Raw genomic sequence first — 72,089 nt, 5'->3', positions numbered from 1 at the left:
TTCATTATGACCATTTGTTGCAGATACGGGACAGATATTTAGAATATTGATTTTGTTTCATACAAACGTTCTGTTCATTTTTTTTTTTATTTTTTTATTTTTTTTTTTTTTTTTTTTGCAAGTCTAATAGTTTGCAAGTAGCAAGCAAGACAATACTAAAATCTAATGCAAGGTTTTTGAAGGCGCTCCATGTCGCGTAGAACACATAGAGTAGGGGCAGCTGAATAGCCTTATATCACTAATTTAAGATATGTCTGAAACAAATATACGTAACTATCAGTCGGAGTACTACAGTAATATACGCAATATTGGAAGCAGTTCTGCTTCTTACTCTGACCTGTTCCTAGTCCGCAACATTAACGTACACGTTCGTTTTACCCATTTAATAAAAAACATTACGTAGATTGGTACTCTATAAATTGGTCCATTTCATTTTGACCTTTTGTTGCAGATACATGATAGATGTTTAGAATATTTCGTTGTTGCTGTTACAGTGGTAATTTCCTATTGATTAATGGAATTCATTCATTTCGAGCTCCTGGGGAATAGCAACAATTGTGGAAGTCCCTTAAAATAGCTGTATTATGACCTTTTGTTGCAGGCGAAGGGCAAATATTTCTGTTATAGAAACAGTGGTTACTGGCATTTACAGTTTTCATTTACCACTGGGTACTGGAATTCACACATTTGAAACTCCTGACGAACAGCAAGATTTATTTAAGTTTTTTTTTTTTTATTCTGCTTCAGTTCAGTCCTAAGACTCTGACAGAAGGCGCTCCTTTTGGCTTTAGTAACGGTAAAGAAGGCACCAGAACGGCATTTCTGGTGCTGAGTTTGATAATAGCAGCAAGGCTTAAATCAAGACACTTTCATAGGATTTGTCGACCTGAAATAGACGTTCCTCAGTGTAAAAGTGTGCAAGCCGTACTGCAACCCGAATGACATATAATATGTACAAGAACCAAAAATGTAAAATAAAAATTAAAGCCAAAGAGCAAAGAACTCGAATAAAAAAAAGTTCTAAGGCAGAGTTGGAGTTTCCGCTTCTGTTGTTCAATCTATACATCGCAAAGGCAACAGCGGAAATAAAAAAATGTTTGAAGAGTGGGAGTGAAATTGCTGGTGAAAGGATGCAAAGGATAAGATTCGACAATAGCAGTGCTATCCTCAGCGAAACTTAGGAAGAATGACAGGACCTGTTGACTGGAATGAGCACAGAGTATGAGTTCAGATAAAACCACAAAAAATACGAAAGAAATAAGGAGTAACTGAAATGAGATTAGCTATAAACCTGACATTGAAACTGGGGACACCGAAGTAGTTGAAGGGAAGAATTTCGCTATCTTACAGGCAGAATAGCACATAACGGACAGAACAAGAAGTTACAAAGCAGAGTATGATAGACAAAGAGTGAATTCATGGCCAAAAGAAGTGTACTAACATCAAACACCAGCATTAATTTAAGTAAGAAGTTTCCGAGAATGTACATTTGGAGTCCAGCATTGTACGGGCGTGAGTCGTAGATTGCGGGAAAACGAAAATGAGGAGACTCAAAGCGTTTAATCTGTTATAGAAGGATGTTGTAAATTATTTGGACAGATCAGATAAGAAATGAGAAAGTTCCCCGCAGAATCGACTTTGGAATAAATATGTAGAAAACACTGACGAGAACAAGGGATGCTATTATATGAAGTTAAGGCACTACGATATGACTAGAGGGTGTCGCAGGCAGTAAAAGTTGTAGGGCAAATCAGATATTGGAGTATATCTAACAATGAATTGAGAACGATGAGTGTATTAGCTACTCTGAGTTGAAGAGTTTAGCACAGGAGTGGAATTCACGGTGGTCCACATCAAACTAAAGATTGATGACGCCACCCTCCCTCATTCTAAAGGAAAAGCTTCCGCCTTGGCGATATTATTTGTGTCTCACATATTTCCACTTCCGACTGCCACGACTTGAGAGGTCTTGGTACACACAAAACATGGGGACTGCCCCCTACAAAAGATAAACACCCGAATCAACGAGTGTGTTGGTGGTGACAGCTTTTAATGTTAGTAACACCCCGGTACGCATATTGTCCAATACCACTGTTACCTACATTTCTGGACCCGGATTTTGACTTCAAACTTAGTACCATCCCATACTAACTTCTACGTTATCAAACCCAAAATGCCCTTTTCCAACGTCATTTACGGCACTACAGCCTGTTACAGCAAACAGCTTGTACTACTGAAACTTCCTGTCAGATTAAAACTGTGTGACGGACAGAACTCGCACGCGGGATCTCTGCCTTTCGCAAGCAAGTGCTCTACCAAATGAGCCACCCAAACACGACTCACGACCCCTCTTCATAGCTTTACTTCAGCCAGTATCTCGTCTTCTACTATCCGAACTTTACAGAAGTTCTACAAAACTGGCAGGAACGTCACATGAGGAAGACATGGCTTAGCCACAGCCTGGCGTATCTTTCCAGAATGCGATTTTCACTGTGCAGCATCATGTGCACAGATATGAAACTGATTAACGCCGTGTGCTGAACTGAGACTCGAGCTCGGGACCTTTGCCTTTACTTGGCAAGTGCTGTGGCTAAGTCATTTCTATGGAACACTCTTTCCTCCAGGAGTGCTATCCCTGCAAGTTTCCTAGGAGAACTTCTGTGATGTCTGGAAGGTAGAAGACGAGGTATCAGCAGAAGTACAGCTGTGTGGAGGCGTCCTGAGTCCTGCTTCGGTAGAGCACTTTCCCGCGAAAGGTAAAGGTCCTACGTTCAAGTCTCTGTCCGGTATACCGTTTTAATCTGCCAGGAAGCTTCATATCAGCGAACGTTCCGCTGCGGAGTAGAAATCTCGTTCTGCACCTCGTGCTACTATCACCACTACACTACCATGGAAGACGTTTGGTGCCAGATAATATCGTCAGATGGGTCCAGTCCATAGCTGGAAACATCATCCGTGCCTCGCCACCGCCTAATGCCATTTTATATGCTCCTACAGCAGTTAGTTTTTTTTTTTACGTCCCTACTTACTCAGGCTATTCTGAACTTTCTTGGATAATTGCGTTGCTGGGCTAGTAAGTATCGACCAATTATCCATAACTATGACATTACTGTTTTTCCTCGAAAACTGTTGTCTTTGCGAAATGGCTACCTGTTCGTTTGCAGAGCACTCAGATATTCCTTCAGGAGTGTGATATAGGATATTTCAAAAAAATACATTCGATTTTACAGCACCGTATCTCCACGTCAACGAAGCTGGTAACTTCAGCACCCGAAACCTGCTACACGAAGTGTAGCTAAATACACGATATCACTGACCTTAAAAGCAAACGTTTCTAAAAATACAAAAAAAGGTTGAGAACAACAAATTGTAGCAGTTTAAGAACCGTACCAAATATAGGTTAGTTAAAGTGAAGCAGAGTGAAAGCAGAACACATTCGATGAACTACGAGTATTATAGGGGAGACTGGTCTGCGCGCCTGACTGCCATGCAGTGGGCCCGGGTTGGATTCCCAGCCGGGTGGGAGATTCCCTCCGCTCAGAGTCTGGCTGTTGTGTTGTCCTCATCATAATTTCATCATCAGCCTCGTGCATGTCACCCAATGTGGCGTTAACTGAAAAATATTGCGACCTGGCGTCCGGACTTCTGCAGGTGAGGACTCCCTGTGATCAGTGCCGTACGATCAGTTCAGTTTCTGTCGTTGTTATGGTCTTCAGTCTGCTTGATCTAGCTCTCCATGATAGGCTATCCTGTGGAAGCATCTTCACCTCTGAATAATTATTGGGCTCTACATCCACTTGAAGCCGCTAGCTGCTTTCTGCATTCATGGTTCAAAAATGGTTCAAATGGCTCTAAGCACTATGGGACTTAACAGCTGGGGTCATCAGTCCCCTAGAACTGATGTAACCTCCCCACAAAAATATTAATTTAAATGAACCATGAACCAAGTGTAACCTCCGCACAAAAATAATGATTAAATGAATTTTTAAATGTTGTAACCTCTGAACAAAATTGGATCCCATTCATAATCTCTGTGCAGAAATGCATTCACATTTGATGTACCCTCAAAATTCTTTTCTCATTTAATGTTAAGTTCGAAACAGAAAAATTCCTAAACACCAAAATAATAAAATATTCAGTAACCTGGTAAATTTTATGACGACAGCAGCGCTGCGCCACGGCCCTGTACTCTGAATAAAAAAAGCAAAAATTCTTACCTCAATAAAAACTGCGAATATATCTGCTCTTAACTAAAAAAATTTCGGCACAGCTTCGTGCAATGCTGGCCTATGCTTTGTAATTCGTGAAAGGAATAATCATGCATTGGGTGAAATCTTTAAATTGAAATGAATGCTTTTTTTTAAAAAAAATTACTTTATATTATAAAAATTATTATTGGGGAATTTTTTAAAAGAAATTGAATGACAGTTAACATACATTATTAGATATGCGCAAGGCTGCTTCTTTACCTTCTACAATAATACTCATCCTCCAGAGTCCCGACCAGAGCAGACTGCCGACACGCGCAGACTCCTGCCTACTACTGCCTACTCACGCAGACTACTGCGGACTACTACAGGCTACCCAAGACTAATGCCGACTAGCGACAAGCAACAACTAACTACATACTGCTCTCTGGTCAGAGACTCTCCTATGCCTTGCCTGTTGCAGGCAGCACATATAGCGCGTACCTCTTACATAACCCTCCACTAGGAGGGGGGGGGGGGGGGGGCAAAAATTTGGCAGCGATGGTGAGTCAGTTGGACTTACCATGAGCAACAAATTTTTCTTAATTAACTAAGTTTACAATCACAGAATATACACATATATATAAGTGTAGAACATGAAATAAAATATAGTGCACATGCACTGAGTACAGAACATATCAAGCAATGACAAAATGTATACGTAATGAGTATAAATCATATTAACAAATGACATAAAGTGCACACGCACTGTAGTACAGAACATATCAGGAAATCACAAAATGTATAGGCAATAAGTACAAATCATATTAACAAATGACAAAAGTGCACACGCACTGTAGTACAGAACATATCAGGAAATCACAAAATGTATACGCAATGAGTACAAATCATATTAAAATGACATAAAGTGCACACGCACTGTAGTTTTTTTTTTACTATTTTGCAAGAACTAGGATTGGAAAGGGAAGGATTGCATTATGGTTGTAGCACATTAGGTTGCACGCAGCTGCACTGAAAGTCCATATCTTTCTACAGAAGCACAACACCAAGTGAGACAATCTGAAGTTCTTTTCCCTGAAGTATTAATCAGTGTAGCCAAGACACTGAAATGTCGTATTAATATTCCATGTTATCATTTTGGTAGTACATTAGGTACACGAAACAGTGGGACCATAATAACATCTCCATTGCTCAAGGTGGTGGACAGCATGTCGTGTCAACACCACGTTCTTGTAAGGTACACCAACGTAGAATTAGTGCAAAAACCAAATATAGTGCTCCATGATCATGAGGATAGACGGGACAAACGGATATTGTAGTAATTTCTGGTAATTAGGTCAGAAGGTGAAGGACATTAAGTCTTATGCCAGTCATCACTGATAATTACACTAGTCTATCAACTGATTTGAGTAATTCGTGGCACTCATCGCCCAGTTACTGAACATTTCTGTACCATGTATGAAGTATTACAGAATAATGTTCATAAGTCATCTGTTTACAGAGAACATTGGCACTCATTGACCAGTTACAAACCATCAGAAGTCATCATTCAAAACAGGAGCTAATGAGTGTAGCATCAGGCTACTGGTATTCATATATACAGCATTAAAGTGACATAATACAAATTAAAAATATAAGAAACAGTGGCATTCATTGGTCAGCAAGTATTGAATATTACAAAACATTTTTCATCATTCAAGTGACATATGACATATTTAAAAACAATTATTGGCACTCATTGGCCAGTTACAAATCATCTGAAGTCATCCTTCAAAACAGGAGTTAAAAAGTGTAGAGCAAGCATGCATTATTACAAAATATCATTCACTGTTACTCAGAACTCATCATTCAAGTGACATATGACATATTTAAAAATGTAACACTCTGTAACTATTACTCAAAGTCTGTGATTAGAAAACATCATTCAGTGTTACTCATAACTCTTTTAAATTATTAGCATTATTTGGGACTGGTAATACATTTTTTTTGTGCTAGCAATGCATTGCGTTGGGATCGATAATTAATTGCTGGGGCATAACAATATTTGCTTTTGACTTATTGCTGCAAATAAAGATGTGTAACGTCATTCGTCATGAGTCAGCTGTAGCAAGGTTATGAAACAAATAGAGTATATGTGATCACATTCATGAATGACACAGGTTTAATGACCAACTGCTGATAGCATATTAATTTCGTGAATAATTTCTCCTGCAAAAAATACAAAATGGATTATTAAGCTGAAAGAAGAAACGCATATTATGCTGAAAAGTAGTGAACTTCGAATTAACAGATAATGAAATGTGTATTAAATATATATGTTCTCTAGCTGTCCTTTCCAAAACCTTCAGTCATCATACCATGCGACATAAGACATACTGTCAAGACGAACTGCAATAAATACTTAACTACATAGCATAAATACATAAACTTCAACATTATCCTCATCTGCAAAGAAAAACTTCATTATCATTACTATCATCGCCTGCAAAGAAAAACTTCATTATCCATATCACTAAATTCTTCATCATTATTCATCACCATTCATTATCATCTGCAAAAAAGACACTTCATCATACAACTATTCATAGTATAGAGTTCCTTATTTCTAGCATATTTCATCACTAAAACTAAGATGTGTAGTTCTGTCTGACAGCCTGCATCAATTGCCTCGTATTCTGAAAGAAAAAATTAGTTAAGACTGCTATCATACGACGTGTATAGTATATTCTTGTTAATGCTTATTAATTCTGATCCATTTACTCTTCGTGACGAGGTATTGTATCTTCTTTCGTTCATTGCGAAGGTGAAATTCCCATTTCTGTTTAATTTATTTCTTTTACACGTTATTTCTTTCTGAAACTGATAAACAATGATTAATGTCCTGCATTTAAATCATATACCCATTAAATAAAAACTGGTTTATAGTGATATAATTGAGCATACAGCATAGCATGACAGAAAACGTAATATGTCAAAAATATAGACAGTGTGCAGGTGCAAAAAAATTTACACAGTATCAATGTGGCAGCAAAAAAAATGTTAAATAGTCACGATGTTCAGATATCATAAGGCAAAATGTCAAAATCAACTGGTATTTGTTACATCTTAAATATTTCATAGTGCATACAAACAAAACAGGAAGACAATCATACATACATGAAAAATGAAAAATGTGCAGAGTCTGATGTGTAACGACAAAAAAAAGCGACCTGCTAACCTTACCTTGCCGGGCACTTGCCAAGAAAAAAATACGATAATCATCAGTAAGTGTTCATGTGAATACAATTGCATAAGTGGTGATAAAAAAATCAGGAAATGGCATTACAGTGTGATAGATCATAAAGTATGTTCATTCAATAAAGGGTTTGATGTTGGAGATATGTTGATTCCCTTTGGTTTTTCTGGTTCTCAGAGTTTCGACGTGTACTTCATTGGGGTGAGGAATGCTGCGAATTCGATATGGACCTGCGTATAGAAGCTCAAATTTACTACATCTACTTTTTCCTCTATTAGATAAATAATGTGTGCGTACTAATATCTTCTGTCCAATGTGACAGTCACGGCGTGTACAAACCTGTTTTTGCTGTCTTCTCCGACGCTCTGCGGCACGTTTGATGTTGTTCAGCGCAATGTCAATTATTTCATGGTGTCGTAGTCGACGAGATGTAGGAAAGGTTATTAATTCTTTAATTTTGTTAGGTGGTTCAACATTTTTCAGTATAACAGTCGGAGATAGCATAGTAGATTCCTTTGGTATGGAATTAATTACATCCTGGAATGAGAGTATGTGTGTGTCCCAATCAGTATGTTTTTTATGGCAGTATATTCTGCACAGTTTACCAATTTCTTTCATTAATCGTTCACAAGGGTTCGAAGAAGCATGGCACCTGGGTATATAGATCGGAGAAATGTTTCTAGCTCGTAACATACGTCTCCATATAGCAGATCGAAACTGTGATCCTTCTGTGGCGGTGTTCGTAGCGACAAGCAATTCGCTGTAGAAACGGCTTACGAAGTCACCGCCACACTTTTAGTAGCGGGCCGACCGGTCCACTGGAACAGTGAACAGGAAGATGAAAACCCAAACACTCTGATTAAATAAAAGTCGGTACTTATCTTTATTAACGAAGATACAGCAACACAGTAGTGAACTCCGTGTCTACAGAAATCTGTCTAGTTCGAGTCGGAGCGGCTAGGTCAGCGTCGGCTGACGACAAACAACAACTCTGCTGCGATGAACACACGACTGACTAGCAAGTACACAATTCGGTGGCGAGTATACAACTGAGCGGCGAATACAGAACTGTCCTAGCGCTCGCGACTCCAGCGCTTAAGAACCCAGAAGCCAGCGGTGGCGCGCGCAGACTTGCGGCGATTTCCTGTCTCGCTGGCGCTGCTTATGCGGACGGCGTCCGGACTTTGATGCTGCCAACCTTTTGGCAGCGGGCTCGGGTGGCATTACTGGCTAGGGCATAACACTCCTCCCCCCCCCCAAATCGCCGCACCGTCGTTGAGTAATGACGTGGCGAGCGTCGACGGCGGGGGAGGGGTCTGGCCGCAGGCGTAGCAGAAGAGACCGGGGCGGAGACTGTTGTCGGCGGCAGTCCCCGGTCCGCACCCCAGCATTGGCCGCGCGGGGCCTCGGGAAACACCGACTGAAAACCGAGGTCAGGGTGCACGCCTGTGACCACGGGCGCAGCTTCTGGTACTGGACGCGACGGGGCGTCGGGATCCACGAAGAGAGGCAGCGTCTCCTGACGCTGCGTCGACGGCTGCTAAGTGGGCGCCGGACAAGGCGCTGCGGTGTCAGACTCCTTGGGGGTGCCCAAGGAAAACGGGTGCAGGACAGGCTGCACAGCCACCGCTTGGGAAGGCGGCCCGGCTGAGGGGTCGACGTCCATCAGCTCCGAAGGCGGTGGCGACTGAAGAGGGACCGCAGGCGCCGGAGCGACCACCTGGGGCGCTCCCGGATGAAGCTGCGCGGGAGGCATCAACGGGACGGGCTGTCGGCGTGGTAGCGGCGACGGCTGCTGCTGCTGCCCTGGGGGCGGCAGCGAAGTCGGAAGGCGCGGCTGGAACCCGCCGCGGACCAAATCTGTGGACAAAGAACGAGCGGCAGAATCCGGGCGGCCAGCGCGGCGCAACTGGTTCTGATGCCTCCTGTGCACCCCAGTAGCACCTTGAACAGTATAAAAACCGCGACCCTCGGCACTTATCACGGTACCACGTTCCCAACGACGGCGACCGTGATAAACTCTGAAAAAAACGGCGTCGTTGCGCTGAAAACGCGTGCGATGCTCAGAAGCGGCGGGTCGATCCGGGGGGTGCAACAACCGTAGTAGGGTGCGATGACGACGGCCGTGGAGAAGCTCCGCAGGCAAAGGGCCGTCGCGTGGCGTGGTCCGGTACGACGACAGGAACGTGATGAGGGCCTGCTGACGAGAGTGCGTAGCACGAAGGCGGTCCATATGATCCTTGAATGTGCGTACAAAACGTTCCGCTGCACCATTCGATTGAGGGTGGAACGGCGGAGTAAGAACATGGCGAATGCCATTGGCAGAACAAAAACTTTCAAATTCAGCAGAGGTAAACTGTGGACCATTGTCAGACACTAAAACTTCTGGGAGACCCTCAATACAAAAAATTGAAGTCAACGCCTGTATAGTTTGTGCAGACGTTGTAGACTGCATGGGCACAACAAACGGAAAATTACTAAATGCATCTATCACGATGAGCCAACGAGAATGCCAATATGGACCAGCGAAATCAATATGTACTCGCTGCCAGGGACCGGCAGGGCGTGCCCACTCAAAATAGCGTTGAGGCGGAGCAGCTTGGTGTTCGGCACACGTCGAACAATCTGTAGACATCTGCGTAATCTGCTTATCAATGCCGATCCATCTACAATGACGGCGGGCAAGCTGCTTGGTGCGGACCCCTCTCCAATGACCTTGATGCAACAAGTCGAGGACCTTGGATTGGAGCACTTGGGGAACCACTACACGAAGCTGGTCATTCTCGGTGCGTAACAGCAAAACTCCGTGCGAAACAGACAACAGATGACGTTGCGGATAATAGCGACGAACCACAGGATCCGATATGTCCTTTGCCTTGGACGGCCAACCACGTTGAACAAAACGTAATAGTAAACTCAGATGAGGATCCGTAGCTGTCTCACGTGCCACCTGACGATAATCAATCGGAAAATCCCGGAGGGATTGATGCTCATCGGCGTCAATCTGATGGCAAGAGTCGTCAGAGGAATCGAAGACATCATCCGCAGCAATCGGCAATCTAGAAAGCGCGTCAGCGTTTGCATGCTGAGCTGTAGGGCGATACAGTATCTCATACTGGTATTGTGATAACAAAAGAGCCCAACGTTGTAGTCTCTGAGCTGTCCGCTGAGGAACTGGTTTAGACGGATGAAACAGTGACGTCAGGGGCTTGTGATCTGTTACGAAATAGAATGGTCTACCATAGAGGTAGTGATGGAATTTTGTGACACCGAACACAATAGCCAACGCTTCCTTTTCCAATTGGCTATAATTACACTGAGCTTTGTTTAGCAATTTAGATGCGAACGCAATAGGACGTTCGGTGTTACCGACTCGGTGAGACAACACAGCACCGAGGCCGAAAGAAGAGGCATCACAAGCTAACACCAGAGGCTTGTTAGGGTCGTAATGGACCAGACAACGATCATTCAATAAAGCCTCTTTAAGCTGCTGAAAGGCTGATCGGCAATCAGCTGACCACACAAACGGAACATTCTTACGGCGGAGACGATGCAACGGTGCAGCAATCTGTGATGCATTAGGTATAAACCTAATATAATATGTCAAATTGCCAAGAACTGCTTGCAATTCATGCAGATTGCGAGGGGCGGGCAAATCACGAATAGCTGCTAAATGTGACTGGGAGGGATGAATGCCTTGAGCATTAATAACATGTCCCAGATACTCCAACTCCGTAAGGTGAAATGAACATTTATCGATGTTGCAACGTGGGCCTGCCTGAGGTAACACTGTAAACAAAACTCCAAATTACGGAAATGTTCAGCAGGCGTCCGACCGGACACAACAATATCGTCTAAATAGTTGCAACACGATGGCACATTAGCCAGAAGTTGTGACAAAAAAACGCTGAAAAACAGCTGGAGCTGACGCACAACCAAAAGGCAAACGCAGAAAACGGAACAACCCCAACGACGTGTTTATGACAAAATACTGTTGTGATTGCTCGTCGAGGGGCAATTGCGAATATGCTTCACGGAGATCAATTTTGGAAAAGAAACGAGCTTCCCCTAACTTATCCATCAGCTCGTCCGGTCTAGGCAAAGGAAAAAAATCAATGACAGTCTGAGGATTAACTGTCGACTTAAAATCAGCACACAAACGTAACTTGCCAGACGGTTTCTTTATAATAACTAAGGGAGAAGCCCACTGGCTCGCTGAAACGGGTTGAATAACACCGTTGTTTTGCCAACGACGAAGTTCATCTGCTACAGGTGCCCGGAGGGCGTGAGGCACTGGACGAGCACGAAAAAATCGAGGCTGAGCATTATCTTTTAACGTAATATGAGCGGCAAAGTTCGCAGCACAACCTAGTTCGTCTTTAAATATGTCACTGTATCGTTTACACAAATCGGTTATGCTGTCTTGAGGAACAACAACAGAATTAATTTGCAACACATTGTCTTGGATAGACAGGCCAAACAAGTCAAAACAGTCTAATCCGAAAATGTTTACACTGTCTGTAGCGCGGAGCACTGTGAATGAAACCGTTTTTGTATTGCCACGGAATGTGGCTGGCACGCTACATACACGTAACACAGGAATTTGTTCTCCACTATAAGTAGCCAAAGAATGTTTTGCCGCTGAAAGTTTAGGGCGGCCGATAGCCGCATACGTAGCACTATTTATGAGAGTCACAGACGCACCAGTGTCTAATTGAAAATTGAAGGTCTTATCCTGGATGCGTAGCTTCACAAATAGTTTATTACACTGTCTCTGGGTCGGTGCAGTGGAGGCGGAAGACACAAAATCAGCGCGTTTAGCGCGTGTTCGCTGCTTACGACAACTCGTGGGTTGGGCGGGTGGAACAACAACTCCCGCTTCACTTGCAGTCTGTACATTACTTTTTACAGCGTTTGAATTACGCTTGGGTCGCATAGCAGAGGGCTGGGTGGGTGGCTTATTGCGAACAAGTTTATTACCCACACGAACCGTGGAAGAGTCTTTAAACGCGACCTTCTGGGCGGGCTGGCTTTGAAGAACATGAATATCCATGGGCTGGGCAGCACTAGAATTGTTCTTGCGTTTACGCAAACAAACAGTCTGGATGTGTCCTTTCCTTTGACAAAAGTGACAAACCGCGTTTCTCAACGGGCAACGTTCACGAGGATGAGTAAGAACACACTTAGGGCAAGACTTAACTCTATCATTTTGCACACGCGGCTGACGAATGTGTTTAACATGACGCGGCCGGCTAGTGTTTACAGTCTGACTCTGCCGGTGGGGCCGCGGGCGTGACATAACTTGCTTAGCACAGGCAATTTGAGAAATACATGGCTGATCTAACTCACACTCAGCATAGTCAAAAGTATCTTGGGCTTCAATGACGTTCATCACAGTCTCTAATGACGGGTCAGGCAACTTTAAGATAGCAGCACGAATACGAGAATCTGCAATGTTTTGAGTAATAGCGTCTCGTAACATTACATCACTGTAGGAAGCTCCACACACACAATTAAATCGGCACTGACGGGTGAGGCCCCGTAAATCTGTTAACCACTGTTTATTAGATTGATGTGGCAGTTTCTTTAATCTGAAGAACTTGAATCTGGCTGCTCCCACATGAACTCGCGACTCGAAATACTCAGCAAGCTTGTTAACAACAACGTCATAGTCTAAAGCTTCTGGCTGGGATTCCGGGAACAACTTACAAAGTAGTCGATAGACTTCCACGCCTGCAGTGGAAATTAAATAAAGCTGCCGCTCAGTACCTGTGATTTTGTAGACTGTCATGTGCGCCTGCAACTGCGCGAAATATTCTCGCCATTCTTCTCGTGATGCATCAAAAGCACGCAATGGTGGTGCTGCCTGTGCTTGTTCCTTTTGTGTTGGAGGATTAGCCGCTTGTTTGGCGATTGCTTCCACCAGACTTTGTATTTGCTGACTCTGTAACAAGATCAACTGTTGTAATTCGGCAGACATAGTGAACACAAATTAAACCAGCCCCCAAAATTTTATCGCTATAATCAGTATAACCAGAAACAAGTTGAACCAGCCCTGCACACGAGTTCGGAAGCCCTCGTCGCCAGTTTTGTGGCGGTGTTCGTAGCGACAAGCAATTCGCTGTAGAAACGGCTTACGAAGTCACCGCCACACTTTTAGTAGCGGGCCGACCGGTCCGCTGGAACAGTGAACAGGAAGATGAAAACCCAAACACTCTGATTAAATAAAAGTCGGTACTTATCTTTATTAACGAAGATACAGCAACACAGTAGTGAACTCCGTGTCTACAGAAATCTGTATAGTTCGAGTCGGAGCGGCTAGGTCAGCGTCGGCTGACGACAAACAACAACTCTGCTGCGATGAACACACGACTGACTAGCAAGTACACAATTCGGTGGCGAGTATACAACTGAGCGGCGAATACAGAACTGTCCTAGCGCTCGCGACTCCAGCGCTTAAGACCCCAGAAGCCAGCGGTGGCGCGCGCAGACTTGCGGCGATTTCCTGTCTCGCTGGCGCTGCTTATGCAGATGGCGTCCGGACTTTGATGTTGCCAATCTTTTGGCAGCGGGCTCGGGTGGCATTACTGGCTAGGACATAACAGATCCATTGTCGGAAATTACTTTCAATACATGCCCTACATGAAATAGAAAATGTGTTACAAATGCTTTCGAAACAGTTTTCAGCAGTAGCTTTGCGTAACAGAGTGAAGGTAACAAATTTTGAAGTGAGTTCAACAGTGACAAAGATGTAGCAAACACCTCTATTAGTTCTGGGAATCGGACCAAAAATGTCTATAGCGGCCATGTGTCTCAATTTAACAGGTACAATGAGATGTAATGGAGGAATATGTGACGTCGTATCTGACTTAGCTTTCTGGCAGATTTTACATGACGCTAAAACTCGTCGAATACGTTTCTCCATGTTGGTAAAATAACAGTTCTGTCTCAGTATAAGAAAACATTTTCTGGCTCCGTAATGTGCGTAACTTAAATGAGTATACCAGATTAATTTGTTAACAAGTTCGTCAGGAATGCATAATAACCAATTGTTGCTGTCAGCGTGAGAGCGGCGAAACAGAATGTTATTGGTACAGTGTAATGGTTTCTAATGGTAACATTATTCCTATCTTGCCAAAGGTGTTTAATTTCTTTCCATACGTTGTCTTTACTCTGCTCTTGTGCTATGTCTTGTAATGACGACGAAATGAAATTCTCAAATGCAACTTGTTGAATGTACATGACGCTGAAATTTGCTTTGCAGAAGTTGGTTGCGATGTCTTGCTGATCGTTGCCGAGAGAACGGGATAGTGCGTCTGCTACAATATTTTGTGTACCGGGAATGTGAACAATTGTAAAATTAAATTCCTGCAAATAAAGTTTCCATCTACTTAATCTGTCGTGTGTAAATTTATCCGAAAGTAAAAACTGTATCGCTCTATGATCTGTGTAAACGGTCGTATGTCTTCCATAAATAAAATGCCGAAATCTCGTAAATACCCATACAACACATAATGTTTCAAGTTCTGTAACAGAATAATTGCGTTCAGCAGGTGACAGAATGCGACTCGCAAAGGCTATGTTTTTAATTACTGTTGTGCCATCTTCTTCAATTTCCTGAAAAATGTGTACGCCTAAAGCGGTGTTAGAACTGTCGGTAGCAATGAAAACATTTCTAGTAAGAACTGGATGTGATAAAAGTGGTGCATTCAACAAAGCTTGTTTCAAATAACATTCTCGTGAACAAGATTCTGCATGTCAAAAGTATTGCTTGCGTTACTGAAAGATGCAACCCGTACTGTATCTAGTCAAATTCTATCTGATGTGCTATTATTTTCAGGAGGATGCTGTGGCATTTCCACTATTTGAACTGTTCTGTTATTTCGTCCTGAAGTATTACGTTCGGGATGATATCTACTGTCTGGTTCATTCATGATAATATGTTGTTCCGGATGATTTTGCTGCTGATAAGACCGACTGTTATTAAACGTACGCTGAAAATTGTGCTCATTACTTCTACGTCTGTCATGATAGTCATTTCTATACGGTGCATTGCGATAGGAATTGAAATGGTGTGTTTTCTGTACGTGCTGATTTCCTTGTTGCTGTGCGTTACTATTTGTTGGAGCTGATGCTATACGTGTAGGCGGCGAAACATTAAAGCTTGGTTGACCTTGTACATTACATTGTTGGTTAGGTATGCTAACTGGCTGGTTTTGTTGCTATTGCGGTGAAAAAACCTCTATTGTTACCAAAATGTGTTTGCTATTGCTGATAATTTTACACATACTGGTGATTAAATTTTTGTCTGTTATTAAAGTTATCGTGGTTGTCATTTCTGGAGCGTCTAATGAAAAATGTCACTTTCAGTAAAACTTGTCTTATCGGGTTTTCTTTACTCTTTCATAATTATAGATAGATCGATAGTTGAAGAGCTGTTTTAATAGATATAAAGGATAGTAGAAGAGAAGGCAGCAGTGCAGAAAACTAAAAATGAAACAGCACTACTACAGCTCGGGGCCCTGTGCACGCTACGGCACATATTCATTAAAGCATAATGAATCCCCTGAGGTCTATTACGCGCTGCAAATAAATTTTAGCTTCTGCGTTACAGGCAATGCCGGTGAAAATTCAAAAGCAAATTGATGTATCCATGCCAATTTTAGTTTATGCATTACAGGCCAAGCTGATGAAAGTACAAAAGCAAATATCATATCCAGTCCAAAGCGTGTACCTGTGCTCTGTCATTTTTAAATACCTTAGATTTTTTTTACGGATAAAAATTGCTTATAATCAACGTTATCGTCTCTGAATGTGTGAACAGGTTCAGGATTGCAAAAAAATCTGTTTGTCTGTGTCTTTTTGGATTCTAAGTCGCGTAGTCTCTGTGAATTACTTAAGTTATACTGGCTGTGTGAGTGTGACAAATGTTCGGAATGTGTCGTATGCTGTGACGTGTTATTGACTGAAACATTTTTCATTTCTGTCACTTCTTGCTGTAAAGATGACAATTTTCTACGTAATGTATTATTGGACGAATCTATTTCACTGATCGTCTGCTGTAAATTTTGGAATTCAGGTGTTTGATTAAACGAAATCAGTGAAGTATCGTCTGATTTGGTGTCATTATTACTTTCAATAACGTCAATACGACTGGCCAATTCATCATATTTTTCAGTCAGTATATTTACCTGATCATCGTTTTTAGTGTCACAAGCATTAATTTGTTTTTGTATTTTATGTGTGGTTTCGTTCAATTTTTTAACGTCTGCTTTGATGACATCGGAATCCTGTATTAGTTCTAATTGTTCAAGTCTGTCAACACTGTCTGAAAGTCTACTGTGTGTGTATCTGTTATTGATTTAAGATCGGAAATTTCATCACGCAATTCGGTGTTCAACTGTTTGATAGTATTAATTTCGTCTGATACTGTAGCAATATTGTTGTCTACGTATGTTTTTGCTTTCGTAAACAATTTACGTTTATCTTCCTGTCTCTGTGCAGTAATTGTTTCCATCACTTGTCGCTTTACTTTATTCTGTTCCTGTATAAATTTACGGAACGCGTTTCACTGTTTTGTAGTTGGTGATTAAAACGTTCGTCAATTTGACTGTTCTGTTGGTCGAATTTCGCGTCTACTTTTGCATCCAGTGTGCGCGAAAGTTCTGACATTAATTTAAACTCGTCGTGTAACTGTGTTGCGTTTTCAGAGCATTGTTTACCGACTGCACTAATTTCGTCTCTAAGTGATTCTGTTGTAGCTGCTTGCGTATTCCTTAATTCTTGAGCAACAGATCTAATTTCTTCACTACTTTTCCTAGCACAAGCCTTAATTTCCTCACATAATTATTCTTTAGTATCATGACATTGCGCGGCAACGGCTGTAATCTGTTCACTAAGCTGTCTAGAATTGTTATCTAGTTTTTCATTAAGGTTGTCTTGTTTTTCATTAATTTCATTAATTTGTTGTTTGAGACTTTCACTAAGTTGTTTGTGACTGCTGTCTTGCTTATCATTGGACTGTTTGTAATTGTTGTCTAGTTTTTCATTAAGCTGTTGTTTGAGATTTTTATTATTTTCATTAAGTTGTTTGAAATTTTCACTCTGTTGTAGCAATAGTGCCATAATTTGATCCAACCCAATATTACCTACTCTATTCTCTGTGCTGTTTGATGGCATACCTACAATTGTCACGTTTTCTGTAACCATTTGGTCATTCTGTAATTCTTGAAAAGGTTTGCCAATCGAATGTGCACTGTTGGTCACTAAATCGGAATCAAATAAATCTGTCGTACTTTGAGTACACTGTTCATTTTCGTTAGAAAAATTTATCTGTTCACAATTCAAATTTTGCAAATCGGGTGTATTAAACTGGGCAGCGTTCATTGTAACAGAACGTCCCGCGTCATCAATTGTCGTTAAATTAACAAAGGACACAATTGAATTTGTTTGCTCATCATTAGGATTAAAATCATTACTAGTGGTCGAAACGCACTGATTGTCTGTAAATGGAGGATTGTCATCATTACACTGAGTGTCGCAAATGTTATCGGTCAAATTATTCGAGTCGGCTATTTCACTCATTGCACATCGCGATGTACTGTTAACAGTTTTTCGCGGCATTTTTTACAAATCAAAATTAAGCACAAATGAAACAAGGACAATGCAAAAATGCAACTAACACAATTACAACAAAGAGCAACAAATTGCCGATGATCTGTGAAAGCAAGAGTGACAAATTAGTAAATGCGTTGCACCAGATGCAACCTACATTTAAGTAAATAAGAGATATGACTACTTCTCAGAAGATGCACAAAGAAATACGATCCTGGCCGGATGTCGCCAAGTGTAACCTCCCCACAAAAATATTAATTTAAATGAACCATGAACCAAGTGTAACCTCCGCACGAAAGTAATAATTAAATGAATTTTTAAATATTGTAACCTCTGAACGAAATTGGTTCCCATTCATAATCTCTGTGCAGAAATGCATTCACATTTGATGTACCCTCAAAATTCTTTTCTCATTTAATGTTAAGTTCGAAACAGAAAAATTCCTAAACACCAAAATAATAAAAAATTCAGTAACCTGGTAAATTTTATGACGACAGCAGCGCTGCGCCACGGCCCTGTATCCTGAATAAAAAAGCAAAAATTCTTACCTCAATAAAAACTGCAAATATATCTGCTCTTACATAAAAATTTTCGGCACAGCTCCGTGCAATGCTGGCCTATGCTTTGTGATTCGTGAAAGGAATAATCATGCATTGGGTAAAATCTTTAAACTGAAATGAATGCTTTTTTTAAAAAAATTACTTTATATTATAAAAATTATTATTGGGCCATTTTTAAAAGAAATTGAATGACAGTTAACATACATTATTAGATATGCGCAAGGCTGCTTCTTTACCATCTACAATAATACTCATCCTCCAGAGTCCCGACCAGAGCAGACTGCCGACACGCGCAGACTCCTGCCTACTACTGCCGACTCACGCAGATACTGCGGACTACTACAGGCTACCCAAGACTAATGCCGACTAGCGACAAGCAACAATTAACTGCATAACTGCTCTCTGGTCAGAGACTCTCCTATGCCTTGCCTGTTGCAGGCAGCACATACAGCGCATACCTCTTACACTGAGAACTACTCAAACCTAACTAACCGAAGGACATCCATCACACGCAGCCATGCCCGAGGCAGGATTCGAACCTGCGACCGTAGCGGTAGCGCGGTTCCAGACTGAAGCGCCTAGAACCGCTCGGCCTCAACGGCCGGCATTCATGCCAAGGTTTCCCCCTACAGTTTCTATCCCCCACAACTCCTCCACTCATTTTCCTTTATTACCAACGTCACTATTCCGTGATGTCTCAGGAAGTGTCCTACAAACTATCCTATTTACTTTTCTTCAAGTTGTGCCATAAATTTCCTTTTTTCTCCAATTTCATTCAGTACCTCAATATTAGTTATTCAATGTACCCATGTAAACTCCAGCGTTCTTCTAAAGGACTACATTTCAAAAGCTTCTTTTCTCTTCTTGTCTGAACTGCTTCTGATCCACAGTCCGCATCCTTGCTAGGCCACACTTCAACTACCCACAAAAAGACTTCATAACGCTTAAATTCGTATTAAAGCAGCGACTCACCGTGGCTTTGCACAGTTAGCGCCAAATAAGTAAAGCCGGACGTTGTCTAGCGTAGTGGTAATTTTGTTTACTGGCCGTTGTGTACAGATTGGCAGCCGAACTTCAGCGCCAGTCCAACGCGTTCTATATTTTCTGTGTGATCTTTTCCCGTATTATCCTTCACACCCCTTAGTCTTTCCCTGCCCGACAGGACTTAAAATGGTGTGTCCTGTTTTCAGTGTCATAAAACAGCGCGGTGTTGAATTCATGCATTGGCCTCCTGCCTGGGTGTCGAGTCCCTCTGCTGTAGCAGAGAAAGCTCTTTGGCTGTGATAGTTCAACATCTCCGCTCACAGATGACAGTAAAACACGGACTACCGTACCCCTGTGTTGGTATTTACGCCATAAGAGATTACGAGCACTATTGACATGAACGAGAACGTTGTGAGGGCTTTGATGTTTACGATGTGCTCTCTATAAGTTTTTCATCCCTTCTTCCATAAGAGCTACGTTCTCCTAATCGAATACGATGATTACATATAGACGGGATCAAAAGTCCCCTTTCGTTTTTTGTACATAAATTAAGAAATATGTATCTATAGCACTGCACTTCCAGTTTTTACTTGGCCTTGATAATATTTTCCTCAGAATTTAAACTTTTGGTACAGTATTAGACAGTTTGGGCAGATAATGGTTAAACATTAATTCTGTACCAAAAAAATCTGTTAATGTGTGATCCTGTATCGCAGGTCGGTTAGGAAGGCAGCTGTAGCTCGCGCCGTCCTGGTGGTGCAGTAGGATGGTTCCATTAATCGCTGTCAGTGACATTATTTTCACAGAGGCAGCGTACAAGTTCATCATAGTCCAGCCAATCCGCAGAAAACATTTATAAATTATACAGGGTGAGTCACTGACTATTCAAATTTCATGGTGAAAAAGATATCGATTCCAGGTTTCGTAACCTCCTCAAACTGTGTGGGGTGCTGCACAGAGCAACATGCTCTTTGGCTGTCTGAACAACAATGTGTGTGACTGGGGAGACTGAGAGTGTCTTGGTTCTGTCATATGCTGTTAAGAATCAGTTCTACTGGACAATTTGAGTGTCGATTGGAAAAGTACTCTTCTTACATGTTGTCGAAGGGACGATACTTCACCGAACTAATAAAAAAATTCAGCTTTCAAAGTTGTTTTTAGTACAATAAATCAAATAAAATGGGTATTCACGAAATTTGCTAAGCAAAAAAAGGTGTTACACTGATATAAAAGTAGATTAAGCACTTTAAAGCTTATTTCGTATATCTACATGTTTCGGGGTATTACTGGGTGTCTGTTTTTGCTGCATGTTTTTGTACGTATGTAGCAGCATTTGCTCATTCGATTTGTCTTTTTTTCTGTTTCGGTACTTTCAATTTTCACTGTCAACTTAACATTAAACAGGGTGAATAACTAACTATTGCCACCGAGAATAACTCAGAAAGTATGACAGGAGCTGAAAAGTTCGTGGGGCAAAAGTTGCATGGGAAACGTGGGCCATAATATGATGTTGGTTTTTTGTTGCTAGGTGGGGTCGCTTCGGAGATATGAAGGTCAACATTGTAAGCGTAGGCTTCCGCGGCCGTTGTCTTCTTCAATAAAATTCTTCAGGGTATCAGACCGCATCGTCATAATTTAAAATGCACCAACGTTTCGGCCAGCGTTGCAGCTAGCCTTCATCAGGGCCTTACGTTAACTGCTAAATGAACACACTTGGTTCCTTAAATAGCTGCACGAGAAAACCGTGTCGTTACTTGATTGGCTGTAAAAGGAGGAGGAGGGGTGAAAGGTATGCTTTATTGGTGTTTCGTTTATTATCTGTCATTGGCTGAAATAGCTGTTTTCTATTGGTCTTTATATTAATCCACCCCATTGGAGGATACAGACGAATAGCGAACAGGTGATGGCTGTGACGTCGCACTGTTTCCATGCTGTCCAGAAGCCGGCTGCGGCGTGCCATTGCTTTGTATGCCCGCGACCACTACTGCGGCTCTCCGCGTGTCTGCATGGGCCGCCACGGCTCTGCCGCCGCTCCGTAGCCCTGCTATTGCAGGCAGCCAAGACCTCGGAAGCTTGTACCCGTCCTCTCTATTCATGTTGGCGGGTCTTTTGGCTATTTCTATCGCCTCTCTAATCTTTCTTTTGAAAGTGAGAGGCTGTTTCGCCAGGACGTGGGCTTCTTGAAAAAATATTGGTTTCCCGCACTCGTCTCGGTGTTCCGCCACTGCTGACTTAGTGTGTTGTTTCAGGCGGATATATCTTTCATGTTCCGAGAGCCTTGTGCTAATCGGACGTCCCGTCTCACCTATGTAGACTAATCCACACGCACAACCAATTTCATACACGCCAGCTGTGCGTAGTTTGTCAACTGCATCCTTGGTAGAACGGAGCATGTCTGATATTTTGTTTCTGCTTCGGAAAATTGGTTTGATGTCGGCTTTTCGTAGAATTTTGCCAATACGTTCGGTGACCCCTTGTACATATGGTAACACAGCAATGCTCTGTGCCTCCTTCTCCTCTTCCCTATTAGTCTTCTCCCTTGTCGACATGATGCTGTCTATCATCTGCTTCCCATAGCCATTAGTTCCGAAGATGGACCTGAGGCGTTCAAGTTCTGTGTTCAGATGTTCTTCGTCGCTTATCCTTTACGCTCTCTTCGTTAGCGTGTGCAGGGCGGACTTCTTCTGCGTGGGGTGATGGTGGGAGGAGGCGTGAAGGTACCTGTCCGTATTGGTTGGTTTCCTGTGCACTTTGTGGCCAAGTTTACCATCAGGTTTTCGATAAACTTCCACGTCGAGAAAAGGCAGCACCCCATTCTTCTCTGTTTCCATTGTAAACTAAATTTTCCTATGCTGTTGGTTAAGGTGCTTGTGGAAGTTCTGTAACTCCTCTTCTCCGTGGGGCTAGATGACGAAAGTATCATCGACATAGCGAAGCCAACAATTTGGACGTAATGGTGCGGACTGGAGGGCTGTTTCCTCAAATGCCTCCATGAAAATTTCTGCTGCGATAGGCGATGGGGGTGAGCCCATAGCTACATCGTCAGTTTGTTCATAAAATTGACCTCTCCACTTGAAATAGGTGGTCGTCAGACAGTGGCGCCCAAGCTCACATATATCAGGTGCCACGCGTTCTTCTAGGATGTTCACAGTATCTGACACTGGGACATTCGTGAATAGGGATTTGACGTCGAAACTAACCATCAGATCTTGGTCCGTAACACGCATTTCCTTTAGGAGAGACACGAAGTGAGTGGAATCCTTAACGTAGGACTCGGTTTGATGCACTAGGTGTCGGAGCCTAGGTGCCAGTTCTTTCGCTAGGTAGTAGGTCGGCGAATTTATACTGTTTACTAAGGGCGTTAAGGGGAAGTCAGTTTTGTGTACCTTCGGTACACCATATATCCTTGGTGCCTGTGTCACTTGCGGGATGAATCTTCTGGCCTTGTCGAAGTTGATTCTAGAGTGCTTGAGCAGTGCCTGCGTCGTTTTGATTACCTTGGCCGTCGGATCTCCCTGAAGTTTCTTGTAGATAGGTCCTGCGAGAATATCTTCCATTCGTTTGTTGTAATCAGTTGTGTCCAAGACTACAGTGGCGTTGCCCTTATCTGCCTGTACCACTACTAAGTGGGGGTTGTCCCTGAGTTCCCTGATGGCATGGTATTCCTCAGCGTTGATGTTTTGCTTCGGTGGCTTTGCTTTATTCAGAACTCTGACCGTTTCCTGCCGGATCTTCTCCGCCTCGGCCTGTGGCAGATGACGTACCGAAGCCTCTACGGATTCTATGATATCTTCTTTTGGAACTCGCTTAGGTGCGACTGCGAAATTCATCCCCTTGGCCAGAATTGCTGTGGTTGCTTCGCTCAAGGTGTGGCTGGAGAGGTTGACCTCTGTCCGTCGCCTGTCCAGCGTCAATGTTTCGTCCGTGGCTTTCTGTTGTAGTTTGTCGTACTTTCTCATCTGGCGGTTAGTAATACTATTGCTGGTCCTTGATGCTTGCTGAAAGGTTAACCTGTCGACTTTATCCCAGTCTTCCATCTGAAGTTTTCCGGCCAGAAATAGGTGCAGATCACACAAATTCCTGTTGTGAGAATCGAGACTTATGCGGATGTGGCGGATCCTTTCCCGTAGCAATGCTTTACTGGCTTTAACACAGATATTCCTCGCCTTGTTCGTTTTTATGTGAGACGTCAACCGCAAAGAATACAGCACAACACTCGTGTCTCTGCATCTCTTCAAAAAAGCTGCAACGCTGGCCGAAACGTTGGCGCATTTTAGATTATGACGATGCGGTCTGATACCCTGAAGAATTTTATTGAAGAAGGTCAACATTGTTTTTTTTAATGGGATGCTATAGTTTTTGTACTTATTTTCTGATAGCGGCTATCGATACGAATTCAATGGTGTATAACATTAAGGTCTTCGAAGGTCAACAAAGGTCACGCATCAATCTATTAGTGAAAACCGTACCAAAACATCCATAGAAGTTGCTGAGAGTAGCCCGAATATATAAACAGAAACTGTGGAGGGAGAAATTAATTTGCCGGTCGGTGTGGCCGAGCGGTTCTAGGCGCTTCAGTCTGGAACCGCGCGACAGCTACGGTCGCAGGTTCGAATCCTGCCTTGGGCATGGATGTGTGTGATGTCCTTAGGTTAGTTAGGTTTAAGTGGTTCTAAGTTCTAGGGGACTGATGACCTCAGATGTGAAGTCCCACAGTGCTCAGAGCCAGTTTAGAGAAATTAATTTATACACGTATAGAACAGAGTGTTAACAAATTTCTATTTTTCTAAAATGCTTCTCTTGCCATTGCCAGTCTGCATTTTATATCCTTTCTTATTCAGCCATCGTTAGTTACTATGCTGACCAGGTAGCAAAACCCATGTACTAATTTCAGTGCCTCATATCCTAATCTGATTTTCTCAGTATCACCTGCTTTAATTCGACCACGTTCAATTGGCCTACTCTTGATTTTGTTGATGCCTGTCTTATAATCACTTTCCAAAATAGTATCTATTCCATTTAACTGATCTTCCAAGTCCTTTGCCATCTCAGACAGAAATCCAATGTCATCGGCAAACTTCGTAGTTTTTATTTATTCTTCATGAACTTAAGCTTTCAGTCGGATTTTCTAATTGGTTTCCTTTTCCGGTTGCTCAGTGCACGGATTGGATAACATTGAGGGAAAGGCTACACACTTGTCTCAATCCGTTCTGAACCATCGATTCCTCTTTATGTCCTTCGACTCTTACGTGTCCTTCGACCCTTATAACTACCGTCTCATTTCCATACAAGTATCGCTACCGTACTTTAACGTAGGTTTGCCTATATTCAACCGATTTCTTAAGGTGAATCGTGGTTGAGTGCTACCTCACGTGTTCCTACATTGTGAATTGTATTTTTAGGAGGAACGAGACAATAATTCCCAGCCAGGGGCTTTGGACATTACTGCAGTTTCCGCCAGCAATGAATTTGTTGAAGTGGAACGCATTGGTTGTAGGGAAGTTCTGATATAAATAAACAGATTTTTGTTTTTAGTGAAACGAATTTACTGTCCCGTGTATATTATACAATATTCTCAGAGAAAATTGTACGCATCTGGCACTGAAAGGTGCTACGTTACCTTTGTAGGGGGTACTGTATTGAACTGGGGACATAGAAACGACGGAGAGGCTTCGTCCCCGCCGTAGCCTCAGTGGTACACAACCCCTCGACACTAATCCGTCGGACGGATTCGTGCCGGGGACCGGTGCGCCTTCCCACCCGGAAAGTTGTAAGGGGTTGTCATGTGTGTCCTGGGCTGCTCCGTTGATTCGGTGTACGTTCTGCCCTGCTGGAGACATCGATGACCTCAGAGTGAAGGTGTATTCAAAGTGAAATCCCAGGGCACTTTAGCTGCAGAAAAAAAAATTGAAATTCATTGTGTAATATGCCCTAGACAAGTACATTCCGAATATGGTCTTAAGGGATGGGACCATGGTTTAACAGTCTTGTCAGAAAACTGCTACGTAAACAAAGAGAATTTCATCTCACATTCAAGAGAAGTAAAGTTCTAGCTGACATGCAAAAGCTGAACGAAGCGAAAATGAGCGTAAGGAGAGCGACGAGAGAAGCGTTAAATGACTTTTAATGTAAAACTTTGTCGACCGATCTCAGTATGTATGTATGGTCGTGTGTAAAATCAATAAGTCTGTCAAAATCATATTTATTCACTCAGCGAACATACTGGCACCGAAACGGTAGGCAACAGAGAAAAGGCCGAAGTACTGAATTCGGTTTTCCGAAACTGTTTCACCGCGGAAGATCATAACACGATTCCTCCTTTCAATCGTTGAACGAACGTCGAAATGGTCGAAATGGCAGATATTGAAATAACCGAAGGCGAAATAGAGAAACAACTACAATCGCTCAATAGTGGAAAGGCGTCAGGACCGGATACCATAAGATTTCACATAAATTATGCGAAAGGACTTGCTCCCCTTCTGACAGTAATTTATTGTAGATCACTTGGGCAACGAAGGGTACCTAGCGACTGGAAGAAAGCGCAGGTAATTCCCGGTTTCAGGAGGGGCCGTAGGACAGATGCACACTTTCATAGACCTACGTTTATCTGTTGCTCAATTGTGAAACATGTTTTATACCCAAGAATTATGACGTTTTTGGAGAATTATAATCTCCTCTCTCTAAGAATCAACATGGATTCCGCAAACAAGATCCTGCGAAACTCGGATCGCTCTGTTCCGCATGAGATCCACAGCTCCGTAGACAAGAGCACTCTGGTTGGTGCCGTGTTCGTTGACTTCAGGAAGACATTTGGCAGCGTCCTGCTCTGCGGTCTAGTGAAAAAATACGATCTTATCGAGTATCGGAGCGGATTTTTGGCTGGATTCAAGACTTCCTTGCACGCAGAATTGAAACGTCGCTCATAACGGAACAAAATCGACAGATTTAAATGTAATTTCCGGGTTACCCAAGGAAGTGTGATAGACCTTTATTGCTTATAATATATATAAATTATCTAGTAGAAAGCGCTGGATGCTCTTTAAGCCTGTCCGCAGGTGATGCGGTTGTCTGTAACGAAGTAGCCACGCCAGAAGGTAGCAACAATTAGCAGAATGACCTCCAGAGGCTCTGAACGTAAATAAATGTAACATATTGCACATACGTAGGAAAAGAAGTCCACTACTGTACAGCTGCACAATCGATAACAAACCGCTGGAAACGGTAGCACCGTAAAATATCTAGGAGTAACTGTCCAGAGCCACTTTAAGTGGAATGATCACATAAAACAGATTGTGGGAAAAGCAGATTCATAAGAAGAATCTTAAGTAAATGTAACTCAGCCACGAAGGTAGTGGCTTATAAGGCGCTTGTTCACCCGATTCTTGAGTATGTTTCAACTATCTGGGATAGCTACCAGACACGGACTGATAAAAGAAATAGAGAAGATTCCATGAAGAACGGCACGTTTCATCACTGGATCGTTTAGCCGCCTCCAAAGCGTTACAGAGATGCTCAACAAACTCCATTGGTAGACGTTACAAGAGAGGCGTTGGGCATCACGGAGAAATTTCTAGACAGCATTTTTCGGGGAGAGTCGGACAATATATTATTCCCCCGCCCCCCCCCCCTCTCTCTCTCTCTCTCTCTCTCTCACACACACACACACACACACACACACACACACACACACACACACATGTCGCGTAATGACCACGAAGAGAAAATTCGTAGAATGAGAGCCAATACTGAGGCTTACCGACATTCTTCCCACGCGCTATTAGCGAGTGGAACTAGGTTAGAGGGCTCAGTTGGTAGTTCAAAAGTACCCTCTGCCACACACCGTTAGGTGGCTTGCGGAGTATGTTGTAGATGTAGACACGGTCTCATTAGCCAAGATAGGTTTTGCCAAACACGAAGACAAGCGCTAGACACTCTCGCCGCTTGCAGACAGCTATTATCGTGCTAACCTGTTAGCTCAGGATGGCTTACCCCGAAGGGCAACAAAACGGGGCGTACAGTATCGTCTATATACGCTGTGCTGTAAGGATGATAATCCAAGGGTTCCTACTGCGAAAAGAAATGGCACCCCAGACCATCACTCTGGTTGTCAGGCTGGTATCCCTAGCGCTGTCTGGGGCGTCTCCAGACTCGTCCTCGGCCTGCAATCTCACTGGAGTAGAACCGCCTTCAGTGATGAGTCTCACTTCCAGCTGAGTCCTGTTGACTAGCGAAGACGTTTCTTGACACGCTCCAGACAGCGGTGGGGTACCAGCCCGGGTGTCGACCGCCATTCAATCCTACAACCAGGAGTGACAGTTTGGGGTGCCATGTCTTTTCGTAACAGGACTCCTTTGGCTGTCATCCCCCGCACCCTTACAGCACAACATTCCGTCGACGATATTCTACGCCCAGTTTTGTTGCCCTCCTGGGCTTACATTTCAGCAAGATAATACCCGACCGCGTACGGCACGTCTTCATGCTTGCCAAACCCAACCTTGTCCAGCAAAGTCGCCGGATCTCTCCCCAACTGAGAACTTTTGCTGCATTACGGGTAGGGCCCTCCAACCGTACCGGTATTTTGACGATCTAATTCGTCAGTTAGAGTTTGGCACAATATCCCGCAGGAGTACATGCAACAACTCTATCAATCAATGTCAAGGCAAATAACTGTTTGTACAAGCGCCGAGGCTGACCAGCGCGTTACTGATTCGCTCAATTTTTTAAGGTCTTTTTATTTAATAAATCGTCCAATTTTTCTGAAATTGTAATCATCTGTTCGTCTGTACCTCAAATCTACCAATTTCCATCCCATTCGGATAATTCCTTCCTGGTGAGTTATAGTTTTTCAGACTATATGTTTCTACATTTCAAAATGGATTTTCTTACTTTCAACAGAGCTTTTACTTCTGCCGTCGTCAGATACGTTGTTGTCCAAGGACATTAATTCTTCTGCTATATTTACGATGGTAGTCCCAAATGTAAGGTCTCCTATTTTTTATAATTACATAGACCTGTTATTTCTACAATGGTTTACATCAGTTTTTCGACATAATCACCATTTCTGTCGATGCATTTTTGTAGACGCTGTAGCTGTTTTTGTATGCCCATGTCATACTAGCTCGCCGCCATGCTGTTCAGAAGGTTATGAATCTCTTCTTTCACCTCGTCGTCGGAGCTGAATCGCTGGGACCACAATTAACGCTGATAGGTACTGTGAGACTCTGAAAAAACTTAAACGGGCAATTCAGAACCGGAGGAGAGGAATGATGAGCAAGGGCGTACACATTCTCCATGACAACGCTCGCCCACATATCGTTCGGCAAACCGTTGCTCTCCTGCAACAGTTTCAGTGGAACATAATCATCCACCTACCCTATAGTCCTGACTTGGCGCCCAGGGACTGTCACCTATTCCCTAGGTTTGAAGAAGATTTGGCCGGAAAGCTATTCAGCTCCGACGACGAGGTGAAAGAAGAGGTTCATAACCTTCTGAACAGCATGTCGGCTAGCTTGTATGACATGGGCATACAAAAACTGCCACAGTGTCCAGAAAAACGCATCGACAGAAATGGTGATTATGTCGAAAAATAGTTAAATGTTCAATCTGTAAACTCATGTAAACCATTGTAGGAATAAACAGGTATATGTACTTATAAAAAAGTAGGAGACCTTACTTTTTGGATTACCCTCGTAGTATCTCATTTCCTAATCCAGATGCTCCGCTATTGCCTGATGTAATCCCACCACACTACATTACCCGTGTTTCTCAGCTATCTATTAAACGATATTCATCCCTCCATCCGTTATTCAACTGACCTTCCAAGTCGATTGCCATCTTTTCCAAATGTCTCGTTCTTTTCTTTCGTTGTTTTTTGTACTCACCGACTGAATAATATGAGGGGTAAGCTATAATAATTTCTCACTTCCGTCTCTGCCACTGCTTCCCTTTGATGTCAAATGGTTCAAATGGCTCTGAGCACTATGCGACTTAACATCTATGGTCATCAGTCCCCTAGAACTTAGAGCTACTTAAACCTAACTAACCTAAGGACATCACACAACACCCAGTCATCACGAGGCAGAGAAAATCCCTGACCCTGCCGGGAATCGAACCCGGGAACCCGGGCGCGGGAAGCGAGAACGCTACCGCACGACCACGAGCTGCGGACTCTTTGATGTCCTTCGACGCTTGTAACTGCAGTCTTGTTTATGTACAACTTGTAGATTACCATTACAACCATATTCTTTATACCTGATAATTTCAGAAATTCAACAATTCGTAATTGGCCTAGAAGTAATACGGATATGAGAATATAAGCGTAAGATAATAAGGGGCTGAGGCCGATAGCCAGACTCTTGAATGACTCATGAATGACTCAGGAATCTAAGCAACACTAAATCAAATCTGTAGATACTGGAAAACCACAAGAAGGTATCCAAGGTGCAGTTCACAACGATAATGTCAGCCTCCATAAAGCCCGTAAGTGTAACTTATTTATCGCTTAATATAAGAGGGCTTCGCCGGTGCGATAGCACGAAGTAACGGGTGAGACAATGGCTGCTGTGCAGTAAACCGGACAGTAAATTTCAGCTGGCGAGCAGAAATGGCTCCCGGTAAGCACTTCATGCGGTACTTGGTCGCGCGTCTGTCGTCAGCTGTGAGATATTGCCGCCGCCGTTGGTCTTCAATACCGCCGTGTCGCAGCTGCCGCCAAACAGAAAAATTGAGAGTCACTCGGGCAACATGAAGGAACAAAGTAGGGCGAGCTGGCAGCCAACAGATGTATCGTCTGCGACTTTACGACACGAACGTCTAGAGCTGAACCCCACTACATTACGTACTTCGGCTTCTGCGTTGAAAAGGCAATCCCGATCAAAAGGAGCACTTCCGTAGGAGGTCGATGTGTTAGTCCTTTCGACACATCGAAATTAAACACATAACCAGTTTGTAGTTGCCATACACTTCTTTATTACAAACACATGCTCCTAATCAACAGTCACAACGACTACAATAAAAGGCACCTGCCCTACAGAACCACCAGCAGGACTGAGATTAAAACATTAATCCATTTAGTCCGGTAGACACAGATCTTTCGCCAGACGGGATGGCCGAGCGGTTCTAGGCGCTACAGTCTGGAACCGCGCGACCACTACGGTCGCAGGTTCGAATCCTGCCTCGGGCATGGATGTGTGTGATGTTCTTCGGCTAGTTAGGTGCTAGTTAGGTTTAAGTAGTTCTACGTTCTAGGGGACTGATGACCTAAGAAGTTAAATCCCACAGTGCTCAGAGCCATTTTGAACCAACACAGATCTTTCAAAATTACTCAACCAATTTTCGCCAATTAAAACAATCTTCATAAAACCACCATTAATCAAATTTAACTGACATAACTGAATCACACAAACCTTTTAAACATTCTTCATGACTTACATAGAAACTGGCTCTCACATAACTCATATCAAATTCTAAAACTGCTTCCAACAACTAAGACATCTCCCATGGAATTATTTTAAGCAATTCTAACAAATTAAAGGTATTATCAGATTAATACACTCAACTAGGCTTCTCTTTAGTATTACTTCAAATGGTTCAAATGGCTCCGAGTACTATGAGACTTAACGTCTGAGGTCATCAGTCCCCTAGAACTTAGAGCTACTTAAACCTAACTAACCTAAGGACATCACACACATCCATGCCCGCGGCAAGATTCGAACCTGCGACAGTAGTGGTCGCGCGGTTCCAGACTGAAGGGCCTAGAACCGCTCGCCCACCCCGGCCGGCTTAGTATTACTTACAGGTACGAGGTTCACATACATTTCATCCCCAGAATATAATAATAGCATATTAAATAGTCTTAAAATGGGGCCCTTTCTATTTTACGTTAAAAATTAGTGATGGACGTGAGCAGACCGGAAGGTTCTAACAGATACAGGAAATGCACGGACCAGAAGGTGTAGTAGGACTATACTCAACGTTGAGCTACAATTAAGCTTCCAGAAAACCACAGCGCTCCACCGGAAAGATGTAATTGCAGGACACTAACAACGTAACCATAGACACCGATCGAGGTCCTTAAATTTCCCTCTTGCACCGTGATACACCGATCGCAGTTTGCTCGCGTCGACCACTGCCAAGTATCTGAAACATAAACACATCAGCGACAGACAACATTCTGGCGCATCAGATACACAAAACACATCTGCCAAACTGGTTATTAATAAACCTTTAATTATACGCGGCACAAAATGAACCCAAGCAGAATTAACCTACGTGACTGCTTGCCTAGTAACGGCTCTTAAAATTTGATTAGCCAATTCTCTAGAACAGACAAATAATAATATAGAAAAAGGAAATAGGGAAAATTATTTCGGCCCGCTATCGAACGCCAGGCACAGACTTACGCACTACTTGGTATGACCTCTAGCTACGCATTAAGCACGGTTTCATGTCTATTTGTTGTGTATAGCTAGCGCTCCCTTAAATGCCGTCGACATATCAGGCGGCCAGACCAAATAGTGACAAGTAACTGAAACAATCAAGATAGTTTTCAGTGCACTCGGGTATTCAATTATCATGAACAGAACCCACCAAGGAACAATTCGACGACTCCAGTTCATTCACTTTGAGTAACATGTAACAGACGCGAAGGAAATCTGTTCAAGTCTCAAGGAAATCCCAATCACCGTCGGCAGTGGATCTGCATTCCAACGGCTAAACACGCCGCAGCAGGTGCCCACGCTCCACCGTAGTACCGACTCGGCCACTCGCCACGCTGCATCATCCACAGAGCCACGCGTCACTGTCGCTCACTCAGCTGATACCCGAAATCAAATCCAGCAGAGCGCTGCAGTTAAATAGCCATCCGCCAAAGATGCGAAAAAGACAAACTGGCAACGAAAATCGACACACACCGATTGGGATGACAATCGATGGAGACTGTCGCCCTGCTACTGTCGCAGGTTCGAATCCTGCCTCAGGCATGGATGTGTGTGATGTCCTTAGGTTAGTTAGTTTTCAGTAGTTCTAGTTCTAGGAGACTGATGTCCTGATATGTTAAGTCTCATAGTGCGTAGAACCATTTGAACCATTTGAAACTGGCGCCAGCAGCGCACCAGCTCAGAGGTAAAGAAAATCGCCGTTTGAAGCGGAACGTTTCATATTGTCACTGACATGGCGCCGCAGACGTTAGCTAGGATAGATACTGGGGAAAACTTCAGACAACGCCAGAAGGCCAATGGTTTGAATATGTGGAATTTTTGGGGCGCACGGGCAGGCACCGTGTCTGTACTGAAAGCCTTTTTTTTTACTTTTAAAATTTTAGAACTGTATTAACTTGATTTTAAAATAGTAAGTTAACATTCGATACTATGAACAACGAGATCCTCAATATAGTTTGTTAATGAAAGTTCCTGAAGCATTATTTTAAGAGATCAAGTAACAGCTCTCTGAATCAGTTTACAACGCTTAAAACTCAAAGAAAAAATACAAATTGCATAATGCAAGGTTAAATCGAAGCTTCTAACGCCACATGTCAATAACAAAATTTTCCTAGATATCGCCTGTGATCTCTAAAGGGAATAAAATATTTATCACTAAATGTTTACTTAAGACAACTTAAATGCAATAAAATGTGATTACTATCAACGTACACTCAAACCCCGTAGCCTCTACGATGCGCACCGTATCACAAAATATTTTCCTTCCCACTTTACACCATAAACATGCATACTACATCCAACGAATTATGAGAAGTAATTAAGCATAGATGTTATAATTAACCAGGTATGTAGTCTTTTCCTTTTGAAATAAATAAAAAAACACAAAAATCAACTCTTAATCTCAGTGATTAATCCGTTAAAAAATATACAATACATACCTTTCGATTTCGTTGTGGTCATGCGCTGTTGTGCACTGTGCTCTCCAGGATCACATGCATCACGGGAAAGATCTTCCACGATGTACAAAACGTTATCAGGGCACAACCAACTTACACAAATAGCATACTCGAATTATACGGCGATGTGGATGCGGCTCGCAAATCTTAAAATTGGCGAGGGAGTAAATGCGGTGCCACTGAACACTGGCGGTTCTCGGCAGGTTCGAATCCTGCCTCGGGCATGGATGTGTTTGATGTCCTTAAGTTCGTTAGGTTTAAGTGGTTCTAAGCTCCAGGGGACTGATGACCTCAGAAGTTAAGTCCCATGTGCTCAGAGCCATTTGAACCATTTGAACTGAACACTTCGAACATACCGCATCGTACCAATCAGCAGTACGGAGGGCTAGACAAGAGACAAATCAACAACTGTTGCAAGGCAACCTCAGCAACGCAGTAAGAAAATATTTGGGACTTTAAACTCTTGGGAGGGCCACACCAAACCACAGAATGTCATCCCATGCTAAATTATGAAAATACTATCGGTGATTTCGCCACGACTAGTAGAACCGTAAAATACCATAAGAAGTGAACTGAAATTAACACTATTCATAAGACTGCGATTGAAAAATCTCCACAGTCAATCTTTCCTTTACTACAGACACTTAACAGTACCTCCAAAGCTCACTCGTGGACACTACAAGAGTGTCAATTACTCGTTATAACAGTAGATAACAGAGATTAACACGCTGGTGCCGACTTAGGTTTCTTGATAAGACAAGCAATGATTCGGTCCTTCACTACGATCCACCTTCGATCAAAAAAAGTCATTTACGTTAAAGCAGCTAAATAGATGACAATGCCGATACCAGCGCTCTCCACCCAAGCAGCGCTCTCTCTGAGACTGCAGTACCGAAGCAAAGCTTACAACACTCTCAAGTCTGATACACGCGCCACCAACGTGCATCTTTTTAGAATTCTTATGTTCACCTCATACACTAAACTTGCCGTAATTCTTCGTCGGAACCAACACCAATGATACAATTTTAGGTACAAAGATGAAGAAGCAAGCCATGTCCCTACAGTCCCTAATGAAAAACACAGAGAAACAGGAAAAAAATGGTGCAGATTAGCTTTTATAGGGAAAACATAAAATGGCATAAGTAGCATCTTGAAGCCAAGGGTTTCTCTGTGTTTTTCTGTGTTCCTCAGACAATAGGTGGTTTCTTGTTCAATGCGAAAGAAAAACAACCAGCTATCACAAAAAAGTGGGGTTTATAGAATAACATGCCGGGAGTGTCAGTCTTGCTGTATTAGACAGACAGGGAGCTTAATCTGCTCGAGGCTTAAGGAACACCACAGAAGATTGAGGAAGCCTGATTCAGCCTTTGGAGTACATTGCCTGAACATAATCACAAATACACAATAGATGTACAAGTCCTACACACAGCGGAAATGGGGGTCAAACTTGACAAATCTAAAATTTTAGAAATTAAAAAACAGATGTGTATATCCTCACACCTATTATTAAACGAGCAAACCAAATTCAGTTGCTCACCTCTTTCAGATGAGATCACATCCCCAGAACAGAAGCAAAACTTTGGGCCCCAGTCCATCGTAGTTAAAAATGTTGTAGCTGATGCTTAACTTTAGCCTGGTCATTGTAGTATAATTGGTGAACGTGTAATAATGGATGTAATTTGTTAAAGAAAAGGTTACTGATGTAAGTGTGCGTTAAGCTATGGGTTGATACCTAAGAAGTTGACATTATCTTTGCCTCGTCATCATGTTTATCTATGTATTATCATCTTTGGGAATCAGTAACGCAGTTGAAAATGGGAGTATAACCCGAAACCTAGGTTCTGCAATAACATTAATAATAAATAGTGAAACGAGGCTAAAATCAGTGTTTGTTTAATTATTATAACAATTGTATTGTATATGTAAGATACAGGCACTTTATGTTTTTTTTAGTTTCCATTAGTATCATTTTTGTCTGTATAATAATGTCACCTATTGCACCTTATAATAAATAAATAAATAATATTTACAAACTTATTTATGAATCAAACGAAAAGCAAGATGTAACTTGACGTATACTACAACATACACTATGGATTCATTCGTATGTTAACAGCCCTAGGGCATGAAGCGGAAGCCACATCAGGATAGTAGCCGGACGTAATCTCATCTTGGGAGATCGCTTCAATTAACGCGAGTGGCAATCAGTGAGTAGATCTGGGGTGGAAAGTTTACGTGAAAGTCTCTTGAATTCATTTACCGTCTTCGGAAAAGTGGCCTCTCCTAGAATTAGACTTGATTTGACTATCGTTGCTATTAATGTAGTCTTCCTTGGCACGGTTCTCGGAAAGTGAGCAGTGCTTGAGTGGGGTGTTTGATGAAGTGGAATCGGACGTAACTGATTGCTACAGTATGCTCATAAAAAGAAAATTAAGTAATGATTTACGCAGTACGTGGGCACGCTGAGTGGTTAAATGTTAAACAAGAGATACTTGAAAAGGTGGACTAATGTTGCTTTCTCGGAGGTAAGGCGGATAAAATAACATGATAACAAGAATTGCGCTAGTAAAAATGGCTTTTCGCAAAAAGAAAAATGTGATTAGATCTACAAACTTAACAGTAATGACAGGAAAAGGACAACGCAGCTTTCTAGGTGTGTAAAACGTAGACAACAGGGATGGAAGGGTTAGAAGCTTTTGAAATGTAATGCTACACGAGACGACCGAATTTTATATTGTTTAATTATGTAAGGAATGTGTTTTCGGTACGTATGAACAAGAAAATGTATGTAATATGTAATATATTGAACTGGAGAGATTGTTACAGAGTTTTCCCTAAGGTAGTGTCAGTATTCTTACTCCGTCAGCTTGTGATTTTCAGCAAATTGTTTTTAAAGAAATGTTGAATGGTACCAGGAACAAATGCTTGTAATTCCTTTTTATATTTTTGTAATGTTTCTTGTTTGACATTTGCTTGTGTTTAATATTTACGTGTTAGGTTACAAATTGCAACAGTTCACTATATTATACGTTTCTGGCCATCCGCAACAAACTTATATTTGTAGGGCATAAAGTCTTTAAGTAATTCTCCACCGCTTTGATAACAGGCGTTTTTACATATAGCACTAAAAGAGACAGTTGAATAAAAAGTTTGCTGCAACTAGTTTCGGCTTTCCTTACTCATCTGGCAGGCTTTGCAGCTCAAAGTGGTGTACACCCTTGTCCGTGACGGCAATGTATATTTAATATAACTAAAAGAAAGGAAATTAATAGGACTGGTGTATGGCACGACAGCATCCAGAACTCAAACTTGAGTTAAATGACTGGAGGAAAAGGAGCCACTTTCATCCAAACGAAATACCATTTCGTCGTTTTCGAATTATTTCAGAACGTTTGAGGAACACATAGTGGCCTTGATGAGGCTGCCTCCATTCGTTTTTCTCTTTTAGTCATCCGTCTTCCGAATGGTTTGATGCGGCCCGCTACGAATTCCACAGTACGTCCTCAGTTATTTGTTGGATGTATTCCAGGCTTTCCAGTATTTACCCTTTACAGCTCCCAACTTGGCGGTAGTTCCCTAATGTCTTACTTAACAAATGTCCTATCATTCTACCCCTTCTTATTATCAGTGTTTCCCATATGTTCCCTTCTTCGTCGATTCTGAGGAGAACCTCCTGATTCCTTATTAGTAAACCTGATTTTCAACATTCTTCTACAGCAGCACATCTCAAATGTTTTGATTCTCCATCGTTCCATTTCTCCTACAGTCCATGAGTCACTACCATACAGTGCGCTGCTCCAAACGTACATACTCAGAGATATGTTTGTCAAATTAAGTTTTGGCCAGGAATGCCTTCTTTGCCTGTGTCAGTCTTGCTTTTAACGGCATTCTTGCTTCTTAGGTCATGGTTAATTTTTTTTCCAAGGTAGCAGAATTCCTTAACTTCTTCTACTTCGTGAACACCCATTTTGACGTTTAGTTTCACGCTACTTTCATTCCTGCTAATTCCTGTAAATTATGTTTTCCTCCGGTTTACTCTCAATCCATAGTCTGTACTCAGTAGACTGTTCATACAAATCAACAGAGTCTGTAACTCCTCTTCATCTTCACTGAGGACAGCAATGTCTTCAGCGAATCTTACCGTTGATATCGATTTACCCTGAATTTTAATCTCACTCTTGAAACTTTCTTTTTTCCGTCATTGGTTCATCAATGTATAGATTGAAAAGTAAGGGCGAAAGACTACATCCCTTTCTTACTCCATTTTTAATCCGAGCTCTTCGTTGTTGGTATTTCAGTCTTACTGTTCTCTCTTTTAATTGTACATTTTGTATATTAACCATCTTTCCATATAGCTTACTCCATTTTTTCCTCATAATTTCGATCATCTTGCACCATTTTACACTGTCGAACGCTTTTTCTGGTTGGATATATCCAATGTACGAGCCTCTATTTTTTCTTCAGTTTTACTTACATTATCAAGCGCAGCGTCAGAACTGCCTCTCTGATGTCTTTTTCTCCTCGGTGCAAAACTCGTCGTTATCTAACAGATTCTCAGGTGCTTTTCCATTCTCCTGTAGAATATTATTGTCAGCAACTTGGATGCATGAGCTGTTAAGCCGATGATGCGATAGTTCGCCCACTTATCTGCCCTATCTTCTAAATTCTGTGTGTGATGTTTACCCGAAAGTCTGATGGTACGTCACCCGTCTCATAGTTCCTACAGACTGCAGAATGAAAACGATTGCCCCGTTAATTTCGATGCAGCAGAAGCCTTAATGCACAAGAAGTGAGCTGAGGGTACCCATCCAAGACATGTCGCCGAAAGCGGCGATAGATCCAAGCAAAAATTCGAGGCCTAGCCAAGGAACCTGTGAACTGACGAGCAACCCATGCAGAAAAAGGTAACCGAAACTAAGGAGAACAAATCTAGAACTACTGCTCCCCCTGTCGAAAGGAAATATTTTGGAGAGTCTGCAAGGAAGCCATCACAGAAATTCAGTGCAGAAACAGAATAATTGTATAGCGAGTTGTGCCAGAAAGATCGAAAAATCTTACTAGAAAAATCTTACTACAAAAATCGCTTTCGTCTTTCTTCGGTCTATTCTCAATACGCTTTCTGTGTTCATTAGACCGTTCATTTCGTTCAAAAGGACTTATAATTCTTCCTCATTTTGATTGAAGATAGCCATCAGCGAATCTTGTGAATGATCTCACTCCCCCCTCAATTTTAATCCCACTATCTAACATAACTTTCAGTTCCGTCATTGCTCCAACGATGTACGGATTAAATTGTAAGGGAGAAAGACTGTTTCCATGTCTCACATTTTTTCAGTATGTCCACTTCCTTCTTGGTCTTCCATCCTTCTTGCTCTCTCTTGAGTCTTACACATATTTTATATTGTCCGTCCCTTCCAACACTTTCATTCATTTTTCTGAGAAATTTTAGCATCTAGGACTATTTTACATTGTCGAATGTGTCGAATGTTTCTTCTAGGTCGAGAAATTCTATGAAATTGTCTTTATTCTATTATCGAGCTGAGAGATGCCTCTCTGATGCGTTTAATGTTCGTAAACTGATCATCTAACAGGCCCTCAGTTTTCTTTTCTATTCTCCTGTGTATTGTTGTTGGATATGTCAGTTGATTATGCGATAGTTCACGCACTTATAAGCTCTTGGTATCTTTGGGGTGGTGCGGATGCTATTTTTCTGAAAATCTGATGGTATGTCTCCAGTCTCTTAATTGATTCTATACACATAACTTGACTAGTCTTTTGGTTCTCACTTTCCTCAATGATTTTAGAAATTCAGAAGGAATGTTAGCTATATCTCCTCCTTTATTTGATCACAAGATTTGCAGACCTCTGTTAAATTCTGACACTATCACTGAATTACGTATGTCTTCCATATCGTTTGTCACGTCAGCTGACATTTTCTCCCATTCGTACAGGCCAAGCCACCTATACATTCTCTCTTCTACGTATAACATCGGTGAGCACTTATCAAGTCAGGGCTAAATGAGTGGTCAACTGATGATGAGGACGTACACAAGCCGTGCCTTTCTTTGTATGAAAGCAGTTCTATTTTACTTCTTGAAGACTGGCTTCCACCCGAAACGTCCAAAACTTTTGAACAACTAGTGCTCATCTCTTGTGACCAACTCAGCACTGACATAAGTGTTCTCCTCTTCACAACGTTGTGAAAGGCCTTCTGTACTATTTCACGTTGCATTTTAATTGATACTGGCTTTTAATTTCACCAAAATCTGTTCAGAATTTGCTGAGCCTGTCCTTCCGCCATACATTTCGTTTTCCAGTTGTTCGTATTTTTTGAAGCCGTTTTACGTTGGCTTCCATGCATTTAACATTTGGCTCAAATGGTTCAAATGGCTCTGAGTACTACGCGACTTAACTTCTGAGGTCATTAGTCGCCTAGAACTTAGAACTAATTAAACCTAACTAACCTAAGGACATCACATACATCCATGCCCGAGGCAGGATTCGAACCTGCGACCGTAGCGGTCGCTCGGATCCAGACTGTAGCGCCTAGAACCGCACGGCCACTCCGACCGGCTATTTAACATTTATTTCATTCCTAAGCAACTTACATTGTTTTATTCCTGTATTTTCCTGGACGTTTTTCTTAGTTTCTTCCTTTTCGGTTCAGTTGTAATATTTTGCCTGTTAGTCAATACTTCTCATGTACCTTCGTTGTACATATATTTCTTTGCCAACGTCCGTGGACATGTACATTAGTGTTAAATTGAACTCCCTGTTGTGGTATTCATTAGCGCAATATCTACAGCCTTAGAGAACTTGAAAAGGCATATTTCTGAAAAATTATCCATTTTTACTTTGTAATTGTGTTTTCTGTAGTCTCAATGAAAATAAATGGGAGGCATTTGTTTTGGAATGCGCCTGCCCATTCGCAGCTGTGTGAGTGTTATCTATTCGAGCTATAAATGTAAAATTTATTTTACGATCCTAGCTTTGAGAACCTTACGAAAAATGTTTTTCTTTTTTTTTTTCAGTTCGTGCTCTGTGATGTGGTCTGCATTACAGCTGTAGAGGTTTTATACGACACTCTATTCATTCTCTTTCAGATAAGAGTTTTTTTTTTTAGTTAAAACTCGCGTTGTTTTTTTGAAGTACAACGTACGTGTAATGATATGGCGTTACAGTCGCCATGTTCATAATTTACTGCAACACACAGTTGTCTAGATAATTATGTTACTGCTCATCTACATCTACATCTATATCTGCATGGATACTCTGCAAATCACATTTAAGTGCCTGGCAGAGGGTTAATTGAACCACCTTCACAATTCTCTATTATTCCAGTCGCGTATAGCGCGCGGAAAGAATGAACACCTATATTTTTCTGTACGAACTCTGATTTCCCTTATTTTATCTTGGTGATCGTTCCGCCCTATGTAGGTCGGTGTCAACAAAATATTTTCACATTCTGAGGAGAAAGTTGGTGATTGGAATTTCGTGAGAAGTTTCCGTCGCAACGAAAAACGCCTTTCTTTTAATGATTTCCAGCCCAAATCCGGTATCATTTCTGTGACACTCTCACCCATATTTCGCGATAATACAAAACGTGCTTCCTTTCTTTGAACTTTTTCGATGTACTCCGTCAGTCCTACCTGGTAAGGATCCCACACCGCGCAGCAGTAATCCCACACCGCGCAGCAGTATTCTAAAAGAGGACGGACAATCGTAGTGTAGGCAGTCTCCTTAGTAGGTCTGTTACATTTTTTAAGTGTCCTGCCAATAAAACGCAGTCTTTGGTTGGCCTTCCCCACAACATTTTCTGTGTGTTCTTTCCTATTTAAGTTGTTCATAATTGTAATATCTAAGTATTTAGTTGAATTTACGGCTTTTAGATTAGACTGATTTATCGTGTAACCGAAGTTTAACGACTTCCTTTAAGTACTCATGTGGATGACCTCACACTTTTCGTTATTTAGGGTCAAATGACACTTTTCGCACCATTCAGATATTTTTTCTAAATCGTTTTGCAGTTTGTTTTGATCTTCTGATGACTTTATTAGTCGATAAACGACAGCGTCATCTGCAAACAGCCGAAGTCGGCTGCTCAGGTTGTCTCCCAAGTCGTTTATATAGATAAGGAACAGCAAGAGGCCTATAACACTACCTTGGGGAACGCCTGAAATCACTTCTGTTTTACGAGTTTCTGTCAATTACTACGAACTGTGACCTCTCTGACAGGAAATCGCAAATCCAGTCACATAACTGAGACGATATTCCATAAGCACGCAAAGCCGGTTGTGTGGTACACTGTCAAAAGTCTTCCTGAAATCCAGGAATACGGAATCGATCTAAAATCCCTTGTCAATAGCACTTAGCACTTCAAGTGAATAAAGAGCTAGTTGTATTTCACAGGAACGATGTTTTCTAAACCCATGTTGACTGTGTGTCAAAATACCGTTTCCTTCGAGGTAATTCATAATGTTGGAACACAATATATGTTCTAAAATCCTGCTGCATATCGACGTTACCGATATGGGCCTGTAATTTAGTGGATTTCTCCTACTATCTTTCTTGAATATTGGTGTGACCTGTGCAACTTTCCAGTCTTTGGGTACGGATCTTTCTTCAAGCGAACAGTTGTATATGATTGTAAAGTATGGAGCTAATGCATCAGCATACTCCGAAAGGAATCTAATTGGTATACAGTCTGGCCCAGAAGACTTGCTTTTATTAAGTGATTTGAGTTGGTTCACTCGGAGGATATTTACTTCTAAGTTACTTATGTTGGCAGCTGTTCTCGATTCGAATTCTGGAATATTTACTTCATCCTCTTTTGTGAAGGCATTTCGGAAGGCTGTGTTTAGTAAATCTGCTTTGGCAGCATTGTCTTCGATAGTATTCCTATTGTGTCAAACTGGTCACATAACATCGCAGTCTCCACTTCATCGCATCTCACAGTATTTACGCACATCTAGTACAAATGTTCAAATGTGTGTGAAATCTTATAGGACTGAACTGCTAAGGTCTTCAGTCCCTAAGCTTATACACTACTTAACGTAAATAATCCTAAGGACAAACACGGACACCCATGCCCGAGGGAGGATTCGAACCTCCGCATATCTAGTAATCGTAACTGGTATATGTAGAGGCTTCCTCCTTTAATAGTCCCGTAACGTCCAGTATTGGAATATCCGCATGAATTCACGAGAGAAATCCAACAAATATGCGCAATGTTGTTTACTTCCAAAAGATGCCGAATAATTCTCGTCAGTTTTCTGTTCATCCGATGTCCAGCACGCTTGCCGAACAAGGAACGCTCACGAAGCACCAGTGTCCCCGTTCCACTGACGACCGGCTTTGCGCGCATCACCTCCACCCCTGTCGCACCAGGCTCCAGAGCGCATGACGACCGCTGCGAGCACTTCACAAGTTCCTCCGCCGTCCTCAGTCCAACTCATTGATTAACGCGCGGAACTCCATATCGGCTGCTGTCTTTGCCAGATATGCCATATGTCTCTCGGCAACTGCCTGCTTTTTCATCACTCCCACAGCTCCACATCACAGCCAGCCGTTACCTCTCTACAGTTCTGGAGTCATTATCAGTTTGTACTGGGTGGACTGGAAAGTAATATCGTTGCCAGGTTTCCGTGCCCCAGTCTGTAAGAACGGAACATTTTGCTGTTCGTCCGTCTGTGCACCTGTAAAGAACCCTTTTTCTCTGGAACGTGTAGACGTATCAAGTTCAAATTTACGTCACTTATCACAGTCTATGGTCCCTTGGCGAAAAAGAATCTTAAGCGTCTGAGTTAATGCAATCAAACAATTGAGCCTTTTATGTCTCATATTTTGATACAAGGAAATTCACTCGTCCAAACCCATAGGGTACTTTCAGTTGAGGCAGAATCATTAAATGTGCCAAGAAGCAAGGTTTCACAGTACCAGTTAATTAATATATCTGAAAATTGTTAAACTGTGATTATATTATATAAAAGATACCTTTTAGCCATTAGAGCATACATTGCTTCCATCATCACCGTCAAAAGCATAACAGACGAACACTAATGCATACAAATATAAAACGCAAGTAAGTAAAAATATTTTATAAAATCTTCTATATATATACATAAAAACTGAAGCCCTCTGCACGCTTCATTATGTATGTGCGGGCTAGTCTGAGGAACTAATACTGAGATTTTGATATGGTCTTGGAAATTCAAGGACCGATATCTTGCCTGTCGCCTGATCCAAAAAGTGCGCGCTTACGGTCTATCCGATGACATATGCGATTGGATAGAAAGTTTTCTAACAGACAGGGAGCATTATGTCGTCCTGAACGGGGTGACTTCAACAGAAACAAGCGTAACTTCCGGTGTGCCCCAAGGCAGCGTAATAGGTCCACTGCTTTTTACGATTTACATAAACGATCTGGTTGATGGTATTGACAGCGGCAGTAGACTGTTTGCCGATGATGCTGTAGTCTGCAGGAAAGTAGTATCTCAGGAAAGTTGTGAACAAATCAATGAGGACTTGCAGAAAATAAATGCGTGGTGTAATGACTGCCAGTTATCTCTGAATATTAGTAAGTGCAACCTACTGCGTGTAACAAGGCGAAAATCCACATTTATGTACGAGTACAAAATAAATGCCCAGTCTTTGGAAGCGGTAACATCCGTCAAGTATCTGGGTGTGACCGTTCGAAATGATCTCAAAAAAATGGTTCAAATGGCTCTGAGCACTATGGGACTTAACATCTGAGGTCAACAGTCCCCTAGAACTTAGAACTACTTAAACCTAACTAACGTAAGGACATCACACACATCCATGCCCGAGGCAGGATTCGAACCTGCGATCGTAGCGGTCGCGCGGTTCCAGACTGAAGCGCCTAGAACCGCTCGGCCACACTGGCCGGCAATAATCTCAAATGGAATGATCAGATTACAAAAGTAACGGGTAAGGCGAACTCTAGATTGCGGTTTATTGGTAGAATCCGGAAGCGATACAGTCCTTCAACAAAGGATATAGCTTCCAACACGTTAGTTCGTCCAGTCTTAGAGTACTGTTCGTCTGTATGGGACAATTACCAGTTGAGTCTGATTCAAGAGAATGAGAAGGTCCAAAGAAGAGCGGCAAGATTCGCGACTGCTACACTTAGCCATCGCGAGAGCGTTACATATCTCATAGAAAGTTTGAAGTGGGACACACTGGCAGGTAAACTGCGCGCTAAACGGAAGGGGTGCTCACTAAACTCCGAAATCCGATCTTTACCGAAGATATAGAGCATATATTATTACCAGCAACATTCAAATCGCGCAATGATCACCATTCATAGATAAGGGAAATTAGAGCCCGTGTTGAGGCGTTCAGACAGTCGTTTTTCTCTCGCGCGATCCGCGAGTGAAACAGTGGGGGAGAGGGGGAGAATGACTTTGGCGCGAATTGCGCCCTCCGCCACACACAGCTTGGTGGCTAGCGGAGTATATATGTAGATGCAGATGTAGATATTTGTATTCAAAAGAGACAAAAGTCGTTGAAATTCCCATGGCGGACGAAGTCGATAAAAATTAAGCTTGGACAGAACCCTCAGTGCGCGAGTCCTACTGGTACTTGGTTAACTTTTCCTTACATTAAACTGAAACAGATAAATAATTAATAAATTTTTATTTTTGATCAAAGACGTAATCACCGTCGTTATCAACAACCTTTTGCCATCTAGTGTACAAATTTTCAATCTTAGATCGCTAAAAATTAATTTGTCTTTGAGCAAGATAACTGGAGACGGCATTTTTGACCTAATGCAAAGTTTCAAAGTTTTTCTCCCCTTACGATGTGTTGTGGCAATCGGAATACGAGTAATCGGAAATCCGATAGCCCATTATTTGACGAGTATGGTGGGTGAGGCAATATCCCCCATCCCAATTCATTAATGTTTTCCAGGTTTCGTCTTGCGTAATGCGGTCTTGCATTATCATGTGGCAAAATAGTGCCTTTTCTGTTGACACTCACTGGACAGTTTTCAATTAAAGCTTCATTTACTCGATCCAGTTGTTCAGAGTAAATGTCTGCATTCCCTGTCTGTCCGTGTTGCAACACTTCAAAATGAACGATCCCGAGAGTACGCCAAACACGTAAAAGAGCCTTTTTGGGGCGTAAACGTGGCTTAGCTGTACCTCGTGGTGATTTATTAGGAGAGAGCCACTGCCCTTTGCCTTTTGAATTATCATATAGGACCTAATTTCCACCTTCTGTGGTCAAGCGATCAAAAACGCTTGTGTACCGTGCCGCAGAAGCAATAAGTTGCGAAAACCACCAATATGTTCTGCTTGCATTATCAATATGCTGCGAATGTTCTTGGATGATCGACCGCGGTTGGTTAAGCGTATTTCACGGTTTCTCGATTGTCTGACGTGAATTTGCTTCCACTTCCGCCCTTAACACGTCTTGCTGGTCGGTACTAGACAGAAACACCAGAATGACAGAAGCTGAACTTGGAAATCGACCATTGTCATTTACGAACGTTCGTAGCACTCGAATAAATATCGCAAATGTTTACGGTAGTAACTGCTCCGTTACTACCCTTGTGAAACGCATAATGGATAAATCGCAACACCTAGAACGAGTTGTGCGACATAAACGAAAATTGGTAGGCGTGTTTCGACATCAGAAACATGATGTAAATTCAAATTTTCCTCCAGCAGCGCTAGTAGGGCCACTATGAGGATGCCAATCAGGTTTACCTTTGATATAGGCTGTAACTGTCGTGAGCGTCAGTTACCTTTGAGATTGTACGTTGTGGTGCTGGTCAAGAATGCTCTTAAGCCGAGAAAGACACCATTATCAACATCTCACTGAGTCTGAACGAGGTCGTATCGTAGAAGAAGCGATACTGCAGAAAGACTTGGCAGCAATGTAGCCACCGCACGTGATTGGTGGCAGCGGTGATCGGTGATCAGAATACCGGGCTCCAGATGGTCAGGTGGCACTACCGAGAGGGAAGACGATTGTGTAAGGCGTACGGCTCTGTCGAATCGTACTGCATCTGCAACGGCATTCTGAGCAGCAGTCTGCACCACAGTGACACTACGAACTCTTGTAAATCTGTTACTACGAGGACAGTTCCGAGCCATACGCTCTGTAGCGTGCATTCCACTGATCCCAAACCATCGCCATTTGCGACGTCAGTGGTGTCAAGCGAGAGCTCGTTGGAGGGCAGGGTGGAGGTCTGTTGTGTTTTCCGATGAAAGCCAGTGATGCTTGGGCGTTGGTTAGGAGGCCAGTTGAGAGCCTGTAACCATCCTATGAGCTTGCTAGACGCATTGGACCTACACCTGGAGTTATGGTCAGGGTGCGATTCCGTATGACAGCAGAAGAACTCTCGTAATTATCCAACACACCCTGAGTGAAATAGAAGTGGATGGTTCCTGTGAATTATTATGGGTGGAGGTTATACTCAACAACCGAGCTAGGTTAATAGTTGGCTCCATTTACCGACCTCCCGATTCAGCAGTATTAGTGGCAGAACAACTACGAGAAAACCTGGAATACACTTCATATCAATTTACTCTGCATGTTATAGTCTTAGGTGGAGATTTCAATTTACCAGATATACCCTGGGACACTCATATGTTTAGGACGGGTGGTAGGGACAGAGTATCGAGTGACATTATACTGAGTGCACTATCCGAAAATTACCTCGAGCAATTAAACAGAGAACCGACTCGTGGAGATAACATCTTGGACCTACTGAAAACGAACAGACCCGAACCTTTCAACTCTGTAAGCGCAGAACAGGGAACCAGTGATCATAAGGCCATTGCAGCATCCCTGGAAGTAAATAGGAATATAAAAAAAGGGAGGAAGGTTTATCTGTTTAGCAAGAGTAATAGGAGGCAGATTTCAGACTACCTAACAGATCAAAACGAAAATTCCTGTTCCCACACTGACAAAATTGAGTGTTTATGGAAAAAGTTCAAGGCAATTGTAAAATGCGTTTTAGACAGGTAAGTGCCGAGTAAAACTGCGAGGGACGAGAAAAACCCACCGTGGTTCAACAGCTAAGTTAGGAAACTACTGCTAAAGCAAAGAGAGCTTCACTGCAAGTTTAAACGCAGCCAAAACCTCTCAGACAAACAAAAGCTAAACGATGTCAAAGTTAGCGTAAGGAGGGCTATGCGTGAAGCGTTCAGTGAATTCGAATGTAAAATTCTATGTACCGACTTGATAGAAAACCCTACGAAGTTCTGGTCTTACGTTAAATCAGCAAGTGGATCGGAATAGCATTTCCAGACACTCTGGGATGATGATGGCATTGAAACAGAGGATGACACGCGTAAAGCTGAAATACTAAACACCTTTTTACAAAGCTGTTTCGCAGAGGAAGACCGCACTGCAGTTTCCTCTCTAAATCCTCGCCCGAACAAGAAAATGGCTGACATCGAAATAAGTGTCCAAGGAATAGAAAAGCAACTGGAATCACTCAACAGAGGAAAGTCCACTGGACCTGACTGGATACCAATTCGATTCTACACAGAGTACACGAAAGAACTTGCCCCCTTCTAACAGCCGTGTACCGCAAGTCTCTAGAGGAACGGAAGGTTCCAAATGATTGGAAAAGAAGAGCACAGGTTGCCCAGTTTTCAAGAAGGGTCGTCGAAAAGATGCTTAAAGCTATAGGCCTGTATCTCTGACATCGATCTGTTGTAGAATTTTAGAACATGTTTTTTGCTCGCGTATCATGTCATTTCTGGAAACCTAGAATCTACTCTGTAGGAATCAACATGGATTCCGGAAACAGCGATCGTGTGAGACCCAATTCGCTTTATTTGTCCATGAGACCCATAAAATATTAGATACAGTCTCCCAGGTAGATGCCATTTTCCTTGACATCCGGAAGGCGTTAGATACAATTCCACACTGGCGCCTGATAAACAAAGTAAGAGCCTACGGAATATCAGACCAGCTGTGTGCCTAGATTGAAGAGTTTTTAGCAAACAGAACACAGCATGTTGTTATCAATGGAGAGACGTCTACAGACGTTAAAGTAACCTCTAGCGTGCCACAGGGGAGTGTTATGGGTCCATTGCTTTTCACAATATATATATAAATGACCTAGTAGATAGTGTCGGAAGTTCCATGCGGCTTTTCGCGGATGATGCTGTAGTATACAGAGAAGTTGCAGCACTAGGAAATTGCTGCGAAATGCAGGAAGATCTGCAGAGGATAGGCACTTGGTGCAGGGAGTGGCAACTGACCCTTAACATAGACAAATGTAATGCATTGCGAATACGTAGAAAGAAATAACCTTTATTGTATGATTATATGATAGCGGAACAAACACTGGTAGCAGTTACTTCTGTAAAATATGTGGGAGTATGCGTACGGAACGATTTGAAGTGGAATGATCATATAAAATTAATTGTTGGTAAGGCGGGTTCCGGGTTTAGATTCATTGGAAGAGTCCTTAGAAAATGTAGTCCATCAACAAAGGAGGTGGCTTACAAAATACTCGTTCGATCTATACTTGAGTATTACTCATCAGTGTGGGATCCGTACGAGGTCGGGTTGACGGAGGAGATAGGAATACCCAAAGCGGCGCGTTTTGTCACAGGGTTATTTGGTAAGCGTGATAGCGTTACGGAGATGTTTAGCAAATTCAAGTGGCAGACTCTGCAAGAGAGGCGCATTGCATCGCGGTGTAGCTTGCTGTCCAGCTTTCGAGAGGGTGCGTTTCTGGATGAGGTATCGAATATATTGCTTGCCCCTACTTATACCTCCCGAGGAGATCATGAATGTAAAATTAGAGAGATTCGAGCGCGCACGGAGGCTTTCCGGCAGTCGTTCTTCCCGCGAACCATACGCGACTGGAACAGGAGAGGGGGACAATGACAGTGGCACGTAAAGTGCCCTCCGCCACGCAGCGTTGGGTGGCTTGTGGAATATAAATGTAGATGTAGATGTAGAATGCAAATTTGTTCGTGAATTTGGTGAATCGACCTGATGTCCTGCCTTCATGAACAGCATTCCGGTGGATGCTTTGCAACAGGGTAACGTTCTCCCACATATCGCTGTTGTAACCCAACTTGCCCCACAGAGTGTCGACATGTCGTCTTCGCCTGCTCCATCACCAGATCTGTCTTCAGTCGAGCACATGTGGAATATCATCGAATCTCCACTCCAACTTCATCCACAACCAACATTAACCGCCCCTCTATTAACCGACCAGCTGCAGCAGGCATGGACCTCCATCACTCAAACTGACCTGCACAACACAATGCACGCACGTCGCTTGAATTCAAAATTTTGGGGGTTTCACCGGTTATTATTGCACCAGCGTTTCACATTTTCAATGACGTATCTCGTGCTTACATTAACCTGCCATCCTGCAATGTTAATCACTTAAATATTTTCCAGAAATTACTCTACATTAATTGTGTATTGTTTTGCGATTTTGTTCCCGTCAGTGTCTGAAACTCTTCTGCTACTTACCTGGCCATTGCAAAAAAATAGCACAAAATAATTATGATTTAATTATTTGCGAGTGAACAAGTCACGTTAGCCTCGAAGGGTCTTGAAATGCACAATGAGCTGGTAATGACACTACAATTATCGACATGCACAGAAACGAGATTACTTTCCAGCCTCTCTAATAGCGAAAGAGGAGTTAAAGAATATCGGACGAAAAGTGGCACCTTTCGCGGCTAGATTGTCTAGTAAACCAGAAAGCCTTACGGTGATGATCAACGAACTCTTAGTACGCTACAAGACAAGCGTTGTGCATCACGGAGAGGGTTGCTGTTGAATTTGCGACAACGTACGTCCCAAGAAGAGTTGGGGAACACATTATTGCCCAACACATATGTCATGCAAAATGACCACGAGGAGAAATTCAGTGAAATATGTCATACTGAGGCGAAAGGAAGAAAAAAGAGGGAAAGTTATACCTGTATACGCTGGTTTAGAGGAAGATTCCGTCTTTCTAGATTACTGAAATAAATACGGAGTTTGCTTATAATAGAGAGAAAAAAATCAGATGGTGTGTTTCGCGCAGAAATCATGAGGATAAGACAGGGCGCACGGAGTGGCCACGCCGTTTGAGGCTCCATGTCACGGATTGCGCGACCCCTCACGTCGGAGGTTCGAGTCCTCCCTCGGGCATGGGTGTTTGTGTTGTTCGTAGCATAAGTTCTTTAAGTAGGGTCATTGAATGTTTTTAAGTCCTGAGGACGAGTTCATTGACAGTGACATGATTATACATGTAAAGAGGCGTAAGGTCGCAGTGTTTTCAAGTGATTCTCTTCTTGTGAATCATTCGTTAATTATGTGGAAGAAACTTCTTGGTATTATTTTGCCATGTTGGGTTTTATTGTATGAAAACAGTGTCTGGTTTGCTCTGTTAATTTATTTTTAATTATCAGTTTTAATCTCAAGATTAAACAATAACGAGGTTTTCTTCTATTATACGAAGAGGTCAACGTTTTACCGCGACTTCGTCTTCAGTTACGATCCGGAATTCTGTTGCACCAAACTTCGGCAGAAGTTTTTTCCCGGAAACTTTTCGTCTCATTTGTCAGGACTCTCCAGTTGTCCTCCTTTTTTAACTACTCAACAGACGAACCTTTCAGTTATGATATGAGAGTTATTCTCGTTTCCCACGCGTGCACGATATGGGAAAAAGCTGTAAAATCTCTACGGCATCACTAAGGACTCTCACGACAGAGATGTATCACATTACTATTGAACGGAGGAAGTTCGTTTGTTTGTGATTGAAAGATGAGGAAATAAATACAAAAATAAATAGTATAGGGGAACTAGTCATACCGTACAGTAGAAATTAATTTATAAGTCCTTTCTCCTCCGTCCTTGGAGAAAATTATTCAATTATAAAATCCGTCAAAACTTTCTTCTTAATATGCTTAGTAAGTTAAATTAGAATGTTCCTTTTCCGGTACGACTATCGACAGTATTCTTTTTCCTTATACTTTTGATGATCTACCATACTAACGACTTTAACTACAGCTCTTTCAGCTTCCTGCATAGATTCATAGATGTCTCTCTCTATTGCTCTGTCTTTTTCTTTGTGTGTGTGTGTGTGTGTGTGTGTGTGTGTGTGTGTGTGTGTGTTTATGCATGCAGGGTGCTCAGTAATACAGTGGTTAGAACCACCTGTTGCTCTATGCAGTTCAACACACAGAATCAGATTGCAGTGCAAATTTCCAGGAGCAAATTCGCTCTTGGAAATACCGTTACTGGGATTAGAAAGTAAAGGATGGTAGGAGTCTTAACTTCTCATTGACTTCAAAGAAATTACAGAGCCATAGTTCGGTTGGGCAAGAATGAAAGGGAAATCTAGTGTTTTCCTTCTGAAAAGTTCATTGCTATATTGGTCTTAAGCTGCTGAGAATAGGAGACATAGAGCTGTATAGTTTATAATCATCATATACATGAAACTACCTTACAGCTTAGAATTGTGTGGCGGTCTGGTATTCGAATCCGATACGTTGTCTTTCGTGAGCAGTTCTCTCACCTACTTAGTTATCCCGGCATGACTCCTACCCGCCTACACAGCTTTACTTCGGGCTGAACCTCTTGCCCTACCTTACAAACTTCACAGAAATTCTCCCGCATGAATCGTGGGACTAGCGCTTCTGCAGTGAAGGATACTGTAGATAAACAGCGCACACTCGACTAAGGAGTGGAAGAATGATTCTGGAAACAATCTCCTAGGCTGTGGCTGAGCTATTCCTCCGCAATATCCATTCTTCAGGGACTGCTAGTCACGCGATGAATGCAGCAGAGCTTCTGTAAAGCTTGAGAGTTAGGAGATGAAGTACTGACAGAAGTAGCGATCATTGGTCGTGCCTGGATAACTCAGCCGATAGGAGCACTGCCCTCGATAGGCAACGTTCCTGGTCTCGGTCCAACATGCAGTTCTAATTTGCCAGGAAGTTTCATAACATTGCTCACTTGTTGTTAACCCTCTCTACGTTCCTTCAGCAATGAGAGCTACAATTCTCCCTGCGAGAGAAGTGATATGCTCATAGCCCCATGATGGACACGTAAGATGTCTTGGTCCTATCCTCGTTTGCAGTTCTCTGGCCCTTATAGACTTAGAGCCTAGAACATTCTGAACAGTGGGTAGGTTGTCGTCAACTGAAACTTGTAGTAAGCATACTGCTACATTTCTCAGAGGAGCGCTCCATCTGTTTCTCATGGGTCCCTAAAGCTACTAGCCGTGGATGGAAATATTGCTGGCCAGATTCTCTTTCCAGAGCCTTTTTCTTCCAGAAGGCTAGCTCTCTTAAGGCGGTTTCTGGTAGTCGCAATATCCATCGCATGCTTCGCCGCATGTGCTTGGGCTCAGAGGCTGGATATACAAACTCACAAGACAATTGCAAGATGATGTCAACGTAGTGTACTCCTGAGAATGAGCGAAGCCTTCAACACCACGTCACTAGAGGCACTTTGCTTTGTGATGGGGACCTGCCCTATAGACATAATAATACGTTATAGAGCTGCACTTTACTGGCTTAGGAGGGACAGGCTCGATAAAGTCACCGAAATTACGGGAACCAACGTTATGAACAAAACACAACTGAAACAATGGCGGATTCAGACATGGTAGAGAGTGTGGGATGCATCCGAGAAGGGACGCCGAGTACACTCTTTCTTTCCTGATGTACGCGAGAGACTGCAATTGAAACATATCGACCGAAGCTGGGAGACGGTCCATTTACTGACAGTCCATGGGCTCTATCTGCTACATTTGAAACGTATGGGACTAACTAACGATGAAGTATGCGTATGCGGAGAAACTAGGATACTAGAACATGACACACTGCTGTGCAACACGCTAGCACAAGTGAGACCTATACAGAACGACAATGACATCGCCAGAATAATACGTCATCCCGATCACTGGAATACAATAAATAGCGTAGCCGATATTGTATCGAACACTCTGCACGAAGAATACAAGCATCACAACCCAAATGGAAGGAGGCGTAGACAAGCACAAACAACACAACAAACAACATGGGAGGACACAAACACAACCACAGACTCCGAAATCGAGGAAGGGACACTAAGTGAACATGACTCAGAAGGGATCAACATGTAAGGGACCAAAACCAACAATGCGTGACACTGCTTGCCACAATACAGTCACAAACAACACAACAACCATAAAACAAATAAACACCGGCACCACATACTAAGACTGTAGTAATAAGGTAATGTCGTTTGGGAGGAGAAGGCTCGAAGAACTTTTATTCCGAGGCTCCTCCTCCCCAATGACATACTGCAGAGAGTTTAAAGTACACTGCACACAAGCAGTAATGTATTGCTCGTCGTTTTGTGTGCAGACAAAAGTATATTCTCTTCTCTATTCAAAGCTACAATCAAAGAATTTTATATATCAGTAATGTATTAAGTTATTTAATGAATAATGCATTCAAGTAGCAATGAACTATATTCTATTTCTACTAACAAATAACATACATAAGTGTATTTCTCATGTAAAGCAAAAAATTCATGCATTCCATGTATAAAGTGCTCAATCAGCACTCAATCTGTATAATCTGTGTAAACATACGTAAACACAAACCATTTCAGATGAGAACATCTCGAGGTTGTACCGAGACCCTCTCATCTGAAATAGGTAGAAATAGGCCATTATGAGCCAACATGCTACTTAGACTATATAACACACCCAAATACAAAATATCACTTCCCTCTACATACTGTAAATTATTTTCACTGCACTCATTTAGTTTTCTTTGAAATTTGCATTATATAAATTATATTCTCATCAACTAGGTAGTAGCAAATTATATGGAATCATTTTAACAATTGTTAAGCATTCAATTCGCTGTAACCTCAGAGAAATCTTTATATATTATGTTCTTTATATTATTTTTAGAAAAAGCATTAACAATTGTGTACCAATAAGATTGTAACAATGAGAAGTCTTTGTTGTTAGATTCAGAAGCATCCGATCCACCTTGCATTTCAAGGCGGTGGGCTACTCTGTAGTGTTGATGAAATGAAATGAAATAAATAAGTGCCAGTCTAGTCAGTGAAAGCATTACGTACGCATACAGGCATGAGAAACTGAATTACAAGCACCTACTGTACTTGGAGCGATCGCTCCTGTCCTCAAAGAGAGTAGTTCGGAATGTCACAGGGGCTCCCTGAAGCTACTGGCCGCGGATGGAAATATTGCTGACCAGAATCTCTTTCTAGAGTCTTTATTTTCCAGAAGGCTAGCTCTTTTAAGGCAGTTTCTTGTAGTGCCAATCTAGTCAGTAAAAGAGTGATATACGCATACAGGCACGAGACACTAAATTACAGGCACCTAATGTGTTTGGAGCGATCGCTCCTGTTCTCAGGGAGAGTAGTACGGAATGTCACAAGGGCGGAACAGAGATTTTTTGCAGTAACTGTCAGTGAGATAGTGGAGTATAGTTGAGTAAGATCACCTTTTTTAAGAATTTCTAATGGCATAATGAATACTTCATTAAATTTGAGACACCCAGTCGCGCAAATTTTAACTCTGTGGAGCTACACAAAACAACTAGTGGTTGTTGAGGGGGAGGATGAAGGAGGGATGAAACGAAAGAATGAGGTGGGCTGGGGTATTTTTGAGTAGATCTGGAAGGATGGATATACCTCCGGATGGAATTCGTCGTTGGTAGTGGGTGTTGCAACGCCGACAGGAGGAGATGCATCAGGTGGATTTATGATTACTGGGTAAGATGCTGGGTTCTGGTACTGGTTTTCCCATTAATGTTTGGGTCCGAAAGTGCTAGAAGAAGAGATGAAGACGTGGGATAATTTGGTGTTGGATGTGAGTAGAGGAAAGCAGACAGATGTGGACGGTGAGGACATGTGATTATCTTTCTAAGATTTCAACCCATTTTTAGAATTATGAAAGGTAGAGGAACAGGGGATATTAGCAGTAGTTTTAGTAGTTTTGTGTTTTGTTATTGAATGGCAAGGAGGTGTGCACTCCATGCACGTTATCTGTCAAAGTTCTGTCCCAAATCCCTTACTGTGTTAGTGGGAGGGACGGTTTGGTTGTAGACGGCGAGATATGAATTTGGACGACAGAAACACCGAAGGTGCGGCAGAAGATGATGGTTTGTATTTTCCACCGCTTCACCAGGAGATGCAAGTGACGCTAAGGGGAGACATGGGAGATTTGAACAGTAAAGGGGGTAGTTACGTAGGTGGTGTCGTCAGCATATTGCAGAAGTAGGTAGGGAGTAGAGAGTTGGTAATGTCTGCGCGTATTGGTTGTGTAGGAAAGTGGATAGGGCAGTCTTGAGAGAAATGGGATGTGTGCTGTAGCAGCGACACGATGAGTAGGAAATTAAATCTTCATGTGCTTAGTTCATATAGTGGGCTATATCTGTGAAACGTTTTCCCGCTCTTGACTGATCTGGTTGAAGCTAACGCGAGCACCATTGACGTTCAAAAATGTTAAAATGTGTGTGAATTCCTAAGGGACCAAACTGCTGTGGTCATCGGTCCCTAGACTTAAACACTATTTAAACTAACTTATGCTAAGAACAACAAACACACCCTTGCCTAAGGGAGGACTCGAACCTCCGGCGGGAGGCGCCCGTTGATGTTCAATGATTCTCTCACGTGTAATTTATAGAAGGGCGGAAGACCTCGTGGACCCATTCTCGAGGATCTAGCCTATCTTCCAAGGAATTGATCGCATACCTTTGACCTTGCTTTCACGCGTAACGCCTCGTGAATCTGTTCCTGGGACAATCCGTTCACTTTGATGAGGCTGTTTCGTCTTGCAAAACGACCCATATCAGCACTTTTGGTCGCAGCCAGATAGTGCCCCTCTGGGATGTGGAGTCAATCTCTGAGTTCTCTTCCAGGACTGGGCAGTCTGTGAGTTGGTGGGTGGGTGTGCGCAGGTGGTGCGCATGCTGGTGCTGGTGGTGGCCATCTTCGCGAGCTGCTGGCTGCCCTACCATGCCTACTTCATCTACGCCTACCACGACCCGGCGGTCGCCTCCAGCTGGTACGTGCAGCACCTCTACCTCGGCTTCTACTGGCTCGCTATGGCGAACGCCGGTGTCAACCCTGCCATCTACTACTGGATGAACAACCGGTGAGTAACGAAGGCCTTGTCTTCATTTGGTACTTGTGCTCTTCGTCAAATTATTTTCCACAAACTCGTACATATGGCAGCGTATGCCAGACAAGACTACTTTGCATCTTCATCTACATATTAACTCCACCATCAAATGGTTCAAATGGCTCTAAGCACTATTGGACTTAACATCTGAGGTCACCAGTCCTCTAGGCTTAGAACCACGTAAACCTAGCTAATCTAAGGACATCACACGCACATCCAAGCCCGAGGCATGATTCGAACCTGTGACCGTAGCAGCTGCGTGGTTCCGGACTGAAGCGGCTAGAACCGCTAGGCGACAGCGTCCGGCAACTCCACCATCATTTCCCTTACTTCCTAGATGAGTATTCTGTACGTAGTAAAGCCACCTACCGTCAATAACTTTGGCTTATTTTGTTATGCGTACACTCACTCCTCTTGCAAATTATTTTGCATAAACTCGAACCTAAAATCAGTTTTTTATTGTTCTCGTATAAATCAGTTATAATGACCAAATAATTTTACATATTTAAACAAAAATTACTTGTCTACAAATATCTACAGTATATAAACATTCAACAGCCCTGACTACACGTAGATGTCGGAAGAATCGAACCGAGGGAGGTGGCACAGTGTTTACCACACTGAACTCGCATTCGGGAGGATGACCGTTCAAATACCAGTCAGGCTATCCAGATTTTGGTTTTCCGTGTTTTCTCTAAACCACTCAAGGCAAATGCCGGAGGGTCCCTTTGAAACAGTACGGCCAATTTTCTTCTCCATCCATCCCCTAATCTGAGCTTGTGCTGCTTCTCTAACGACCTCGTTGTAGACGGCACGTTAAATACAAATCATCCTTCCTTGAATCTTCCTTCCGAAGACTCAGTCAATACTTCATGTAGGCTCATTATATCATCAGGGAAACGTCTGTTAGGGCACTCGTTTACAGCGTGCTTCAATTTCTAAATATCACCATAGTCTCACATACTGTCAGTGCATGTTGTATTTCCCCTTGCCTTCTCTAGTACTTTCTCTATTAAATCATCAGGGAAACGTCTGTTAGGGCACTCGTTTAAAGGGTGCTTCATTGTCTACATATCACCATAGTCTCACGTACTGACAGTGTATGTTGTATTTCCACTTGCCTTCTCCAGTACGTACTCCATTAAGCTCTAATCACACCTCCCTCAGATGAAAACTGTAACTGTAAAAGTTAATTTATCAAGAAGTTCGTGATACCGCATTTTCGTGGCTTAGGGCAGTGGACGTCAGACATAGCTACTTTACATCTACATCTATACTCTTAACGATGTGTAATGGAGAGTGTTCCTGGTACCATTATCATTGTCACCTCTTTTCAGTTCCGTTCTCGAAATATGGAAAGTCTAACCGTCTGTAGGCCTCCATATGATCCCTGAATTACCGTGACGGCTATTTCACAATAAGTATGTGGGATGAAGTAATATGTTGCCTGACTGTTCTTGAAACTTATGCATTCGGTATTGGACCAGTAAGCTTTGTGATACACAACGCCTCGCATATAATGTCTGCCATTAAAATCTGAAAAGCATTCTTTCAGACACCTTCACATTTACCAAATAAGCTCGTGGCGAAGCGCACTACTCTGCTTTGTATTTTCTCAATGTTAATAGACTAAGCTGATCTGAGCATCAGACTGACTAGAGATACTGTCGAATAGTTTGAAAGAGTGTTTTGTAACTTGTTTCTCTCTTGAGGGAATTGCATTTCCTGCAGGCCGCGGTGGCTGAGGGGTTCTAGGCGCTTCAGTCCGGAACCGCGCGACTTCTATGGTCGCAGGTTCGAATCCTGCCTCTGGCATGGATGTGTGTGATGTCCTTAGGTTAGTCAGGTTTAAGTTGTTCTAAGGGAGTGATGACCTCAGACGTTAAGTCCCATAGTGCTCAGAGCCATTTGAACCAATTGCGTTTCCTTAGGAATCCTGCAACGAATATCGATGTGTAGCACCTACTTGAGGTCATTCTAGTTTATGTAGCTACGGGTGTGTACTCTTAAATGTTTCACGGTTTTTTTTCGATTTCCAATTTTTAACGCCAGTTTCTTTTTAGCCGAAAATACGCTGCCTAGTTTGATGCCACACTCCACGAATTCTTTTCCTGTTGAAACCTCTTCATATCAGAGTAGCACTTGCAGCCTTCGTCATCAATTATTTGCTGGCCGTATTCCAATCTCTGTTTCCCTCTTACGGTTTCTACTCTCTACAGCCCTCTCTAGTATAATGGAAGTTATTACATGATGTCTTAACAGATGTCCTACCATCCTGTCCCTTCTCCTCGCATACATTTCTCGCCTTGCTAATTCTCCAGAGAACCTCGTTATATCTTACCTGGTCATTCCACCTAATTTTCACGTCTAGATTCTCTTCTGTTTCGGGTTCCCTACAGTCCTTGAGTTACTACTATACAATTCTGTGCTCCAGATGTATACTCTCATAAATTTCTTCCTCAAATTACTGTGTTGATACTAGTACACTTCTTTTGGACAGCAGTGCTCTTTTTTATGTCGTTCTTGTTGGAGAGAATTCTGCAAATGTTTGAGCGGAGTCAAATGATGCAGAATAGGCTTTTGTCACAACTTCAGGAGGATGACTTCATTTCCCTACAAGATGGAGCTCTAGCACATTGGACAACAGCGTACGTCAGTTTCAAATGGTTCAAATGGCTCTGAGCACCATGGGACTTCACTTCTAAGGTCATCAGTCCCCTAGAACTTAGAACTACTTAAACCTAACTAAGCTAAGGACATCACACACATCCATGCCCGAGGCAGGATTTGAACCTGTGACCTTAGCGGTCGCGCGGTTCCAGACTGTAGCGCCTAGAACCGCTCGGCCACCCCGGCCGGCACGTCAGTTTCTCAGTAACACACTACCTCAATGCTGCATACGGCGTTCGGGACCCCGAGACAATGCCCTGCATTCTTGGCCTCCAAGATCGCCAGATATGATCCCGTGAGATTTTTTCTTACGGAGATATGTGAAGGAAAATGTGTTCACCTGCCCTTTACCTCGTGACGTAGAAGAAGCGAAGAATACAATAACAGCTCCTATAGTTTCTGTAAAAGCAGATACATTGCGTAAAGTTTTTGACGACTTTAGCTGCGATCTAGATGTTCGTGCTGATGCTGGTGGACGCAAAGAACATTAGTAATAGCATAGCAAAAACCCTAAGAATTTATGAGAATTTTGCAGTCCATCCCGTGTTCGTAGTATGTTTTCATCAATAAGTATGGAGCTTCGAAATTCTTTTTTAAACATCCTTAAAATACGAGGGTCACTCAATAATTTAAGAGACAAGTTGGTCTGTGGAAAAAAAAACCGTTGGTAGGGCAAGTTTGGTACTTCTATGTTTTTAACTTTGCATCACTGGGATGAGCCCTAATCAGCTGATGTACCAACATTGTTTTGTTTATAACCTTAAAAATACATTTCAAGATGGCGATTCCGCTTGAAACGTCCACATTAGCTGAAAGACGTTCTGTTATTCGTTTTTTACTTGCTGAAGGACAGAAACCAGTGAATATGTACTACAGAATGTTTGAAGTTTATGGTGAAGGTTGTATGAATCGTGCAAATTTTTACAAGTGGGTAGAGCAGTTCAAAGATGGTCCCGACTCAGTAACTGACGAACACTATTCTGGCCGACCAGTTTCAACTCCCTCACTTGAAAGTTGAATTGATGACATTAATCGTGCCGAGTGCTGTGTGACTGTGGAAATGATGAGGTTCAAGTTAGTACTGGTATAGTTCATAAGATTATCTGTAACAAGCTGAAGTACCGCAAAACATGTGCAAGATAGATCCCAAAGGAGTTGACGCGCCTACACAATGAAACAAGTTTGAGTGTGCGCATAGAGCTAAAGTAACGTTGTGAAAGAGAAGGTGAACATTTCTTCAGCAAAATTTTAACTTGTGATGAAGCTCGGCTCCACTATTATGAGCCAGAATCAAAAAGACAAAGCATGGAGTGGAAGCACACCAACACACCTGTCAAGAAAAAATTCAGAACCCATGTCAGCAGGAAAAGTCATGTTGTCGGTGTTTTGGGTTGCTGAAGGTCCAGTTCTTTGTGATTATATCGAAGAGCAGCGTACAATGAATAGCCAATACTACTCGGATATGCTTTTAAACAAGGTGAAGCCAGTCATGACAGAGAGACGTCGTGGATCTCAGAGGAGACGTGTGGTTCTCCAGAATGCCAACATACGTCCACATATTGCTCAACTAACCGTGAAACCATCGACAAAATTGGCTGGGAAGTACTGTCTCTTGCCCTTTACAGCCCTGATTCAGTACCTAGTGATTTCCATTTGTTTGGCGCATTGAAGGAGGCATTACGCGGGAAGAGGTTCCAGGACAACGACGACGTGAAAAAGTTTGTCGGAAACTGGTTCAAACATCAAGATAAAGAGTTCCTTGCAGCCATAATAAAAAAGCTTGTAGCTCGTTGGAACAAGTGCATATATGTTCAAGGGGATTATGTTGAAAAGTATAAGAAGTATTGTTTTGTAAAAATAAACGCTTTTTTCTCCAGACCAATTTGTCTCTTTAGTTATTGAATGACCCTCGTAAATTTGCCAACATGTGAGTACAGCGGAGTCCGTAACTAAGATGGGGTGAATGCTAACGAAAAAAACGGAAGATGAAGTTATGGATATACGCGCAACTGGTCGAAGTGTCGCCCAGTTCAACGACCTCCACCAGGTTGTCGAGCCACACAAGGAACGCTAACCAGCAAAACATTAACGCAACTGAAATCACTGTAGTCTTATATCAGAAAAAAATTAACAAGATTATAATAGAAGTAGAAAGAAATGATTTTTGATGTTCCACATGTTCAGCATTTATCAGAGGGTGAAAAATGTGTGTGAAATCTTATGGGACTTAGCTGCTAAGGTCATCAGTCCCTAAGCGTACACACTACTTAACCTAAATTATCCTAAGGACAAACACACACACCCATGCCCGAGGGAGGACTCGGGCCTCCGCCGGGACCAGCCGCACAGTTCATGACTGCAGCGCCTCAGGCCGCTCGGCTAATCTCAGAGGGTGAAAGTGACACTTGATAATTACGTCAGTAACTTTAGTGTTTTCGACACGATGAACTCCATGGTAGCACAGATATCCATCGGTAATGTTTCCAAGTGTATTAGCTATGGTCGGGCAATGCTGACGAAATCAACGGAGCGGAGAGATGTAATGAGCGTCTAGCGGCAGTGGCTGTGGTGCAGTGTATCGGGCGATGATGGGCTGTTGTTGACACCTAGACAACTGCCTTCCCCCTCACTGACATCGGATGTGTTACCTTATCCACAGTCCCCCAGACAGCCGACTTGTTTCGCCGGCGGTTACGTGGCGAACTTATCACCGCTTGTGGCGAAGCCGTTCCACCGACGATGTCCATTGGCTCATATCTGTTGAGTAAGAGTGATTGGAATGGTTGTGTGCACAGTGTGGTGTCATGTTTGTACTATATGACGATTATTTAATGGAGAGGGTGAAACACGGTGCCGACATACAGTCTACTCCTCTCGAATAGCACAAGGGGTTGCCGGGTTCAATGTTCGCATCCGACGGACAAATCACTACAAACCGTGTCACATGCGCTCTATCCACGAGACAATGCGCAGAGGATTGGCGTAAAGTCTGGTGATCAGGAACTTCAGGCCACCAGCTCTCCTAACATTACCAGCCACACACTGGAGGTGAGAATTTCTCCCACCGCCAGGACTAACCAGCTACACTATTTGATCAAAAGTATCCAGGCACCCCCAAAACCACACGTTTTTCATATTAGGTGAATTGTGCTGCTACCTACTGCCAGGTACTCCGTATCAGCGACCTCAGTAGTCATTCCACATCGTGAGAGGGCAGAATGAAGCGCTCCGTGGAACCCACGGACTTCAAATGAGTTCAGGTGGTTGGGCGTCCCTTGTGTCATATGTTTGTACGCGAGATTTCCACACTCCTAAACACACCTAGGTCCACTGTTCCAGATATGATAGTGAAGTGGAAACGTGAAGGGACACGTACAGCACAAAATCGTACAAGCCGACATCGTCTGTTAACTGATAGAGACCGCCTACAGTTCAAGAGGGTCGTAATGTGTAATAGGCAGACATCTATCCAGACCATCACACAGGAATTACAAACAGCATCAGGATCCACTGCAAGTACTATGACAGTTGGGCGGGATGTGAGAAAAGTTGAATTTCATCGTCTAGCTCTGCTCATAAGCCACCCATCACACCGGTAAATGCCAAACGACGCCTCGCTTGGTGTAAGGATCAGCAACATTGGACGATTGAACAGTGGAAAAACGTTGTTTGGAGTGACGAATCACAGTACACAATGAGGCGATCAGATGGCAGGGTGTGACTATGACGAATGCCCGGTGAAAGTCATCTGCCAGCGTGTGCAGTGCTATCAGTAAAATTCGAAGGCGGTGGTGTTATGGTGTGATCGTGTTTTTCATGGAGGGTGCTGGCACCCCTAGTTGTTTTGCGTGGCACTATCACAGCACAGGCCTACATTGGTGTTTTAAGCACCTTCTTGTTTCCCACTGTTGAAGAGCAATCGGGGAATGGCGATTGCATCTTTCAATACGATCAAGCACCTGTTGATAACGCACGACCTGTGGTAGAGTGGTTACACAACAGTAACATCCCTGTAATGAACTAGCCTGCGCAGAGTCCTGACCCCAATCTTATAGACACCTTTGGGATGTTTTGGAGCGCCGCCTACGTGCCAGCCCTCACCGACCGACATGAATACCTCTCCTCAGTGCAGCGCTCCTTGAATAATTAGCTGCTTCCCCAAGAAACCTTCCAGCACCTGATTGAACGTATGCCTGCGATAGTGGAAGCTGTCATCAAGCCTAAGGGTGGGCTAACACCATATTGAATTCCGGCATTACCGATGGAGGGCGCCACGAACTTGTAAGTCATTTTCAGCCAGGTGTCCAGATACTTTTGATCACATAGTGTACCCCCGAGCCAAGCCCCATCACACAGGTGTCTGTTAGCTACCTCGGCTACAGAAGTGGGTAACGTAGCTGAAACTACGGTAATACTGGCATTTACAGCTATCCAAATCACCATAAATCGAGTGAGGAAGAGATACTTTCTAATTCACCAAACATTACGATTTCTTCCCCTTCCATTCATGGGTGGAGAGTTGTAGAATGATTGCCTGCACAGTTCAGTACAAATCTCATTAAAATCCTCTGGACGTACTGGCGCTTCATCTTATAAAATACGAAAAACTCTGATATACTCAAAGAACAGTGCTTCGACGTGTTGAAATTATCTTCCTCAGGGCGTAAAATAATTTAGTTGGGTACTGGGTGCTTAAATTCAGCCTGGACATTAATAAAACCGGCAAACTGCACGGACGAATTCCTGTCTCGAAATGGAGGAAAGAAGGTCCTATGAACATGTGTTGCCACGGTAGATGGCGCTGATGAGTGAAAGTTTCTCTGACCACATGTCGTGTGTTCTTTGTCTGTTGCAGACTGTATCATTGAAGGAGCCTACTGTAAGTCGCACAATGATCCAGTATCCATGTCAGGAAGAAGCCAAGGCAGTGATTGTGTACGGCCAAGCTGATGTAAATGGTGGAGAGAACAGCTACACCAAAACAAGTCCTCACAGAGACCACTCACTTCAGTCAAGCCTGTTTTTGGCGTTTGTGTGATCATAGGTCCTTTCAGACAGACGAACATGCAGGGAGCTGAAATGTGTCGGTTGATGCCTGCGAGGGTGCTTGTTTTGGTATAGCTGTGCTGCCTCTCGACCTTTTCCATCTGCTTGGCCATAACCAAACACCATCTCGGCTTATTCTCGACATGAATAGTGGTCCATTCTGCAGCTTACAGTCAAAAACGTGCAAGACACAAGGTACACGTGGCGCGTGGTCCGAGGAATTTTCATTCGTCAGTGCCAACTACCGCGACAACGACGCATTTGTGGACACATTTTCATACGACCTTTTGTCCTCTATTTCCAGTCAGAAATCTGTTCCTGCAGTTTGTTGGTTTTATTAATGTTCACCCTGTATATTGTAATAATGCCACTGTCATTTTCTTAGATTTTATTTCCCTTAAAGCAGTCGGTGGTTGCAATGGAAGACCCAGAACGAAGTGCTCGGATTAAAATGGGTGTAACACAGGGATGCAGTCTTTCGTGAATACTATCCATCGAAGAACCAATGACGGATGTAAAACAATGGTTCAATGACTGGATTAAAACTCAGTGATAAGCTTCACGATGGGAAAATGAGGAGGAATTGCAATATGTGTTGAATGAAATGAAGAATCTAATGCGAAGAGTATATAGACTGAAAGTAGAGCGAAGAGACACGAAAGTAACGAAGAATGGCAGAAAGGAGATCAACGACAAACTTAACATCAAAATTGCGGCCAAACAAGTAGATGAAGCAAAATAACACACGACAGGCTAAGTGAGGACCCCATAAAAAGAAGATTAGCAGAGGCAAAGAGGGCATTCATGCTCAAGAGTAGTCTGCTAGTATGAAACATCAGCCAAAACATAAAGGAGAAATTTCTTAGAATTTAAGTTTGGACTGCGGTATAGCATTACGTGATGGAAATAAGCGTTTGGCGTCATTTCCCGTGAGGCCCCTTGCGGGGCAGGTCCGGCCGCCTTGGTGCAGGTCTTATTACATTCGACGCCACATTGGGCGACCTGCGCGCCGGATGGGGATGAAATGATGATGAAGACAACACAACACCCAGTCCCTGAGCGGAGAAAATCTCCGACCCGGGCGGGAGCGAACCCGGGCCCGTAGGACGGCAGCCCGTCACGCTCACCACTCAGCTATCGGGGCGGACAGCATTACATGATAGCGATCCATGGACTGTCGCAACACCGCAAAAGTAGAGAATCGAAGCTGTGAGGACGGGGCGTCAGTCGTGCATGAGAAGCTCAGTTGGTAGAGCACTTGCCCGCGAAAGGCAAAGGTCCCGAGTTAGAGTCTCGGTCCGGCACACAGTTTTAATCTGCCAGGTAGTTTCATATCAGCGCACACTCCGCTGCAGAGTGAAAATCTCATTCTGGAAACATCCCCCAGGCTGTGGCTAAGCCATGTCTCCGCAATATCCTTTCTTTCAGGAGTGCTAGTTCTGCAAGGTTCGCAGGAGAGCTTCTACAAAGTTGGGAAGGTAGGAGACGAGGTACTGGCAGACGTAAAGCTGTGAGGACGGGGCGTGAGTCGTGCTTGGGTATCTCAGTTGGTAGAGCACTTGCCCGCGAAAGGCAAGGGTCCCGAGTTCGAGTCTCGGTCCGGCACACAGTTTTAATCTGCCAGGAAGTTTCATATCAGCGCACACTCCGCTGCAGAGTGAAAATTTCATTCTAGATAATCGAAGTGTTTGACATGCGGTGCTATATGAGGATGCTGAAAGTCAGATGGACTGATAAGAAGAGGAATGACGAGGTTCCCCGTAGAATCGGTGAGAAGTGGAAAACATGGAAAACACTGACCAGAAGAAGGGATAGCGTGATACGGCATGAGATAACTTCAATAGTACTAGACAGAGCTGTATAGCGTAAAAACTGTAGAGGAAGACAGAGATTGTAATACATTCAACAAGTAATAGAGATAGGAGGATGCAAGTGCTACTCTGAGATGGAGAGATTGACACAAGAGAGGAATTCGTGGCGGGAAACATGGAATCAGATACAAGACTGATAATCGAAAAGAAAAAATTCGTGTTAGGAGAGGGGGCAGGGATGTTTGTATGGTAGACTAGTTGTGGGTTAAACGGCTTAGTAGTAATTCTTAGCCCCTGTGAATCTCTTCAGATTGATATTAGTCTAGCGTCATCTCCACCATTTGAACCGCATCGATAAGTGGGGGCCCGAAAAATATTTATAGGTTCCGCAGTTTTCGTTTTCTTGTTCTCAGTGCAATCAATAAATAATAGACGGCTGAAGAACACTCAGTTTTCATCCTGAAAGCTGAGGTTTTGAAATTCTCTTAGTAAGTACGACGTCTTTTTGTGACTCATGAATCATGTTTACAAAGAATGTGAAATCTATGAAGGTGGTCCGTGAGTCTTGGCAAAGTATCATAATTCCCTCAAAAGGAAAGAATCCATATTCGAGTCCATGTGAGGTACACCATTTTAATCTCTCGAGAAGTGTAGGTCCCGGTCAGTAACACTGGCGAGAAATTACTTATACCGGATGGTCCATTGATCGTGACCGGGCCAAATATCTCACGAAATAAGCGTCAAACGAAAACAAAGAACGAAACTTGTCTAGCTTGAAGTGGGAAACCAGGTGGCGCTATGGTTGGGCCGATTTATGGCGCTGCCATAGATAAAATGGATATCAACTGCGTTTTTTAAAATAGGAACCCCCATTTTTATTACATATACGTGTAGTACGTAAAGAAATATGAATGTTTTAGTTGAACCACTGTTTTCACTTTGTGATAGATGGCGCTGTAATAGTCACAAACATATGGCTCACAATTTTAGACGAACAGTTGGTAACAGGTAGGTTTTTTAAATTAAAATACAGAACGTAGGTACGTCTGAACATTTTATTTCGGTTGTACCAATGTGATACATGTACCTCTGTGAACTTATCATTTCTGAGAACGCAAGTTGTTACAGCGTGGTTACCTGTAAAAACCACATTAATGCAATAAATACTCAAAATGTTGTCCATCAGCCTCATTGCATTTGGCAATACGTTTAACGACATTCCTCTCAACAGCTGGTAGTTCGCCTTCCGTAATGTTCGCACATGCACTGACAATGCGCTGACGCATATTGACAGGCGTTGTCGGTGGATCACGATAGCAAATATCCTTCAACTTTCCCCACAGAAAGAAATCCGGGGACGTCAGATCCGGTGAACGTGCGGGCCATAGTAAGGTGCTTCGACGACCAATCCACCTGTCATGAAATATGCTATTCAATACCGCTTCAACCGCACGCGAGGTATGTGCCGGACATCCATCATGTTGGCAGTACACCGCCATTCTGTCATGCAGTGAAACATCTTGTAGTAACATCGGTAGAACGTTACGTAGGAAATCAGCATACATACCATTTAGATTGCCATCGATAAGATGGTGGCCAATCATCCTTCCTCCGATAATGCCGCACCATACATTAACCCGCCAAGGTCGCTGATGTTCCACTTGTCGCAGCCATCGTGAATTTTCCGTTGCCCAATAGTGCATACTGTGCCGGTTTACGTTAACCGCTGTTGGTGAATGACGCTTCGTCGCTAAATAGAACGCGTGCAAAAAATCTGTCATCTTCCCGTAATTTCTCTTGTGCCCAGTGGCAGAACTGTACACGACGTTCAAAGCCGTCGCCATGCAATTCCTGGTTCATAGAAATGTGGTACGGGTGCAATCGATGTTGATGTAGCATTCTCAACACCGACGTTTTTGAGAATTCTCGATTCTCGCGCAATCTGTCTGCTACTGATGTGCGGATTAGCCGCGTCAGCAGCTAGAACACCTATTTGGGCATCATCATTTGTTGCAGGTCGTGGTTGACGTTTCACATGTGGCAGAACACTTCCTGTTTCCTTAAATAACGTAACTATCCGGCGAACGGTCCGGACGCTTGGATGATGTCGTCCAGGATACCGAGCAGCATACATAGCACGCGCCCGTTGGGCATTTTGATCACAATAGCCATACATCAACACGATATCGACCTTATCCGCAATTGATAAACTGTCCATTTTAACACGGGTAGTGTATCACCAAGCAAATACCGTCCGCACTGTTGGAATGTTACATGATACCACGTACTTACACGTTTGTAACTATTACAGCGCCATCTATCACAAAACGAAAAAAGTGGTTCAACTAAAACATTCATATTTCTTTACGTACTACACGGATATGTAATAAAAATGGGGGTTCCTAATTTAAAAAACGCAGTTGATATCCGTTTGACCTATGGCAGCGCCATCTAGCGGGCCAACCATAGCGCCATCTGGTTTCCCCTTTCAAGCTAGACGAGTTTCGTTCTTTGTAGTTTTTTCGATTGATGTTTATTTCGTGAGATACTTGGCCTGGTCACTATCAATGGACCACCCTGTATACACTTGAAAAGTCGCACTGTCACGTGAATACCTGTATACAAAATGATGTGGGAAGTGACGTCATACTTCAATAAATTAAACTTATACAAACTCTCACAAGGGCTTGTAAACTACCGTTTTTCCCATATTGTAGCCATTAATTCAAAACATGGTACAATTACAATGTAGGTGTAGGTGCAGAGTGCAGAGCGCCTGTTTCGCAATGCATTCAAATTTTGCGTTTCACCTGCTCCTTAAGTCCCAACCTCCTCGGAGTCTTCTTCTTAGCAATGCTTTCCCTGCATCCGTTCCGCCGCTTCGATTACAGGGGGCTTAGGCCTGTGCGGAGAACGAATGTGATGCGGGTTGCAGGGAGCAGCTGCCGCAGGCGCAGGCGTTATTGCGTTCCCTTAGCAGCTGTGTCATTACGGGCCTCCTTGTTCGTCTGACGTCACTCTGTTCTGTTGCGACTAGTGTTTACAGGAGCACTCCATTCGCTGCGCAAACCAGTGTGCAAGCACTACCTCCCTGCTATCCGGGTTGGTGGAAATCCCGAGTACTACAAGTTTAATGGGATTGCATCGAGGACGTTAGTACTGATTCAGTAAATGGGACACGTCCGTAGCTATTCGTAGCACTGATCAGCCACGTAAGGACATCGACTGTCTCACCCAGTACGTCATCATAACATTAGGTTCCATACCTCGAAACTGGGGATCGCATCAGAATAGTTTAGTACCAGTGCTGTGAGCCGGCCGCCGTGACCGAGCGGTTCTAGGCCCTTCAGTATGGAACCGCGCTGCTGCTACGGTCGCAGGTTCGAATCCTGCCTCGGGCATGGATGTGTGTGATGTCCTTAGAATAGTTAGGTTTAAGTAGTTCTATATCTAGGGATGACCTCAGATGTTACGTCCCATAGTGCTTAGAGCCTTCTGAACCGTCTATCAGTGCTGTGAACTTTTATGACCTGTACATATTGTCAAAAAGTTGCATTATTGCAATATATGAGCTTGAAAAGCAACAGTTCATGGAATTTGGACACAATCTTCGCCATTCTATTATTCTTCAGAGCAAAAATATTTCACAGACCTGCTGTCAAATATCTCCTTCCGTACTTAGTTACTGGATGAAGTACTTTTTAAAAGTAGAAATCTAATTGAGAAGCATTATTATACTGGATTAATTTGTTAACGGTTTAGATTGGTTGTTGTATTATTTATTGATAACTGTTTTTTAATTTCTGAAGATCTATCAGAACTATGAAAGCCACTGGACACATAATTCATTCTTCAACAGAATCATACCGTATCAATTTTTGCACACAAATTGTGTACAGTTCGTCAGTATCAGGCACGTGTTGCAGCTAGACTACGTTCCACAATGTTGGTCCAGCTTTTCTGGTTGAAACTTCATCAGGTGTAGTATTTTTCAATAGATTCCATTTTACTGACAGAATGCAGATTTCCGATAGTTGTAAAAACGGAGATATAAACGGTTAGTGAATTCGGTTTATATCGCAGATAAAAACAACATTTATTTTCCATTTGAAACTCAATTTTATTTTCGCTCTTAGGCATCTTCAGTGACCTACGTAGAAAATACAAAAAATAATGGTCTACTCAGCAATAAATACACGGCTATAAAATCACTTCCTTATGTTCTGCAGAACTGTATTTATTTCCCTACGAAATAGGCTTTCGCCTTCTTAGGCGTTCTTCAGGTGACAAATGAAAGTACTGGCAGAGATGATTATGTGAGAAGGGGTCGTGAGACATGCTTGAGTAACTCAGGTAGCGCCGGCACGGTAGCTCAGCGTGTTCTGTCGGAGAGTTGGCTGTTCTTTGTAAAAAAAAAAACTGACTGAGGGGATCAACAACGAACTTCAACAGTTCTCATATGACGTCCGCTGCGACAAAACACAACAAACAATAACGAGCAAAATGCCCAAAAAAAATGTTGATAGAGCACTTGCTCGCGGTAGGTAAAGGTCCCGAGTTCGAGTCTCGGTCCGGCACACAGTTTTAATCTGCCAGGAAGTTTCATATCAGCGCACATTCCTCTGCAGAGTGAAAATCTCATTCTGAAAAGTCGAAAACACCGATAAAAATGACGTGCAACGTACACAAACATGTCACGAGGAGATACAACAATCATGTCACGTGGTTTACGTAGGAAGATATTTTTAGTCATGCAGAAATACGTACGTCAACAAAAGAGGGAACAATGTTTTTTACGTGGAGATACTCGTGTATTTACCAAATGATGATGAAGTTAAATTAACAATTTCAATCAGAAGAATTAATACTAAGCAGGCAATTTGTGTCATTTCATTTTCCAATAGGGTCATCTTTCTGCTTTTCTTAACAGAATATAAAACTTCAAATTTTACATCATGTGGGTTGTTTTCTGTGAAAAGATGATCGACAAAAAATGAATTTTTCCACAGTGCTTGCTTGTGAGATTATACCTGCCACTTCGTGCCAAGGGATGCAGTTCGTCTTTATTGTTGAATAAAAGTTTTGAGCTGCTGTTCGTATTATAAAATGCAGATACGCAGTTGCAAGACTAATTTTTTACCAGATTACCTGAAATTTTGTCATTATATGGGATGGTGCACCTGTTTTTGTAACTACTGCCTACTTTGTGTTGGTCATCGAACAGAAGTGGTATAAATTCTTGTTTCGTAGAGTACTATCAATCAGGGCAGAGTCGTAGCCATTACTGGAAGCGACATTTCCGATATTCTGTTTTGTTTGAAAGGCAGATTCAGATAATGGAATTGATATGAGGCGATGCATCGTCGAATGGAAAACTGCATGTTTGTGGCTGGGTGGGTGCTGAGAGATTGCAGAGATTGTTGATCTCCAGTTATATTTTTTCTTTAAATGCTGAGTAAGTCTCTACTTGTACTAATATCTATTTTAGTTCATAAAATTTGTAGAAGAACTTCCCAGCTGCATTGTGAAGTGAATTTTCTTAAATTGCGAGTTTACAGTTTGTAGTAATGCATCTAATTGTCTAATAGTACGAGTCCATAAAGACAGCACATCATCGACATATCTGAAACAACAGTAAATTTTGCAGTTCAGGGGCTATTTAAGAAAATTAATTCGAAGTTGTCCCTGATAATTTTTCAGTAGTATAGGTGTAAGAGGAGAACTCATGGCTAGGCTGTCAGGCCGACTATAATATTTGTTCTGAAACTTGAACTAATTCTGTTTCTCACCCATTTTAATAACGACTATGTCATGTAATTCTATAGGATTCACTTTGAATTTGTGTAAAACATCTGTTAGTATGTTTATACAAAAATCGGTAGGAACATTTGAAAACATGTTAGTGATGTCAAACG

This window comes from Schistocerca americana, chromosome 1, assembly GCF_021461395.2.
Source record: "Schistocerca americana isolate TAMUIC-IGC-003095 chromosome 1, iqSchAmer2.1, whole genome shotgun sequence".
Taxonomy (NCBI): Eukaryota; Metazoa; Arthropoda; class Insecta; order Orthoptera; family Acrididae; genus Schistocerca; species Schistocerca americana.
This window is presented reverse-complemented; position numbering follows the sequence as displayed.